Genomic DNA, 72,089 nt, shown 5'->3' on the forward strand with positions numbered 1-72,089 from the left:
GACAGCTTTCAAGAGGCTCTTCTCAGTTTGAATCTCAATTGAAAAGCAGAGTGCCCCCCTTTCATCCTCTGAATACAAGTCCTCTGAAACGTAATGCTCTGAACACAAGCAGAGCTGAGCAAGCACACTACCTGTATAGCAGCCAAACCTTTGATGGAGGTCTTGTCTCATTGTAGTCTTTCTTTCATGTAGCTAAAGTACTGCCTTCTGTACTTGTGTGAGCAAACAAGCCCTCGACTCCCAGTGCGGTGTCCTTCATCTCATAGTGTGTCCTGTGGGGCTACATGAGATTCAAAGGGTGTTATAAACCATGAAACCTTATAGGGCTGAGCAAACAAGCCCTCGACTCCCAGTGTGGTATCCTGCGTCCCATCGTGTGTCCTGCGGGGCTACATGAGATTCAAAGGGTGTTATAAACCAGAGCCTGGAGGCATTCCTGCACAGACTCAAGAGAACACAGCGTGTGAAGCCAAGGTCAAAGTGCTTTCCAGTTTAAAAGCAACCTTGTAATAAAGCCCTCTGCAAAGGTTTTTAAATTGTGATAAAAAAATGTGTGGCTGACATTTTCAAAGCAGTGCTACAGCAGTGTGTTTTCAGCAGGGGTACAGCTGTCGTACGCTATAAAGAAGAACACGACCATATCCATTCGAAAGGGCTTGATTTGTGTTGGTTTTATGAATCATTGTTTAATCGCTGGAGTTGCACTCCCAAGGGGTTCTGTTCTCAGCTTTAATCCGTGTGATTGTGCAGCTAATGGGTTATCCTTAATTACACTTATGCAAAGAAGGCACAGAGAGAGACGAGAGCTGATTCCCCTCTAGCTCTCAAACGCAGACATGGGAATATCCATTCTTTATGGCGTGGTTAATGTGAGGTGGGGCTTCTTTATTGACATTCATTCATTATGAATCGAGAAACAAAGAGGCCAGTATAACCATGGAGATCCCTGTAGGGCCTGAACTGTCCATTTCGTGTGTTTATCAAAGCATTTAGAGGCCCTCTGTTGATTATAAAATAGCATTTAAGAGATCAAGTTAGTTACGGATTTGTCTAAAATTTAAGTACGTCTTATCCTGTTTACAGAAGTCACGCTGCTCACGGAACACGACCGCACAATTTGAAATACGTTTCTTAGGATTTTGTTGATTTCTGATGTTATCATTTGCACAGCGCTGGATGGATAGGAGCCCCTGTCTGTCCTCGAGAGACTGGGACATGATGCAGGCAGCAGCTGAGTACAAAGGAGTGCCAGCCAATGCGAAGTGACAGGCGGAGCGCACAGGCGAGCAGGCAGTGCAGAACGGCCCAAATGAAGGTAGAAGCCCGGGGCCCCCCTCCAGACACAGTGGATTGTGATGCAAGGAGAGGAGGGGAACTGCTCTGATTGCTGATCATGTCAAACGCTGGACCTGCTCCCCCCGGCTCAAATCTACACCCTCGTACTGCACTTACATCTCACAAGGGCTGGCTGTAGGTGGGAAAGGGCTTCGGAATGCAATACCTGCAGAGTTCTGGAATCAGAATTCCAGGGCTGTATTCACACCTCCTCATTCACCTGCCTCTATAGTGTAGTCCAGTGCACTTACAATCGGAATACCGTGCATGTGTTAACAGACAAGCAGAAAGGGAATTATCCTCTGAAAGAACCTTAGAGTGCAATTCAAGGCTATTAATGTGTAGCTAATTGGCTTTGTTTAGGTTGGAAAGGTATGTAGTTTGTTATGTCTTCCAGCAATGTGCTTACATTAAAGTGGATTCTCTTTAATGGGTTGATAAAGTACCTCTTTCAGCTTCTGCATGTAGTCATATTGTTGTAGTATTAATGTTGCTTGTAACTTTCTTTTGAAATGCACGTTCAATTCAAACCTTGTTTTGTTTCTTGTTTTTCTGTTTGGTGGCATTGTCTGTCAAGGTTGTGCAAACCTGCAGGGTTATGAATTCCTCCCCTGGTTTGGCTCGGTGAGCACGTGGCACTGCAATGAGATGATTGAGGGACGGGCAGGATTAACCCCTGACTGCTCTGGTTCTACAGCGCTCTCTCTCTCTCTCTCTCTCTCTCTCTCTCTCTCTCTCTCTCTCTCTCTCTCTCTCTCTCTCTCTCTCTCTCTCTGTCTCTCTCTCTCTCACTGCAGAGGTTACAACGGCTCACAACAGAAACACACACAATTCTAAAACTCTGAATGAATACGAAGCTGACACAAGCCTTGGAGAAGAAATTACATATTATTTTAAGCAGATTTTTCAAGCTTGTCATAAAAGTCTCTTGTACAGGCTGTCTCCAGGTTTCACAGTCTGCTAAAAGTAAGTTTTAATGTCACTCTTCAATGTCACAACCCGTTTATTTGCATAAAACTCTAACCTGGCAATTATACAGGGAGGGCTCAGTGACACCGCCTGTTATCAGAGTCCCTCAGCATTTACACAGATCACTGGCTTTGCAGCGCATCCACGATCACTGATAAGACTCATCTGCATAATCATTGCTTCAATAGGCATAGTCCCCAGTGACCATGTCATTCACCCTGTCCCCCAGCGGCAGGGGGGCTGATGTATACTGTTCTCTTATCAGTGCATTAAACTACGCTCAATAATCAGACAACTTTCCAGCTTTACCTCCATCTGCAAGCATCTCTACCAATCAAACAGCAGGTGCTTTTCCACATCAGTGTCAGTGAGAAATGAACAGTGAAGCTGCTCTGTCGCACAATCACTGATACTCCAGTACTGATGACGGGAAACGCTTGCTTTTGTCTGCCTCTTTTGCACAAGACGCTTGTCTTCACAGTGCAACTACGTCATGCAGTTAAACACAGACCCGACATAAAGACTGCAGTGCTTATTCTTTTGCTGAGTTAGAGTGGGCGCTCAGAAGCACGGCTGGCCAGTGAGAACGCATGCAGGAACAGTATGATTTCGAAACAGTTGTAAATACCTCTTTTATTATGTTCTTGAACCATCAGACTGCAAGGCAATGTCACCTTAAAGAACTTGAATTGACCATCCAGCCACGCAAGCCAGGTAACTGACAACCGCTGAAGAGTCCCTCAAGTGAGAGGATTCAGACTGACAAGTCTATAGGAACACAGCGAAAGGGGCCGGGGAAGCTGGACCGGGACGCTGTTAATAAAAATGAACGCAAGGGGGCCCTTCGTCCAGTCCATGCTCGCCCGGTTCCTAGCAGCTGATTGATCTCAGGACTTTGTCACAGCTGCATGTTGGCACGGAGCTCATGTGTTTTTAAATGCATGAAGAATCTTGTCCTCTTTATTGTCCGTGCTCCCTGCCTCCCCTACATGCCTGAATTCTGGACATTGCAGAACGCGTTCCAAATCTAGATTCTCTTGTGTTTCACCAGCTGCTCTAACAAAGTAAAGGTAACATACACAGGCATCTCATCTACTGGAGCAGATCGTGGTGAATGTCAAGGACGATGCACATGCTATTGCATATGACATGAAATAGCAACTGTTACCAAGACTGCCTAGTGAGCGCACAGGGGGACGTGGCCAGCAGGGAGGCAAACACAATCATTTTACATTCTTAAATATTCAGAATAGAAAAGGAAAACGTCCCTTTGCTTTGGAGACAAGCCCAGTCCGCAGTGTTTGCACTGGGTAAACAGACCCATCATTTTAGCAGGTCTACAGAAATTGCTGCTAGAATGATCCTGCACTGATTTCGTAGCACTCGAACAGTGAATGGTAGCACAAAGCCTTCAAGTTACTGAGATGAATGTACTGCTGGCTGCCTCCTCATACCATGACTTCACAAAATAGAATATTGTACATCAAAGCAAAATTGTTATCAAAAAAGGAGAATTTAATAGAAAAAGCAAGCATGTGTGTGTGCGTGTGTGTGTGTATAACAATGTGCGTGCGTGTGTGTGTGTGAGTGTGTGTATGCGTGTGTGTGTGTGTGTGTGTGTGTAACAATGTGCATGTGTGCAAATACCACAAATACCAGGAAGAGATCAAGGACACAAAAGGCAAGAATAAAAGAAGATAGAGAAACAAAGAGAGAGAAACACCTACTAGCCAAGCAAAGCACCCGATCAGCACAATGAAACCCAACACAGTGTGATAACTGCTTTTACTGTAATGCAAGGGGGTTAGAGGTGCTTCAAATCCAAGACTGACCCCTGCAGTCTAAAGGAGCAGATTACTGCTCGTCCAAAGGAGCCTTTCACCTCTTTTTGTACAGCAGTTGAGATCTTTAACCCCTGAACAGCTGTAACAATTTCACTCATAAAAACACACTTTTATATTGCAGTATATTCTTGAAAGCGCTTCAGGTTTTGTGAATAGAGGTCTTGAATTTGAACAGGAGAGGCTGCTATGAAAACATCCCAGCCTGGTGTGGAGGCAGCATCTGAGACTGTGAGTCCACAATGGAAAGCGATTCATTCCAGCATTGATTTTCCTCTTTCTAACTCCTGGCATCCTTATTAAGATGTTCAGCTAATAGCCCCGATTCCCTCTTTAATTTGGCAGCCACCCAATGGGACTTGGCAAACAGTGTGAAGGAAACCATTCTTCTTTTCTGTTAATCTATAATTTTCTAAGAACAGTCCCTCCGGTATTCCATTAAATATTTACCTTTCGCAAGGTTATTTATTTAAATGGGTTTTTAAGTAACACCTCGGATTTCTCCTCCTATGTATAACATGTAACTTTTTTCAAAAAACTGTTGTGCAAACGGCAAGCACCAAAGGGTTCTGTTTCTCAAACCAGACCGGTTCTAAATGTGGAACCAGCTGGTGTTCTTTTTTGGAACCTTAACAAGACAAAGGTTCCAGAGAAAGCCCAAAGGGAAGCCATGATGCTTGAAATGAAAGAACGACTGAATGCACCACACTGACCATTTTAATAAAATCACATCGAGAATCAAAATAATAACCCAGTTCAAACAGAGCACATGTTTTCAATAAGCAAGCGCAGATATAGCATGAGCAAAGCGCTCAATAACTGCTCAGGCATGAATCCTGTTTAATGTTGCAATGGTTGGGCTCTCAAGGAGGGGCTGCAATCAGACAGGAGAATGCAGTACCTGCCCCAGGGTGGCACTGACCTACTTTGATGGAGTGAAATTGGCTCTGAAGGTAGCTTAATTACCGCCTGTTCTTCCTGACTGGCTGTGTGGGGTTTGCTGTGTGACTATGCTGACTGTCTCTCTGATGCTCTCATGCTCTGATCCCTCTGTCTCTTATTAATGAGCTCCTACACGTCCTTTGAATACTGTTGTGTATCACTGGCTTATTCACTCAATTGATACGGACAGTGACAGATCTTAATCACAATTAAATGACTCCTCATGATGACTTAATGCCTCTCACAGTGCAAGCTAGCTTCATTCGTGTTTCTGTAAAATCTTTCTTTCTCGAAGATCCAAGAGTCATTACTTTCTGTCCTTGATATCTCATAACATTCCTCAGATCATTTCATCTTCTGCTGGGATGGATCTCTTCAATTGCATTAAGCAAGTCTGCTGAGAGCACGGCTGACTAAGCTGTTCATTAAGAATGAGAGCTGTCTGTGGGGTCAGTGAGGCACACAGGCAGAGCAGGTATTTGTGCTGCAGTACTCCCAGAATGAGAGCTGTCCCAGGATCTGGAATAATTAAAAAGAGCTTCTTTTATAACAGCGCTTGTATCCATCGAGGTGTCACACACCGAACAGAACTCGCGCAGCCTCTCAGAGCTGAAGTTAATTCAGCATCACACACTCAGAGGCTTTGACTGAGTACAGGAGGATATAAATTAGTGAATCGACAGTAAATTATTCAGTGAATCAACCCGGTTAGTGAATCTATTTTTTATTTTATTTTTTCGTAGTACAGATCAAAAGAAGTTGGGATGCATGAGTGAGTTTTTCTTGCACGTCAGATTCAGGTGGGCTGTATGACCAGGGTTGATAGGCACTGCTTTGGAGTGTCCACAGCATTTAAGCAGAGCCTCTTCTATCGAGTGGCACAACCTGTTTGAATGAACTCTCTCAGGCAGCAGCAGTCTGAGTTAAGCATACCACGTGTGTGCGCTCCACAGCCTGGATAATTTAGCACAGCTGACAGCACTGGGAGACCTGGGTTCGACTCACAGCTGTTCACTTCCATCACTGCCTTCCCAGAAGGACCAATTCATGCTGTAACAGTGACAATTAGACAATTAGTCAGGAATATAATTCTACTCTTCAGAGCATGTGTGCTGCACCCGACAACCGCTGCATCCAAACAGAACCGCGAAGCAGGATGCTGTTCACTATGCTGTAACAAATAAATCCCCTTTGAGGACATCTGTTGCAGAAGTGATCAGCCATCCAATTGATCCATGCAATGTTTTTAAGTATATCTCAGGGCCCTTCACCTGAACAGCCAGTGACTCTGTGCTGTCTGCAGGGCGCGTACAGCGAGGGCAGTGGTGTTCCTGCAATACATCAGCATGAGAGACAGCTTCCAATACATCAGCATGAGAGACAGCTTCCAATACATCAGCTATTCCAATAGAGCAGAGGAGTCACGCCAGCAGGATGCAAAAGTGCACAAGGTTTGCAGAAGTGGAAGGAAAAAATAAATACACACACACACAAAAACCTCAATGGCAATACATCAGCCTGTGTCTTATCACCAGCTGAGGTCAAACTTCTATTAAACATGTGTGTGTGTGTGTGTGTGTACGACAGGGGCAGAACATGACTAAAGAGCTCTTCACAATTATATGTCTGCACAGCAAGATTTCTTCAGCTGAGAAACCCGAAAAATAATGAGATCTGCTGCCAGCACGCCCAAACCAGTCCGAAAAAGTTCCCATTTATATATTGTACACTTTCATCATTCTTTAACAGTTAAGGTTGAATTAATGTTTTTACAAATAGACAACACATTATTATGATTGGTAATGCTTTACATTGAGTCTCTAATTACTGTGTATTTACAGTCTGCTGCCACACAGCAATGACCTCCAATCAGGGTTCTATCGCAGAAGCAAGGTCCCTCTATTGGGATCGCTGCAGTGAGGGGGTTCATGTCTCTCTGTTGGGATCACTGCAGTGAGGGGGTTCATGTCTCTCTATTGGGATCACTGCAGTAAGGGGGTTCATGTCTCTCTGTTGGGATCGCTGCAGTGAGGGGGTTCATGTCTCTCTGTTGGGATCGCTGCAGTGAGGGGGTTCATGTCTCTGTTGGGATCGCTGCAGTGAGGGGGTTCATGTCTCTCTGTTGGGATCGCTGCAGTGAGGGGGTTCATGTCTCTCTGTTGGGATCACTGCAGTGAGGGGGTTCATGTCTCTCTGTTGGGATCGCTGCAGTGAGTTGGAAGTGGGTCAGCTTTGCAATTAAGGGTATTGAGGGTATGGTTGTAAGAAGTATCTGGGCTGGAATCTGCGCTCGCTGTGCACATGGCTTGGAACACCTGTTAGCAGCCATTGCTCTGTTAAGGGTTGCTGGCTGTGTAAATTGGATGAGGGATGAAGCTGCACTGTGGTGTGATGTCCTCTCCCCTGGGGCTCCTCTATCCTCACAGCTCACTGTTAGATTACACTCAGTCCCAAGGAGAAACATGTTACAAGCAAGGCAACACATGAAGTAAATAGATGCAGTGTGGATGTGCCCTGAAGGGCTGAGGGAGATGTGTTAGTCCAGCCATGAGAAAGTCTGTGTGAAGATGGGTAGGAGCAGCAGCAGCAGCAGCAGCAGCAGTGCTTGTGATCGGAGTGCTTCGGATACACATCTCACCTCTGACTGCTTTACTTTATTGGTGTGATTCTGTTGAGCCTAGACTCTTCACATGAAACACATTGCCAGGGATGAGACCAGAACAGAGTTCTGCACAGCGTCCGGAAACGACAGGCGACTCTTCACATGAAACACATTGCCAGGGATGAGACCAGAACAGAGTTCTGCACACCGTCCGGAAACGACAGGCGACTCTTCACATGAAACACATTGCCAGGGATGAGACCAGAACAGAGTTCTGCACACCGTCCGGAAACGACAGGCGACTCTTCACATGAAACACATTGCCAGGGATGAGACCAGAACAGAGTTCTGCACACCGTCCGGAAACGACAGGCGACTCTTCACATGAAACACATTGCCAGGGATGAGACCAGAACAGAGTTCTGCATAGCGTCCGGAAACGACAGGCGACTCTTCACATGAAACACATTGCCAGGGATGAGACCAGAACAGAGTTCTGCACACCGTCCGGAAACGACAGGCGACTCTTCACATGAAACACATTGCCAGGGATGAGACCAGAACAGAGTTCTGCACACCGTCCGGAAACGACAGGCGACTCTTCACATGAAACACATTGCCAGGGATGAGACCAGAACAGAGTTCTGCACACCGTCCGGAAACGACAGGAGACTCTTCACATGAAACACATTGCCAGGGATGAGACCAGAACAGAGTTCTGCACAGCGTCCGGAAACGACAGGCGACTCTTCACATGAAACACATTGCCAGGGATGAGACCAGAACAGAGTTCTGCACAGCGTCCGGAAACGACAGGCGACTCTTCACATGAAACACATTGCCAGGGATGAGACCAGAACAGAGTTCTGCACACCGTCCGGAAACGACAGGCGACTCTTCACATGAAACACATTGCCAGGGATGAGACCAGAACAGAGTTCTGCACACCGTCCGGAAACGACAGGCGACTCTTCACATGAAACACATTGCCAGGGATGAGACCAGAACAGAGTTCTGCACACCGTCCGGAAACGACAGGCGACTCTTCACATGAAACACATTGCCAGGGATGAGACCAGAACAGAGTTCTGCACAGCGTCCGGAAACGACAGGCGACTCTTCACATGAAACACATTGCCAGGGATGAGACCAGAACAGAGTTCTGCACACCGTCCGGAAACGACAGGCGACTCTTCACATGAAACACATTGCCAGGGATGAGACCAGAACAGAGTTCTGCACACCGTCCGGAAACGACAGGCGACTCTTCACATGAAACACATTGCCAGGGATGGTGATGTTTATTTTTAGCAGGACAGCAACTGTAATATTATTACTCCCAATAAAAACCAAACGTGTTATATTACCTTGTTATTGACAAGTCATATTATTATAATAACGTGTTCTATTACCTCATTATTGACAAAAGTCATATTATTACAATAACGCAGCGTTACTTAAGCAGTTCACACACACCACAATCAGGAGCATTCAAGAGGACATGCTTTGAAAGATAAATCCAAACACTGCTGCTGAATCACAGGGACACATTGTATAATGTTATATATATATATATATATATATATATATATATATATATATATATATATATATATATATATATATACACACACATGATAATTCTATACGTATGCTCGAGTCTTAGAGAGAAACTGTGTCTGCTCATGGAATCAAGCCAAGATGCTCAATAATTACCTGTAAATGGAATTCATTAAACACTTCGGCACAGCAGACATGAATATTGATCGATTCTCATTCAATGTTCTTGGGATTATTATCATTTTTGTATCCATACAGGAGATACTAAAATATCCTGGCTTACAAAATTGAAGTACTGACATATAATATAATAGTCTCTTCGCTCGCTCGCTCTCGCTCTCTCTCTCTCTCTCTCTCTCTCTCTCTCTCTCTCTCTCTCTCTCTCTCTCTCTCTCTCTCTCTCTCAATTGCATATGTACACAGACATGCTCTGGGAAGTTATTAAAATACTACTGAAAAGAATAAAATAAACAGATGTTTTGCCCAATGCATGAAATGAATTTAAATTGAACTCGCCTGTGTAATTTACATTTTATTTATCAATTATACAGGAAAAAAATGTGAGACTCTGCCGGAGAGAAGCAGCTCATTAGCAAAGGAGAGAGATGCATTTGATCTGAATTGAGGGTCTAAATCAAACTTCCCAGTTCATACATCGTACATCAACCCCCCTCCATGGGTTTGCTTTCCAACCCTGGGGAGTGCATTTAGCAATCACTGAGTGACATTTTAATAAGGCTCACACTGCTCTCTTTGATCACAAAAAAGCCTACAGTGAGCTTGCTTCAGTACATATATATATATATATATATATATATATATATATATATATATATATATATATATATATATATATATATATTATTTAAAACATTTTCCACCCTGAAACGCGCTCTCTGATTGGTTGATCCATGCACGCTCCCTTTCTCCACTTTGAGCAGTTTAATCATTCTGTCTTCAAACAGCTTCAGCAGTTTGCTGTTGAGAAGTGAAAGGCTGTGCAGACTGAGAGTTTATCGACAGCAATCTGTGGTTTCCAACCCAATCTCCTGACTCCCTTGCTGTTGTGCCATGTAACCCGCCAGGCCTGTTGCCTTGGTTACCGAGCCCCCTGTCTCATTCCTATCACCGTTCTGTGACTCTTCAGCAGATCGGGGGGGTAGTTCTAGCACACTCCCCTCCAGCGTGCCATTTGTTCCATTGGTAACATTTGCAAGAAACAGCCTCTGAACGCTTCAATGAAACGTGTGAGCTGCTGCTTCATTATTCAATTCCTAAAACAGCCTGAAATCTGTCATGCAATTCAGCACTCGCTCCACTCTCCTTCAGGCCTCGCCACTGAAAGATTCAACAGCAACACCTTTACTACACCGTGCAGCTTTCAATTGTTTGTTTTGATTTTGTTCTGCAAAAAGACCCCTTATAAAGGTGCACCACAGTGTAATGAAGCACAGTGTAATGAAGCAGAGTGTAATAAAGCAGAGTGTAATAAAGCAGTGTAATACAGCAGAGTGTAATGAATCAGAGTGTAAAACAGCAGAGTGTAATACAGCACAGTGTAATACAGCAGAGTGTAATGAAGCAGAGTGTAATGAAGCACAGTGTAATAAAGCAGTGTAATACAGCAGAGTGTAATGAAGCAGAGTGTAATAAAGCAGAGTGTAATGAAGCAGAGTGTAATACAGCAGAGTGTAATACAGCAGCGTGTAATACAGCAGAGTGTAATACAGCAGCGTGTAATACAGCAGAGTGTAATACAGCAGAGTGTAATAAAGCAGAGTGTAATAAAGCACAGTGTAATACAACAGAGTGTAATGAAGCAGAGTGTAAAACAGCAGAGTGTAATACAGCACAGTGTAATACAGCAGAGTGTAATGAAGCAGAGTGTAATAAAGCACAGTGTAATACAGCAGAGTGTAATAAAGCAGAGTGTAATACAGCAGAGTGTAATGAAGCAGAGTGTAATAAAGCACAGTGAAAGCATGGTAAAGCAAAGGTAAGCATTGGAAAGAAAAGTGAGGTATGGTAAAGCGTATTAAGAATCATGGCAAACCAGGGCAAACTTTGGTAAATGCAGAGTATAACCATGGGAAAAGCAAAAATATCTGAACAGGGGAATCACTGGCTGCACTTGGATTTGTGAAATCTGTATAATGTGTCAGGCTGCTGCAGACCACTAACAAGCCTGCAAAGTAAAAGAACATGTTTCTTATGCTACAGCATGTGGTGCATCTTCCAGTTCAATGCAGTCTTTTGTGAGGAGCGCGTTGTTGTTGTTGTTCTTCTCTGTACCGCGTTGTCATGTGTATACTCGCGCCTCCATTCTCAGCAGCTCAGTACATGAACATGGTATTTCATATTCTCCCTAATGCTGGTTTTATGAGTGCTGGGGCTGCCTCCTGCATGCCTGCACCTTTATTATCTTCATTAGAAATCACTTCCATTTGATTCAGTTCATCTCATCTCTCCAAATACACCTATTAGTCAAGGAAAGTGAAGCAGGAGTCATGAACAGGGGCGTCTCAGCAGAATAATAAGATGTACCCTGGAATCCCCCCAGGTGATTTCTGATTTTCTACAGCATATCTGTGTATGTCTGTATGGATGCATGTTTGCATTGACTGGCAATGTGATTGAAACAGGTATAAATATATAATGACTCGCATACCATATTGATGTGAGACAGCTGTCTGAAATGTCTTTGTATCAAATAGTTTGTATGAGATGGACACAGTGGCTTGCTAAATGTTCAGTTATTCTTATAACTACAACTACAGCTGATTTTTTGCCCGAGGTTACGTCGTCCAGAAAGTTCTACTGGATGTCAGCTTGTATCGTACATTAAATACAGTTAACAGTGCATTGACATCACATTGTGCTTTTAATCTGAATGCTTCCTTAGTGGACCTTGTGCTATAAACGTGTACTGGAAACCTAACACAGGAACACTGAACAGACCGATGCATCTGAGAGAATAAGGGGGAGAGAAAGGATTTCTCCTTCATTGACCAGGGTAGCTGTTGTCTGTTTCCCTAGCCAGCACATTATTACAGCTTCTGTTGTTTGTCTGGGGCGGTGCGAGGTCCCTATAGAAGCACGGAGGGTACAATCTGCCCCATCCCTGTGCCAGCGCTACAGAGTTAAACCACGCTGAACAGCTGTTGCCATGGCGAGCTGTGCCAGGGAAGCCAAGGTCAAGAATGAAATAAGCTTTAATTGGTGGTTGTTGTTTGAGCAGGAATGTGATTCCACCCAGGCAGCATGTGAGACGACCGGTCCTCTGACTGCAGGCAGGACTGAGGGGAGCGCGTTCGACACACAGCTCCGGAGGGGTTTAAACACTAAAGAGACTACTGCTGCATCCACAAGGGAGAAGAGACGGACTAGAAACCAGGAGACCAGCCCCCCCACCGCGGTGACGACTCAGGTATACCTTATTACATCAGTGTGTTCAGGAGCAACAAGCAAGCATAATCAAAGCACTCGGAATGCCGCTGTGCCCTGTTCTCTAGGAACCTGTACCCACCACTAGCTTGGCAGTTTCGTCTACTTGTAGACTTGTATACATGTTATCACCTGGGCTCAGCTTAGTTCACAGTTAAGAGCTCTGCGTTACAGACCACGTGCATTGCAGGGGCCTTCAGGAATGCCAAACGGACAGTGAAGCGTGGGTTAGCAGGAATTGATTGTGTCTGCACCAGAGCCATTGAACCTGGAAGACTCTGCACAGTCTTCTACACTCGGCATCTCCTCCTGCTCCTAATGAGCACCAAAACAAGTCAGCAGAAAAGAAAGCAGAATAAATGAAATGAATCAGCAGCTTTTCAGAGTCTAGTTTGAACTGAACTGCACCACGCTTCCACTCCCAGGGTGCTGGAGGGTAAGCACAATGCTTTGCACTTCATCTTCTCATAATTTACACACACTGCGGGCATCTGGAATTGCATGAATGATATCGAACGCAGTATCAAACCAAAACAGCCCCCTATCTTCTACAAGCAGCAGGCAAGCCAGTGTTATCTATTCATCTTTCACCCCGCTGTCAGCACCGCTGTGACCACAGTGCCACCTGCTGTCCACAAACTTATTTACATCAGTGGTGCAATCTGAACAGAACAAATTTAATACGTAGAAGTCTGCAAAGCTTGTAAGCGGCCTCACAAGTTTTGCAGACTTGCCTGTTGAAGGGAAGGTAGTGAGTTTTCAATTTGCATTGTCGCTTGTGTTGCTACTTGAATAGGCAGGGCTGTTAATTGTTCTCTCAAAGCTTCAGTCTCTCATTCTTGTGTGTGTGGGGGGAGCGTTGGACAATTATTGTTTGTGCAGAGAGCGTTATCCGCTGGAGAGAAGCACGTCACTTATAAATGTATACACTTTAATACGAATGTCAGTCCTTGAAGATACTGTAAAAATGTGAATCTTTTAACAGTCCTAGAAGAACATCTCAAAGCGCCTGTCATATCCACAGGCACTGTTATAGCTAGACACTGAAGGCAAGCTACTGATCTGTAGAAATGTTTTGCAGCCACAGTAAACAGAGTGAAAGCTCCATCCGAACCGCAGGGTGATCTATGCTTCCAAGCTGTGGGAGAGAGTTCAAGCAAGGTTTACTTTCATTTAGTCTTAATGAACTCTTTGACATGCAGGGATTCATTATTAAGCCAGTATTAATTACATTGAACCCCACTTCAGCCACACTGCTATCCTCTCCCTCTCTCTCTCTAATGATGGACATTCTGAATGAACCTCCTGACACTGCTGCATATCAGCTGATACCAGAGCAGCAGCACCAGCACAGACTCATTTACCAGCTCCTGCTGGTCATTATTTCCACTGGGATTTCATTACTCATGAAAGTTTTCTCTGTTTTTTAGCAGCGGACACATTTTGTTTATTCTGCTCAGGTTAAATCCGCAAGGGCCTGTCTGTGTGCCAGAATGAGGCCTTTGAGGAAAACACTGGAGCCACTTTAATATTTATGAGGTGTTGTTTGAGGAGCAAAGCTGTGTTAGCCTTGCCAGCTGAGTATCCGAAACAACATTAACAACTGCCCTGCCCCTTGTCCCTGCATGTATAACTGCCCTGCCCCTTGCCCCTACATGTATAACTGCCCTGCCCCTTGTCCCTGCATGTATAACTGCCCTGCCCCTTGTCCCTGCATGTTTAACTGCCCTGCCCTGTCCCCTTTGTCCCTGCATGTAGAACTGCCATGTCCCCCTTGCCCCTGCATGTATAACTGCCCTGCCCCTTGCCCCTACATGTATAACTGCCCTGCCCCTTGTCCCTGCATGTATAACTGCCCTGCCCCTTGTCCCTGCATGTATAACTGCCCTGCCCCTTGTCCCTGCATGTTTAACTGCCCTGCCCCTTGTCCCTGCATGTTTAACTGCCCTGCCCCTTGTCCCTGCATGTTTAACTGCCCTGTCCCCTTTGTCCCTGCATATAGAACTGCCATGTCCCCTTTGTCCCTGCATGTAGAACTGCCATGTCCCCTTTGTCCCTGCATGTATAACCGCCCTGTCCCCTTTGCCCCTGCATGCATAACCACCCTGTCCCCTTTGTCCCTTCATGTATAACTGTACCATGTTAGGGTTTGTGATCGCCTGCATCTGTGCTTCATACTCCTCCCACAGGAGCCCTCTCAGGTTCATTCATCATGAAGAACACAGTACGTGATGAACTGCTCTTCAGCACAGTGCTGATAACATTGTGCTGATAGTCCTAATGCTACTGGATAGCTACACAGTACATCAAGCCATTGTGTCAGCTCCATTAGATATCTTGTGTTGCCTCGTGAACCTATCGGCACGAGGAATGGAGGCTATTAGAAACTTGTTCCCCACACATTTGCAACAATAGCTTGTCAGTACAGGATTAGCTTGTAGGAAAAACAAGATCTATGCATTCAAGAGTGTTTTGAGGAAGCAAGCTTTATTACAGAACGTGTATCTGAGCTGTGAATAGCGTTTCTACAGAAGCCATGTGGTGCAATTCATCTTCATGTCATTGCTGCCACCAGTCTATACATATTAATAGAGTCTGAGATCAGTATGTGCTGTATGCATGAGATTGTATTGCAGGTGAGGAAGGCATGTGAAATACTATATTGCATTACAGGCTGCTGAGGGGGATCCCTGTGCAGAACAGAACCTCTCTCAGCCCTGCAGTGTGCTGTAGAGCAGAACCTCTCAGCTCTGCAGTGTGCTGTAGAGCAGAACCTCTCTCAGCTCTGCAGTGTGCTGTAGAGCAGAACCTCTCTCAGCCCTGCAGTGTGCTATAGAGCAGAACCTCTCTCAGCCCTGCAGTGTGCTATAGAGCAGAACCTCTCTCAGCCCTGCAGTGTGCTATAGAGCAGAACCTCTCTCAGCCCTGCAGTGTGCTATAGAGCAGAACCTCTCTCAGCCCTGCAGTGTGCTATAGAGCAGAACCTCTCAGCTCTGCAGTGTGCTATAGAGCAGAACCTCTCTCAGCCCTGCAGTGTGCTATAGAGCAGAACCTCTCAGCTCTGCAGTGTGCTATAGAGCAGAACCTCTCTCAGCCCTGCAGTGTGCTGTAGAGCAGAACCTCTCTCAGCCCTGCAGTGTGCTGTAGAGCAGAACCTCTCTCAGCTCTGCCGTATGCAGGCTATAGAGCTGCTATCTTGACCTCCCATTTCTTTTCTATGGTGTGCAGAAGAGAGCCTCTTATTGATGTTAGACATGACAGCTTCTGGAGTGCAGTTTGAACCATGAAGAGGAGAAGCGGATCAATCCGTGCTGAATGATTTCTGTTGTAATGAGACGTATTAACTTCTCATAAACCACAGTGAAGATTGTTCTACTGTTACAAAATTAAAAAGTGCTGCTTTTTTAACTTTACAATTCTATGCACAGGATAACATCTACACACAAGATGCGTTGGAACTTTGAGAGAGCTGCGGACTGGAGTCCAGCAGACCATTCTTCAAGGGTTTGCTGACATCTGCTGGTCAAACATTGCAAAAGCACGTTTGCATCTGCAAAACTGTCACTGTATCAGACTGGTAAAGTTACTCTCTCAATTCAATAAACACCGACACAAATGTGTTACATTTATTTTTAATTAAAAAAAAAAAAAAAAATAGTAATAAATCTATATCTAGGGTATATTGCTTCTGATTGTTTAATTCACCATATCCCTAAAAAAAAAAAAAAAACAGAGACATGTGTATTAATGTAAATACACTTTCTTTTTTGTGTGTGTGATTTTGATAAGAACTGGAAAGAAACAAAGAAAACATGTTTAACTATTCACATCATACAGCATGAAAGTTGAAAGTCATCTTTTATTGCACAATAAAAGATCACGCATCAGACTGTGGGGTTTTCTGATTGGTCCACTTGAGGATACAGCTACTTGAACAAAATAACATACAGCAGCATGTAAAAAAAACCACACAAAGCCTGACTTCAGACCGATACAGAGAACACACTGGGCTTTGAGTCGCTAGCAATCCATAACATGAGACCCAGACGAGAGACTCCTTTCACCTCTAATTATTATTATTATTATTATTATTATTATTATTATTATCATTATCATTATTATTATTATCATTATGTTTATTTAGCAGATACCTTTATCCAAGGTAACTTACAAGAACTAGGATATCTGAACTACGCATCAGCTGCAGTCACTTACAACAACGTCTCACCAGAAAGACGGAGCACAAGGAGGTTAAGTGACTTGCTCAGGGTCACACAATGAGTCAGTGGCTGAGCTGGGATTTGAACCGGGGAACCTCCTGATTACAAGCTCTTTTCTTTAACCACTGGACCACACTGCCTCCTCCTTCAAGAAGCAGGACATTGGAGAAACCTTCGATTGATCATCGTCTACATTTACATTATTTATTTATGTTTGTCCTTTATCTGCATATCCAAGACCAGATAAGAATGGGGTCCCATCAAACCATTAAAGCTAGGATCCTGTTTCTCCATGCGTTCCTTTGATCATGGACTTACACTGACATACAAGAATAATACAAAGATGAGGAATAACAATAAAAATAATAATAATAATAAAAATAATAATAACAATAATAATACACAATACCAGCCCGAGAAAGTTCAGTACTCAGACAAGAAAACTCTGGTATTTGCCAAGTGACCTTTTTGAATAAGTTAAATGTTTTTCTTTTGTTTTTTCTACTTCCACTAGAGGTAAAACTGATTAGTTTAAAGGGAAAGCTGTCCAGATCTGTTGAATAGTCAGGCTGTGTTTATTATAGCTCTCTAGATTAACCACAACAGGCAGATTTCTTTGTAAACTTGACAGGTTTCCCTTCGTAAGTCAAATATAACTTAGAGGTATATAAAAAAAAAAAAGACACTGATAACAAAGAAGTGTAAAATAAATACATCTGAAATACATACGACTCCAAAAACATTGGACCTGTGGATACATTTCTGAAACGTAACAGAAAAAAATACATATACAGTAAAACAGTGACAAACATGTACACTGAATAAATAGTAATTCACTGTCATTGACCTTCAATTGCCTTTGAAATGAAAAAAAAAAATAACCAACATGATTTCAAGTCTTTATAATGAGAACTGGAGTTGAACACTAAACACTGAATCTGTCTGCTGGGTTCTGATACCAACAGTTAGCTATAAAAACGACAAAATAAAAAGGTCAAGCGATCAAACCTTCCAGAATGTCAACGTGTGGTTAAGAGGCAGAACAGTTTAATCATCTGAAAGCAGGACTGCTCATTATTAAATAATTCAATAGAGCTCGTGTGCTCCCATTGCAGAAGTACACATAGGAAGTACCTGCTGAGTTCAGGGACCTGGCTCCACTCTTACTGCACGTTGGTATTATCAGAGCCCCTGTAACTCTGTTGAAGGAGCTTGATAAGAAGGACATTCCCTCAGCTTTGAGGAATCCTAATCTCGGATTGTGAACGTCCATCAAAGTTCTTCCTACGGTGTAACTCTTACGTAAATCTCAAGTGCTATTTAAAAGATATTTTTCGCTAGCTCTACACATGGATTTTTGTAATGCGTATTTCGGTCACAACAGAGCGATCTCTAAACTACAAAGAAACCAGGTTTCATCTCTTTCAGTAATGAGATACTAATCTGATCTCTTTGGCCAGATGAAGGGACCTCACGGGCCTGAAAAGACGTGTCTGCTTGATCCTCACGATGGTCCAATTTCATATTGCTCTCCTAAGAGTAAAATTACAAATAATTACAGAAACCACTATGATCGCGTTTTTTTTTAGTAACCCTTCAAACCCAGGGTTTAAAACGTACTGACGGGCTGCATCTGCTCATCCAAGCTGTCCGTTTCCTCCCTGTGATACTCAAGTCACTTTCAGATGTATTTGAAGAAGAAATCTTTTAAACAGCTCAGTTCCTTGTATACCTTAAGGAGACGTGCAATGTACACCAATCACACGATACCAAGCAAGGGTCAACACGTCTTCTCAACCAGCTACGTAGAACACTTTTTAAAAAGTCATCTTGCACAACACAAACCATTTCAGTTCGAATTGGGATCGACGCTAAGAAGCCGTGTCTTATGCTTTCAATAATGGACCTGCGCAGAAACATCCATGTGTGTAACACTACATATGGCATTTTGTACATTGAATATATCAGAAAAATTAAAATTAAAAAAAAGGGCAAAAGGCGGTTTAATTATATTTGGTAAAGTTTGGCGTAAGAAAAAGCACAAGATGGATCCGACCGATTCAAGGCAACAAAATAGCAGATTTGTGTTGGTTTATGAAGATGTCGTAATGAAATCCCGTGGAATGGATAGCACACAGCAGTAGACTTGCTAAGTCTTGGTTTTCTGCAAAAACTTTCTGTAAAGAAATGGAAAGAAAAGTGACCCGTCGAAGAGGCTTATCTACAAAAACAACACCACCAAAAAATTATAACAAGAGAGGGACAAGATTGACCTAAACAGCAACTTGAAACAGAAATGACATCATCTGAACTCCGGTCTCGTCAGCTCGGCTCTCTGAACTCCGGTCTCGCCAGCTCGGCTCTCTGAACTCCGGTCTCGCCAGCTCGGCTCTCTGAACTCCGGTCTCGCCAGCTCGGCTCTCTGAACTCCGGTCTCGCCAGCTCGGCTCTCTGAACTCCGGTCTCGTCAGCTCGGCTCTCTGAACTCCGGTCTCGTCAGCTCGGCTCTCTGAACTCCGGTCTCGTCAGCTCGGCTCTCTGAACTCCGGTTTCGCTGGCTCTCTGAACTCCAGTCTCGTCAGCTTGGCTCTCTGAACTCCAGTCTCGTCAGCTCGGCTCTCTGAACTCGTGTCTCGCCGGCTCTCTGAACTCCAGTCTCGCCGGCTCTCTGAACTCCAGTCTCTTCCGGTGATCACGTCTCCCCTCCAAGCTCAGCAGGAACACCAGGGTGTAACACATCAACCTGTCCCCCTGCAGCGCTCGTTCTGTGTGCTATTTCTCAGGTTAATGGCTACACTCTGGTGTACCAGCGGAACTCGGAGAGCAGGCAGGATTCTGAGAGCCACAGGGCTGCTTTCAAACTTCAAAAGAGTTGTACAAAGTGTGACAACAAACAGAAAAGCACATATCTAAACCACAAGAGGAATCCATTGGTGAAGACATCTCGGATATTCACTTCTGTACTGAGTTGCTTTTTTAATGGGATTTAGTGACAGAAACGTGAAGCATGGAACACAAAACTACAGGCTTTCTTGTATTATTAAAAAAATAATAATAATATATAATATTTTCAAATCATATATATATATATATATATATATATATATATATATATAGCTTGATCTAACCTACAGTACTAATACATGGAAAAAAGGGTAAATGATACAGAAAGGCCGCACCCTTTACAAGCTCTGTGTCTTGTACCCTACTGAGCTCTTCCCGAATTCGCACAAAAGCACGCTATGAACATCTTTGAAAAACATTCCTTCTGTACTGGGATCCACCCATGTGCTCTTGTATCGACACAGCACACTAGCATGTATATCCAGGACTGACTCGACTGCTCCAGGACAAGCACAGGCGTCCTGGTGTGTCTGCAGGGACTTTTAAAAGCATTCTGCAATACATTACAATTGCATTTTAAAAGGACTGTTTAAAAGTGACATAGCGAAAGAGATTTCTATTATATATATATATATATTAGTGATGACTGTGGCTTCTTCTGTCCCCGTCCCCCCCCGCCCCACATGGTATTTTACAGATTCGTAACATTAAGAGCTCTCGTTCACTGCTCCTGGAGTGGCCCGGGTGCATTTCTCAATATCTTTTTTTCAGCTCGCCAGATAGCAGCAAAAAAAAAAAAGATTTAACCTTGGCTCTTTGAAGCTATCCCCAGCGACAACTTCTGAAGGCCTCTAGAATTTCCTTTTGTTTTTTTTAAGCAGCGATATTTCTCTTTACTGCTGGACCCTGGTCTGGGGGGAGATTTGGGGTTGGTTTAGTTTTTGCACACAGATCTGGGAAGAATTTGAAAACCCTGTTAACACCAACAAGAAAACCTCGCAAAATACAAAACAAACTAAACCACCAGCACTGAGAATAAAATATAAAGACGCATCGCTGGATCAGGACCCCAAGCGTGGACCCTGCTGCAGCACAGTATACTGAGGGACCCTGCTGCAGCACAGTATACTGAGGGACCCTGCTGCAGCACAGTATACCGAGGGACCCTGCTGCAGCACAGCATACCGAGCAACCCTGCTGCAGCACAGCATACTGAGCGACCCTGCTGCAGCACAGCATACCGAGGGACCCTGCTGCAGCACAGCATACTGAGGGACCCTGCTGCAGCACAGTATACCGAGGGACCCTGCTGCAGCACAGTATACCGAGGGACCCTGCTGCAGCACAGTATACCGAGGGACCCTGCTGAAGCACAATATACCGAAGGACCCTGCTGCAGCACAGCATACTGAGCGACCCTGCTGCAGCACAGTATACCGTGGGACCCTGCTGCAGCACAGCATACCGAGGGACCCTGCTGCAGCACAGCATACTGAGCGACCCTGCTGCAGCACAGTATACCGTGGGACCCTGCTGCAGCACAGCATACCGAGGGACCCTGCTGCAGCACAGCATACTGAGCGACCCTGCTGCAGCACAGTATACCGTGGGACCCTGCTGAAGCACAGTATACCGAGGGACCCTGCTGCAGCACAGTATACCGTGGGACCCTGTTGAAGCACAGTATACTGAGGGACCCTGCTGCAGCACAGTATACCGAGGGACCCTGCTGCAGCACAGTATACCGAGGGACCCTGCTGCAGCACAGCATACTGATCCACCTGCTTTGAGAATGCTGTGAAGCACTGGGCTGAAATCCAACCCCCAGGGTGCTGTGTGCATGAGCAGCAGCTTCACAAAAGACCACCAGTCTGATCACTGGACACAAGCTGGGCTTGAGGGCAGGGGCAGGACTCTGCATGCTTCAAACCCTTAGAGACACTCTAGTGTTTGTTTCAAATCAGCTCGAGACAGGGGGGCTAGAATTATCACAAAGTGCTGTGGAGGAAATCTATAAACATTAATAAGAAGTGTATAATAAAAGACTTTACATTTAGATTTCTGACCTACACATCACACACTGGTAACTCGGTTGTACAGTACGAAGGCTGGCCTACAGCAACCCCTCCCCCTCCTCAGCCGTTTGCTCTGCACAGTCCCCTGCGGGCGGCGGGGGCGGCTCCTGTTCTGTGCTGGTTGGGTTCTGGGTCTCTGGAGGGGTTTCAGTCTGAGAGGTGGTCTCGTCCTCCTTCACTTTCCTCTTCTTGCTCTTGGGGCTCTCCTCCGAGGGGCTGGCCTGCTGCACGCTGGGCAGCGCCATGCTGACACTGTGCGGGAGGAACATGTGCGGGTACAGCAGCCCGTGGGACACGCCCGGGATCAGGAAAGGATTGAAAGCCAACGGTCCGCTCGCAGTTACTGTGGGCTCGGGGTGGCTGCTGGTGCTGGTGTCACTCTGCCTCTCCTCCAACTCCTCTCCTTTGGGTGCGTCCGCAGGGTCCTTCTCTGCCCCGCAGGAAGAGGGCGATGTGCTGCTGCTGGTGACGGTGGTGCTGCTGGTCGCTGCAGTGGCTGCCGGGTTCAGGAGTCCGCTGACGCTGAACATGTGCGGCTGGACAGCGGCCATGCCGTGCAGCATCATGGGCAACATGTTCACCCCGCCCTTGCCCTCCTCCCCAGCAGGGAGTGCTGTGGCGAACCCATGCGGGAAGCCCATGAGTCCAGTCAAGGGGATCCCCTGCATGTTCCTCAGGTTCTGGAGGCTCACCAAGTCCATGCCGCTGATCAGTCCGTTCATGAACAAGGGCCCCATCGTGGAAGGGGAGTCCGGGATGCTTCCGGCTGCCCTGACCACCTCGCTCCGGGGACGCCTGCCTCTTCTCCTGGGGCCCGGGTCTCTGAAGACTGGCTCTGTGAGGATGCGGCTGAACTTGTCTTCCGGGAGAAACCCCTGCAAGACACAGATGCGTCAGTCTGCAATCAATCAGAAATGAGAGCAAACACATTCCGAAAAACATTAACGATGTACAGCTTTCAGGAGGATCAGCAACTGCTGATTAAAATCACTTTGATTTGTAACAGAAGGATTTGACTTTGTATGCGATAGACTATTGCAGTTATAGAATTCTGAAGAAAAAAAACACCTAACAACATCTTTATTACAGTTTCTTTCAAGTTTCTTTTAGTGATTTTAAATAAAGACACACAAAAGAAAACCGTACTGAGTGCTTGACGATCTCAGCCCAATCTGGTGCCACAGCATACTCTGCATTTGCATCCAGCCACCGGGACAGCTCCTTAATGGCTGGGGCCATCGCGCCTCCCAGCTAGAACACAACAAGAAACACACTCAGTACAAACACACACTCGAGCCTTAACCCTCCCCTCTACACTTACACACACTGGAGCCAGCTCCTTCACACTGATGAATCTCCCCTCTACACTTACACACACTGGAGCCAGCTCCTTCACACTGATGAATCTCCCCTCTACACTTACACACACTGGAGCCAGCTCCTTCACACTGATGAATCTCCCCTCTACACTTACACACACTGGAGCCAGCTCCTTCACACTGATGAATCTCCCCTCTACACTTACACACACTGGAGCCAGCTCCTTCACACTGATGAATCTCCCCTCTACACTTACACACACTGGAGCCAGCTCCTTCACACTGATGAATCTCCCCTCTACACTTACACACATTGGAGCCAGCTCCTTCACACTGATGAATCTCTCCTCACATGGCACAGTTACACACAGGCTTGCATTATCAACCACACAATCACAAGCAGGATGACACCAGTTCTGCTAAGCAAGGCTGATGATCTCTCTCTCTCTCTCTCTCAGAGAGCAAGTGAAGATACCAGGACTTCTGTGACTTCTGTGTGAAGATACCCTCCTCCCTGTGCCCTTCCCCTCCTCCCTGTGCCCTTCCCCTCCTCCCTGTGCCCTTCCCTTCCCTCCCGGTGCCCTCCCCCTCCTCCCTGTGCCCTTCCCCTCCTCCCTGTGCCCTTCCCCTCTCCTCCGTGCCCTTATCCTCCTCTCTGTGCCCTTCCACTCCCTCCAGGTGCCCTTCCCCTCCTCCCGCTGCCCTTCCCCTCCCTCCCGGTGCCCTTACCCTCCTCCCGGTGCCCTTGTGCACCACAGGGACCCTCTCCTCCCCGGTCAGCGAGTTCACATCCAGCTTGCTGGGGTCTTTGCAGCGATGCCTCCTCTGCTTGGGCCGCTCCGCAAAGCCGTGCAGGATCCCAACGTTCTGTCCAAAAGAAAGCACCTGATTGGATGCTGCGACTCCACTGGAACGATGGGTTCTACAGTTTCTCAAAGTCTGCAAACACAGACTCCCACTGCATAGCACTTTGACACATTCCTGGTTTTGCAAAGCGTTTAACAGGACACACCTGAGATTGTTTACCTATACGCTGCGGCTAATCAAGCCTGTAGTAAAACCTGGAATGGGTGAAACGGCAATGCAATAGGAGTCTTATTTCCATCCCTGCAACAGGAATACTGCACTCACATGGGAGAAGGCGGGCATCTCCATTGTGTAGTTGGGATTTTGCCTGAGCCACTCCAGCAGGCTCTTGTTGGCGACCTCCCTTTCCATCACCACACTCTGTGCTTGTTGAGTTTGTGTGGCTGGGTTTCGCCTGTCAGACCGCACGGACCCAGAGCAAGGCAGGCCTGGACCCTCCTGACCATTCTGAGAACAAAAGCAGCAGGGCAAGTCAGAATCCCGCAGTCACATGACATCTTCACATGCACTCACGCCAGGAACATGTTCCGAATAGTAACGGCTCCCTTACAAGCCAACAGCAGCGCGATGCTGTCAAACAGGAGAACAACGGTACTGCTGGTAATTGGTTCAAGGATAACCAAGAATGCATTTATGAAAGGGTTTAAACAATATATACTGCAGGATGTACACAAGCTAGTCCTCGAGCAGTCAACTGACCTTCGTGCTGGAAACACGATGAGCAGCATCAGCAAACCCAGTACATTAACAACACCTTCTCTATCAACAATATTCTGTGTTTATTTCGTCTCGCTGTACTGGACGTCATTCCGACGCGGTCACCAACCTGCTCCTGATTCTGAAGGCTTCTGTTTCTGGTGAATCGCAGGTCCACCCCTTCCACGTTCTTCCTGCGACCCCGCCTCCTCCTCATGACGGCGTCGTCCCTGCGCAGGTTACCGTTGACGATCTGCCCGGTGACGGGGTGAATGAGGCCGGCCTGCAGGATCCCGGCCATGTCCAGCCCCAGTGAGCTCTGCAGGGGGCCAACGGAGGCCAGCTTGGGGGAGCCGCCCACAGACAGATCCCCCGCCTTCGAGAGGTCCATGGCGGCCACCTGCCAGCCGTTCAGAACCACCGGGATCTTCTCCATCCTGCCCTGCTTAGAGCCCGCCTCCGATTCAAACTCAAACCCCCGCCGGCTTCTTCCGGGGTCCCGCATGAACGGCATGCTCATCAACCCATCCTGGCAAGCAAAGGGACAGCAGTGATTACAGTCAGGTCTACCAGCTGCAGCCCCTCCACTACAGCACTGCTCTCCACAGCGCAGCCCCTCCACTACAGCACTGCTCTCCACAGCACAGCCCCTCCACTACAGCACTGCTCTCCACAGCACAGCCCCTCCACTACAGCACTGCTCTCCACAGCGCAGCCCCTCCACTACAGCACTGCTCTCCACAGCGCAGCCCCTCCACTACAGCACTGCTCTCCACAGCGCAGCCCCTCCACTACAGCACTGCTCTCCATGGAGGTGCAGCCCCTACACTACAGCACTGCTCTCCACAGCACAGCCCCTCCACTACAGCACTGCTCTCCACAGCGCAGCCCCTCCACTACAGCACTGCTCTCCATGGAGGTGCAGCCCCTCCACTACAGCACTGCTTTCCACAGCACAGCCCCTCCACTACAGCACTGCTCTCCACAGCACAGCCCCTCCACTACAGCACTGCTCTCCACAGCGCAGCCCCTACACTACAGCACTGCTCTCCAGAGCGCAGCCCCTCCACTACAGCACTGCTCTCCAGAGCGCAGCCCCTACACTACAGCACTGCTCTCCACAGCATAGCCCCTACACTACAGCACTGCTCTCCACAGCGCAGCCCCTCCACTACAGCACTGCTCTCCATGGAGGTGCAGCCCCTCCACTACAGCACTGCTTTCCACAGCACAGCCCCTCCACTACAGCACTGCTCTCCACAGCACAGCCCCTCCACTACAGCACTGCTCTCCACAGCGCAGCCCCTACACTACAGCACTGCTCTCCATGGAGGTACAGCCCCTCCACTACAGCACTGCTCTCCACAGCGCAGCCCCTACACTACAGCACTGCTCTCCAGAGCGCAGCCCCTACACTACAGCACTGCTCTCCACAGCGCAGCCCCTCCACTACAGCACTGCTCTCCACAGCACAGCCCCTCCACTACAGCACTGCTCTCCATGGAGGTGCAGCCCCTCCACTACAGCACTGCTCTCCACAGCGCAGCCCCTCCACTACAGCACTGCTCTCCATGGAGGTACAGCCCCTCCACTACAGCACTGCTCTCCACAGCGCAGCCCCTACACTACAGCACTGCTCTCCAGAGCGCAGCCCCTACACTACAGCACTGCTCTCCACAGCGCAGCCCCTCCACTACAGCACTGCTCTCCATGGAGGTGCAGCCCCTACACTACAGCACTGCTCTCCACAGCACAGCCCCTACACTACAGCACTGCTCTCCACAGCGCAGCCCCTCCACTACAGCACTGCTCTCCACAGCACAGCCCCTCCACTACAGCACTGCTCTCCACAGCGCAGCCCCTACACTACAGCACTGCTCTCCATGGAGGTGCAGCCCCTACACTACAGCACTGCTCTCCACAGCACAGCCCCTCCACTACAGCACTGCTCTCCACAGCACAGCCCCTCCACTACAGCACTGCTCTCCATGGAGGTGCAGCCCCTCCACTACAGCACTGCTCTCCATGGAGGTGCAGCCCCTACACTACAGCACTGCTCTCCATGGAGGTGCAGCCCCTACACTACAGCACTGCTCTCCAGAGCGCAGCCCCTACACTACAGCACTGCTCTCCACAGCGCAGCCCCTACACTACAGCACTGCTCTCCACAGCGCAGCCCCTCCACTACAGCACTGCTCTCCACAGCGCAGCCCCTACACTACAGCACTGCTCTCCATGGAGGTGCAGCCCCTACACTACAGCACTGCTCTCCACAGCACAGCCCCTCCACTACAGCACTGCTCTCCACAGCGCAGCCCCTACACTACAGCACTGCTCTCCACAGCGCAGCCCCTCCACTACAGCACTGCTCTCCACAGCACAGCCCCTCCACTACAGCACTGCTCTCCATGGAGGTGCAGCCCCTCCACTACAGCACTGCTCTCCACAGCACAGCCCCTCCACTACAGCACTGCTCTCCATGGAGGTGCAGCCCCTACACTACAGCACTGCTCTCCACAGCACTGCCCCTACACTACAGCACTGCTCTCCATGGAGGTGCAGCCCCTACACTACAGCACTGCTCTCCACAGCACTGCCCCTACACTACAGCACTGCTCTCCACAGCACAGCCCCGCTCTCCATGGAGGTGCAGCCCCTACACTACAGCACTGCTCTCCACAGCACAGCCCCTCCACTACAGCACTGCTCTCCATGGAGGTGCAGCCCCTCCACTACAGCACTGCTCTCCAGAGCGCAGCCCCTCCACTACAGCACTGCTCTCCAGAGCACAGCCCCTCCACTACAGCACTGCTCTCCACAGCGCAGCCCCTACACTACAGCACTGCTCTCCAGAGCGCAGCCCCTACACTACAGCACTGCTCTCCACAGCGCAGCCCCTACACTACAGCACTGCTCTCCACAGCGCAGCCCCTACACTACAGCACTGCTCTCCACAGCGCAGCCCCTACCTTAGCGAGTTGGGGGACGCCAGCCCCGATGCTGAAGCTCAGGCTCTGGGTCGCTGGGACCCGCGCGGAGAGGAAATTGTTTCTGTGAGCGATGCTGTTCGCACAGCTCTGGGCAGACACAGAGCTCGGAGAGTCAAACTGCTGACTAGAAGATGGCCATTTCCCCTTCAGGATGGCATGGCAGATGTTATCGATTCGGTTGATGATCACCCGATCCTGGGAAAAAAAAAAACATTACAAAAAATAAAATCGCACCATTCAGTGGAGCTCAGAAGATCCTGTCAATACGGAATAATGGAACTGAATCATATCAGTCGAGGTTTTCACCTTTGGCCACTCAGAGAAGGAGTAAAGAGCTTTCTCCTGCAGCAGCTGCGCAATGGTGGGCTCCCGGGTGTCCTGCAGAAGCCCCTCCTGGATCTCAAAGCGAGCAGCGTGGGCAGAGTACTTGGCATCTTCTTCACAACTCTCCACAGGAACAGCTGAACAGGAAGGAAGACTGGGCATGAGGTCACTTCCTCTTGCGATTCAGATACTGCGCAACATTCACAAAGCCATTTACTGTACAGGCAATTTTACATGAATAATATTAAAGCTAACAAACTGTTATCCCTGAAGTGCATTAACAGTATATTAAAGCTATTTAAAGCTTTAGATGGCTTACCTGTGAATGATAAAATACCAACCTGGTTTCCCCTATTTTATTGTGTGGGAATAAAGCCAGATTAAACCTTAAATTAAAATAATCCTTAACCCCTAACTGATATCCCAGCATACCTGTGGGTTGGGGTTTTTCCTCATTCAGGGCTCCTACAAACATCCCCCTCTCTTCTTGTCTGGGTGCTACCAGACCAGCTCCAGCCTCTGATTTTATGGGCTTATCGTCTGTGAAGTGCTGGTCTTCGCTGTACTCCTCCGCTCTCAACTCCCCGACTGACTCCGTTCCTGACGATGCAGGCGGAGCCTCCAGAACTGAGAACGCGGGAGACGCCTGGTCTGCCCCTTCGTAGGTTTGACTGCTGAGGGTATTTTCATCTCCAACGTCGCAGACACAGCCTTGTCCAGCCTCCCTCTGTCCCTCCTCGGGCTCTTCTACATTACTCTGGTCATCATGCGAGAGATCGTCCTTCTCAAACTCCAGGTTTACGCTCTCGCTGCCGTCGCACAGGCTTGGCGCGCTCTGGGTGATGTCAGAATCGCTCAGCTTTTCCTCGGGTTCCCCGATGTTCTCCTGCACACTGTCCTCGCAGTCGTGGTTCATTTTGAGGTCCGTCACAGTGACAGGGGGTACGTAGTCAGGTGCACAGTGATCAACGCAAATGCCTGGAATTTCAGGCTCGTCTTGAACGTTACCCGGACCAGTTATTTCCTTAAACAGCATGAAGCTGCTTGGTAAAAGCTCCATGCTACTGCCTTGGGAGTTCAAGCTCGGCATGGTCATGCAGTCTGGCAGGGAGCTTTCTGCTCTCTCCTCGGCTGGCTGGGCTGAATCCAGGAACTCCGACACCAGGGTCTGCGCTCCGAGGATCGCTCCCGATTCGTTAAATATATCAGCTGCGTTCGAATGCTCCGTGCTGTCCCACTGGGTCTGTATCTCATCCAGGCCACCCGACGGCACCATCAGATCGGCCTCGCAGTGGCTCTGCTCGTTCCCTAAAGGATCTGCGTGCAGCTTCCCTGCGACCGCCTGCGCGTCGGCTTGCACGCTGTACGTATTCAGCATGCTCTGCCCTCCGGTGTCCGTGTTAAATGGGAAAGCGTTGGACGAGTCTTTCAAAGCTTTCCCGTGTAGCGTGTTACCTGCCCCCAAGGTCTCATCATGGTGAAGAGAAGCCAGATTCATCGAGTCCTCCATGAACACATCCTTACTGCCGGGCCCGACCTCGCCAGCACAGGGGTCCATGATGCTCCCTGCAGCCTCCATGGCATGGTGGGTCCCTGGGTAAGGGACCGGGGAGGCGCACTGGCTGACACTGGCTTCATAGAGGCAGCAGCGCGCCGGGGCGTGGCCGGGGTGGCGCTTGTTCTCCTTCTGCACGTAGTTCCTGTGCGCCTCCAGGAAGTAGAGCTGGGGGTCGTTGAGGATGTAGTAGTCAGTGCGGCTCAGCCCGTGCTTGGCGGCCCCGATCAGGAGGTCCCGGTCGTGCTTGCCGCACTCCCACCACACGGGGAGGTAGAGGCTGGGCTGGCACAGCTGGAGCCGCGAGGCCAGCTCGGGGTGCCGGAGGACTTGCTCGCGCACCTTCCGCAGCAGCTCCATCCGGTACAGCGTCCGCGCCGCTCGCTCCTCCGTGATCGGCTCCACGAACACGGGCTGGTCCAGCGGCCCTGGGGACACAAGTTGGGCATTAGCGTCTCCCAGTGCAGTCAGGTCTCAGGACACATCTGGATGATGTGGCCAAGTTATATTACAGGGACCACTTGGGCCTGCTGCAATACAATAAGGTTTGTATTGTTTGACTTTTGCATTGCATCTTTCCAGGGCTGACCCTTTTTTGTGTATAAAACTTGGCCCTTTTTGTATTTATCAAATCTGTCTATGGCTGGTCTCTCTACTCTAACCTGGTCATTTGTGTACAGGTGAAACGTTTTCAGACAAGATACAAAACAATTCTACATGCAGGGCGATGCGAGAATCTAAGGACACTTTTAACTGAAATCACAAAGTAGAATATAAATACTAATAAAGCTCAGGTAGTTTAGACATTGATAACAGCCTGTGCAGTTATAACTGATCATCTCCAGTTTCTCTGAGTCACAGTGCTGGGCAGCGTTTAACTCTTTCACAGCAGCTTGTAAGTAAGAAAGCTCAGCTCCCCTCTACCTTCGTCTTTCCTGGGAGGCAGTCGGCAGGAGCAGCGACACATGGCCACGAAGCTGTGGAAATACCTCTCCAGGCTCTGGTCTGTCTTTCTCTCTAACCGAGCGAACATCCTGAACTGCGTCCAGTCGAAGCACTTCTTTTCAGGGTCGAACACCACTCCAAAGGAAGAGACTGTCCGGTAGAAATCTGCCTGTTCCCTTCTGGTCCACCTGTAGAGCGAGAGAGTTTGCAGGTTACCCTCAGGAACAGCTCCTGCATTGCATCTTTCACAAGCACTCGATCTGGGCTTTCTCTACAAGATGCTTCAGGGGCGAAACATTGAGGCTCACATGAAGTGCTGTTGTCCTCGTTTGAGGACAGGCTACTTTGTAATTTCTTGGGAGCTTTTTTTTTTTTTTTTTAACTGGCATCTAAATAAATTATTTAAATGTTCTCTTTGACTATACAGCTATGATAACTTGCTCCGATTTTGTCAATGGCTAAATATAATGTATCAATCAATATACATAAATCCAACTTGTGCTCTGATTTGGTACCTCATGGGTTATTTTTTGTAGGTATCCTGGCTCTTTTCTCAGCATGTAATAGTTTTAAAAGGTGTATAGACTACAAGCGCAGTCACCTGTTCTGCATCTCCAGGAACAGGGGGTCTGGCTCCACGACCCTCCTCCTCATTTCCTCGGACAGATGCCAGGTGCCGTGGCCGTCCGGCACCAGGAACTCGCTCCGAATCAACTCCTTCCGGTTGAAGCGCTGGTACACAGTGATCAGCCGGCGCAGTCTCGCGGTCAAGGAGGAAGCAACCGGCCACACGGGTCTGTCTTGATCGGAGCAGTCCGGGGCTTTAACCAAACACACACACACACACACACACACAGCTTCACAAGGCTGAACGCTTGCACAGTGTGTAAAACGGGAAATAAACCCAAATACAGGAAATGGTTTTGTTTTAGGTCATGCTTTGATATTTCTGGCATCCTGATGCATTGTACATAATAATGTTTGTAAGTATAAAAGTCCAGAGGTTTTTTTTTTTTTTGCGATTAATGTTTGTAAGTGAGATGCAGCCCATCACAGGATTCACTTTGACAGTGCAGAAGGAGGAGCAGCTCACTCACCCGCAGTGACGTTTTCTACTTTGTCTTTTGCTTCGTTACAGACGACAGCTTCCTCCTACACAAAAACAACAAATACAAATGAAGATGAGACGTGCTTCAGAGTGCAGTCACTGCGTTGGAGAATGAAGAATGGAAAAAGGGAATGCGGATTACTTATCATCATGCCAGAGTCCCGGCACGTCATGTCCCATGCTAACACTAACAGCATTTCACCAAGCTCATGTTATTTAACACGACTTCTCCTCTTCTCTCTGAAAGACTGAACCTCTGGAAGATTAGCAGCGATGGCACTCCGACCCACACTACACCCAGTGACAACCGCCTTTAACCCACTTCTTTACCAGCAGGGACTGTCACCAGTGTGAGTGCCGGACACAGCACCATTCCCACCACAGGGGGCTCGAACAGCATTCCACGAAACAAACTGAAGACAAAGGGATGGGAACCTGGAGCTGTACTGACATCTTCAATCTGAAATAAAACTTACTTCAGCCAAGTCTTTATCGCATTCCACAGCCTCCTTGTTGACCAAATCATCTTCTTTACTTGTGTCGCTCCTGAAGGAAAACAAAACAAGCAAATCAGAAAATCTATACTTGACTGTCTAGATCAGATGCTGTCTCCTCCTCACCCATTACTTATAACAAGTTATAAACATTCTCTAAACTGATGTACAGAGATGGAAATCAGACTCCCATTGCATAGCACTTTGATCCATTCCTGGTTTCTACGGGTTTAATAAGACACACCTGAGTTTGTTAGCTATACAATGTGGCTAATCAAAGCTCGTAGAATGGGTGACGCAAACCTCATTCAAATGGACTTGTTAAACACGACCACTATGCAGCTTTGATCCCAGGGTGCCAGGTGAAGTTAACTCTGTTGCTGATCAGAGTGGGAGCTGCCCTACCTCTCACTGAGCACGTCTGCCACCCCCTGCTCCATTTCATCAGGCATCCCCACCCTCTCCAGGAAGCACAGCTTGGGGTCTGTCCGCATGGCATGGTACCGTTCATACCCTGAGGGAGACAGAGCAACACAGGAGCCCATCAACAACCTCAAGAGAGAGAGGACTGGAAACCCAGGAGCCCATCAACAACTTCAAGAGAGAGAGGACTGGAAACCCAGGAGCCCATCAACAACCTCAAGAGAGAGAGGACTGGAAACACAGGAGCCCATCAACAACCTCAAGAGAGAGAGGACTGGAAACACAGGAGCCCATCAACAACCTCAAGAGAGAGAGGACTGGAAACACAGGAAGCCCATCAACAACCTCAAGGAGAGAGGACTGGAAACACAGGAGCCCATCAACAACCTCAAGAGAGAGGGGACTGGAAACACAGGAGTACATGCTGAGTTTTCTCGCAGGTAACACTGCAGTCCTGAACGGCTCTCACCATGCTTGTGGACGCCTAAGAGCAGAGATTTATCAGCGTCCCCATCCCACCACTCCGCTGGAATCTCCAGGTAGTCAATATCAGGGAGCAGCACGTCCAGGTCGCTGCGGCAGGGGGAGAGAGAGAGAGAGAGAGAGAGAGAACGAGAGAGAGAGAGAAAGAGAGGGTTCACTGAGCAGCCTCCCTATCTGCCGGCTCACACTCACAAAGCCAATGCAGAGAAACAGGAACAATGATAATACTGTGTGTTTGGTTACCGGCTGTGAATGCCCTCTAAAGCTTTGACAGCCGCCTCTCCCAGCACCTCCGCCTTCAGGTAGTACAGCATCCTCACTCGAAGCAGAACCCTGTGCACAGCAAACACACACAGGCTCTCAGTATCATGGGTATAAGCAGCATGCACACACAGTCATCAGTACAGTGCGGGAACGGCAGCATGCAGGGGTCCACACAGCCCACGGTCTCACTTGTTGCAGTGTTGTTTGAGGTGCTTCTTGTAGCTGTCGTCGTGAAGGAGGATCTCGGGGTTGCAGCTGACCAGCCAGTCTGCGCTCTTTATCTCCGGCAGGGACATCGGGTTCTTCAGCTTCTTCCCCTTCCTCCCCCTGGGAACCGGCGCAGACAAGCCTGGGGAGCACAGCATGACAGTAATGAGGTCATTCATCTCTGAATCGTCAAGGTGGCCAGGGTTGAGAATCACATTCCAATGTCTTCCCATCTGTACGGTTGATTAACAATTGATTCTAAAACCATTTTCAATGAATGAATGACAGGTGAAAATTGTCATCTGTAACTTTAAATAATGTCTATTGATATTATCCAGTTAATGGTTTAACTATTGGATTGGTTGGCGTCTATCATATACAAGAAATCAGTTTTTTGATTGACAATTGCTGCAACACATGATGAAGACACACTGTCGAAACGCGTGCTTTGTTTTTTGCTTCAATAATAATACATATTATATATATTACTGTTTGAGGTGCGTGGAGCAGCCCGACATGCTGATATATTATATATTATATATATATATATATATATACACACACACACACACACACACACGCACATATATGCAGGGTGATTAGAAATAAATCTATCTATCCATCCATCTATATATAAGTCAATCAATTCTACCAGAGTGGTTCTGCAGGTCCTGGCTGTGCCCGTCCTTGGTGGGGGTGATGAGGTCCCAGATGAAGCTCTTGATCTTCTCATCTCCTTTGTAGTGTTTGACACAGTAGACCAGTAGAGCCCGGCAGATCAGCTCCATGTCCTTCTCCACCAAGTGCCACTTGAACCTGCCGTGGGTCAGGATGTCCTTCCAGCGGCCCCAGCTGCAGCAAACCACACAGAGCAAACACACACTGAAACCACGTCCTCCCCAGAGCTGAGCAGTCCTCCTCATTGCAAGGGCCCTCGGGGGCTTCTCAACGAGGGCTAGCTTTGTGAAGAGAACCTGCTGACCTATTCAGAATGACTTTAAACCGTCTCCCTGTGTTACAACGAGGTCAACCGTCTCCCTGTGTTACAATGAGATCAGCCGTCTCCCTGTGTTACGAGGTCAGCCGTCTCCCTGTGTTACGAGGTCAACCGTCTCCCTGTGTTACAACGAGGTCAGTCGTCTCCCTGTGTTACGAGGTCAACCGTCTCCCTGTGTTACAATGAGATCAACCGTCTCCCTGTGTTACAATGAGGTGCACAGAGCGGCCCGACATGCTGGGAGTTTGAGGACTTGCAGTTAAAACATTCAGCCACCAGATGGCACTGACTGGTCCTGGACATTTCTTTTGGTTCCTATTTAAAGACAGCTAGTATCTGTGTGCTAACGTTCTCCTGCTGTTCTGCTCGTATCTGCTCCCAGACCCACCCGAATATGAGCAGATTCTTCTCGACCCGGAAGCACTCGGCCCGCATGTAACGGCGGTGCCTCTCGTTCAGGCGGCGTGTTCGGGAAGGCCGGTCCTCGGAGTCGCTCTCCAGCTCGGAGAACTCCATCAGCTCGTCGTCCTCGAAGGAGTTGTAGTGCCGGGTCTGCTTCCGCACGCGCGGGGTGTCGATCACCAAGCTCTCCTGCAGGGGGAGACAAAACACAAGCAGCACATTGGTCTCTGCAGGATGCACGCATCAATATACAATGGAAGGCTTTGCCATTATTGCTGTGCTTTAAAATCCATTAAAAAAAAAGCAGCTTCAGTATTGTGCTAGATGTAATAGAAATGAAAAGGATGAGCCATATCTGTTAAATGAGCAGAGTGCTGCACACAGAGATGACACAGAAGAGCACGGTGCACACAGCGATGACACAGAAGAGCACGGTGCACACAGAGATGACACAGAAGAGCACGGTGCACACAGACATGATACAGAACAGCAAGGTGCATGCAGACATGATACAGAAGAGCACAGTGCACACAGACATGATACAGAACAGCACGGTGCATGCAGACATGATACAGTTCACACAGAGATGATACCGTGCATACGGCTGCAGCTGGCTCTTCAGAGGCTTGAGTTGTACACAATGTGGTTCTGTAATCATTTCCAGACCTTACCTTTTCATCTTTGGAATCCAGTTCCAGCTCTGCTATTTTCGCCCACTTCTGCCAAAAGTTGGGGTCGTCTAAAGAAATGTCAGTTCTGTTTCCTGAAGATACAAAGCTTGCCTGCAAGAGAAGACCAAAAGGTATCAGCGCTGTCACCCCACAAACCACAAAGAACCACAAACCACAAGAACAGCCTTTCAATTCAGAGAAGTGAATCTGGTGAAAACGTTACGACTCGTTGTCAGTGCCCCTGAGAATCTGCCACTTCCTGCATGAAGAGCCCTCACTGTAAAGAACCAGAGGGTCACATTCATCAGGGTACTGTACAAAGTGCAATTTGTTCATCTCACATTACAAGCAACACACTACTTACGTTTAACCTTCCAAGTGGTTTACTTGGTTATTTTCAACATTGACATTTTCATTAAACTTTCACAAAAATAATAATGCATCAGGCAGGTGTGAGGACGACTGCGACGGGGTCCTTGCCCGGCCCGGTGCAGGTGTGCTGCTCTGTCTACCTTGGCGAAGGTGGATCCCTTGCCCTCGGTCTGGATGGTGATGGTCCGTGTTCGGCGCTGCAGGATCTGGTCGATGTCTTCCTCACAGAACTTGGAGCCCTCGTCCTCCTCGTCCATTAGGGCTCCGTACGCCCCCTTGCGCAGGAGGTCCTCCACCTCCATCTTGGACAGCTGCTGCACCTGCAACAGCAGAGCGAGTGAGCGCAGGGTCTAACAGCACCGGGGGCGGGGTCTAACAGCACCGGGGGCAGGGTCTAACAGCACCGGGGGGCGGGGTCTAACAGCACCGGGGGGCGGGGTCTAACAGCACCGGGGGCGGGGTCTAACAGCACCGGGGGCGGGGTCTAACAGCACCGGGGGCGGGGTCTAACAGCACCGGGGGCAGGGTCTAACAGCACCGGGGGGCGGGGTCTAACAGCACCGGGGGCGGGGTCTAACAGCACCGGGGGGCGGGGTCTAACAGCACCGGGGGCGGGGTCTAACAGCACCAGGGGGCGGGGTCTAACAGCACCGGGGGGCGGGGTCTAACAGCACCGGGGGGCGGGGTCTAACAGCACCGGGGGCGGGGTCTAACAGCACCGGGGGCGGGGTCTAACAGCACCGGGGGCGGGGTCTAACAGCACCGGGGGCGGGGTCTAACAGCACCGGGGGCGGGGTCTAACAGCACCGGGGGGCGGGGTCTAACAGCACCGGGGGGCGGGGTCTAACAGCACCGGGGGGCGGGGTCTAACAGCACCGGGGGCGGGGTCTAACAGCACCGGGGGGCGGGGTCTAACAGCACCGGGGGGCGGGGTCTAACAGCACCGGGGGCGGGGTCTAACAGCACCGGGGGCGGGGTCTAACAGCACCGGGGGCGGGGTCTAACAGCACCGGGGGGCGGGGTCTAACAGCACCGGGGGGCGGGGTCTAACAGCACCGGGGGCGGGGTCTAACAGCACCGGGGGGCGGGGTCTAACAGCACCGGGGGGCGGGGTCTAACAGCACCGGGGGGCGGGGTCTAACAGCACCGGGGGGCGGGGTCTAACAGCACCGGGGGGCGGGGTCTAACAGCACCGGGGGGCGGGGTCTAACAGCACCGGGGGGCGGGGTCTAACAGCACCGGGGGCGGGGTCTAACAGCACCGGGGGCGGGGTCTAACAGCACCGGGGGCGGGGTCTAACAGCACCGGGGGCGGGGTCTAACAGCACCGGGGGGCGGGGTCTAACAGCACCGGGGGCGGGGTCTAACAGCACCGGGGGCAGGGTCTAACAGCATGGGGAAGGCAGAGCTGGCCCTTCCACTCCACTCCACTCCACTCCACTTTGAACCGGGCGGTTCTACATTGCCGGACTAGGGCACACCTCATTACCGATAGAATATTGTATGGGTGCTATTGAACAGGGTGCTATGCAATACAAGCTTATACCCCAGTCACAGCAGTAGATTAAAATGAGCTTCTACCTCACATAGCACGCTATGCTACCTCTTTTATAATACACAGTTAAAGAGGTATGAATAAAGCAGGTTGTCACATCGGTGTCAGGGGGGACTGCATGTTTTAAACGGCCATGGGACGCCACTCACCCCGTTGGTGCTTCCCTTTTTGTTGATGTCCTGCAGCACTGCTTTGTCCAGCCCGAGCTTCAGGCTGGCTTTGTCAAACATCTCCCTCTCGTAGGAGTTCCTGGTGATCAGGCGATACACCTTGACCGCTTTGCTCTGGCCTATTCTGTGGCAGCGGGCCTGGGCCTGCGGGATCAGAGGAGGCAAGAGGTTTAAGAAAAGAGAGAACCGACCTGCCAAGATACAGTGAAGCAGCAGAACATACTGGAGCTGCTAAACAAGCCCTGGAACCCAGCAGTCACCCGGGGCTTGTATTCGGAATGGTAGCCGTGTAAGAGAGCTCACCTGCAGGTCGTTCTGTGGGTTCCAATCCGAGTCGAAGATGATGCAGGTGTCAGCAGCAGTCAGGTTGATGCCGAGGCCCCCTGCTCTCGTGCACAGCAGAAATACGAACCGGTCCGAATCCACTTTGCAGAACCGATCGATAGCGGCCTGGCGCAGGTTCCCTCGAACTCTCCCGTCGATGCGCTCATAGGTGTACCTGAAATGAGGTTAGAAACTCCTGAGCCACCAAACAAACAAACAGGCATGCCCTGTGCATTTCCATTCACTATGCAAGTCTCAAGCGTGCAGTTGTGCAGCTGATGAGGTAAGATTAATGGAATGGCTTTGTTGGCTCTGGTCCCGCCCCCTACCGTCTCTGGATGAGGTAGTCCTCCAGGATGTCCAGGCAGCGCACCATCTGAGAGAAGATGAGCACCTTGTGTCCGCCGGCAATCAGCTTGGGCAGCAGCTTGTTGATGAGCACCAGCTTCCCCGCTGCCTGGATCATGGCCTGCAGCTGGAAGTCCCAGGCTTCCGGGCTGTGGTTCTTCCGGAAATCCTCCAGGATCTTCTCCTCCGCACCTGGGGGACACAACAAAGAATCATCACAGAGTCAGGCTCCGTGTTCCCAGCGTGTGACTGCAGCGTGCTCCCGAGACAGCCTGGACGCAGCCAGGTTTACCAGAACATGCTGCAAGAGAGCAGCCTGCTCCTAGCTATCCAAGTTCAGGACAATCCCCACGGCTTCAGTAAATGAGAGGTAAGTAAACTTGCTTGACTGTTTGCGCTACCTTTCAATTTCTCTTGATAGAAGGGATTAGGCTAGCAACTGGATAAGGAAATTGAAACCGACTTTATGTTTTGGATTAAGTAAATAATTAATAGCACTATACTGCAGCTTGGGCTACAAGCGTGGATTTACTATTCTAAAGTCAAGAAGGGCATGTATCAAAGTGAATACTTCTGCACACAAAGCTCTTCAGAAACTAAACATTAACTTTAAAACACATGATTAGAACAAGGTGGAGACATGGCGTCTGGTCTGGTGTCGGTCCCGCTACCCACCGGTTATCAGGTAGGGGTGGTTACAGCACTTGCGCAGCTCCATCATGGTGTTGATGAGGTTGGGCATGTTGTGCTGGTTGGCCCCCTTGGCCAGGAAAGTGAAGTTCTTCTCCAGGATGGCTCGGTAGTATTTCTTCTGGATGTTGGTGAGCTCCACCTCGATGATGGTCTCCTCCTTCGGGGCCAGGTTCTTCTCCACATCATCCTTCAGCCTGCGCAGCATCATGGGCTTCAGGAGGGCCTGCAGCTTCTTCACCTGGAGCAGAAAGGGGCCAGCAAACAGCGAACACACGGTGAGCAGAGAGAAAGGGGCGAGGAAATAACTAACACAGCGAGTTTCCACAGAGGGATTAGCATTGCTAGGACACGTGAACATCTAGGAGCTCGGAGAAGGGTTTAAAGTGTGTGTGTCGACTCTTACTGTAGATGAGGAGTTATCTTGTTAAGTTCAAGGTGAGAGAACTGTGAGGCAAATCTGGCTGCTCTAACCGTGCAAAATAAAATCTCTTCTACAATAAGAGTCATCGCAAAACCGGAGATAGCGCTCCACTTGGGAATTACTAAATCTGTATTTGCTTTTGTTTTGTATGCATGGAATAGCTCGGGATAAGACATGCTAGAGTTATAACGTGATTGTGATTGGCTGATTTGTAAAACGTGATTTGTAAGTGCAGGTGTAAAATCCAGGTGAAAAAGCTGCCTTAGCTCTGGAATTGCCAAGAAGGAATGAAGTTTCTTGGCCCTGGCCTCCCCTCTCTCTCACCTGTTCCTCTGTTTTGAGATCTCCAAACTCGTCCAGGAAGGTGCTTTCCGAGGGAAACTGCACGGGCTCCAGGAAGTTCAAGAGACTGAAGAGCTCCTCCACAGAGTTCTGTAGCGGGGTGCCAGTCAGCAGCACTTTATGTTCCTGCAGAGCGGAGAAATCATCTAGAACTCAACACGACAGAGACTTTTCAACTGAGCCATTGTGAAGCACGAACGCACTAACAAGAAGCACCATCTCACCCAACGAAAAAGTAAGACTAAACAGTCAAGGGTGTGAATAAGCTCCATACTGCTGAAACAGCGCTCCACATTTACTAAGCAATTCAAAAACAAACTCTTCAAATGACAACAAAGTTTAAAAGTTCCAACAATGACACCCCCTTAAAAAAAACCATGCAACAGAAAACTCAGGTAACAAGTAAAAAGTCTTTACTCCTGAAAGCCAGAAGCCTCATCAGTTTTTTTTAAAGTGCAAAGGGTTTGGGTCCTGACCAGGTTCATGAGTTTGAGCCCTTCCAGCAGCTTGCAGTTCCTGTTCTTGAGGCGGTGAGCCTCGTCGATCACCACGCAGCGCCAGTGGATCTTCTTGAGCTCCGGGCAGTCAGCCAGGATCATCTCGAAGGTGGTGATGACCCCGTGGAACTTGAACAAACCCGGGACGGGGTTAGCCTGCAGAGAAGGAGGGGCAGCAGACGTGACTCCCACCTCAACCAACCGCCTTTCAAGAGCATTCCACACGGGGTCAAACGTGCAAGCATGATCATTTAAAAATCAACCAATGCACAAGCTACAACTTCTGTCTCCTTGGCTTAGTTTCACCTAAGAAGTTACGATGGAGCGTTGAGAAGTTACGGATGAATTATATTAGTCTTACTTAAATGCTGAGGATTTTAAGAATACAAAATAATGTAGACCATGAAAACATGCTGATCTACATTCTACTGATTAGAACAGTGGTTTAAGTATTAAAAAAAAAAAAAAAAAAACAGCAAGACCTGCAGGTGAAAAGAACAACCTACTACTAAAAATTACAAGGAGGTCAAAAAACAGGTTTTAACAAAGAGTGCAAAGACGAAGCAGACGCCAGCGAGCCCAATGCCTTGACAGTGTAATACTGGCGCTGCTGCCGGGGGGTGCCGTTTGAAGCAGGGCGCTTACCTGCTCATCCTTATACAGCATCTCATACTGCTGGATCATCTGCCTGCTGATCTGGCTGCCGTGGTAGACGATGGCATTCATCTCAGTCCAGGTGCGGAACTCGCGCTCCCAGTTGGTGATGGTGGACAGGGGCGCGATGATGAGGAACGGCCCCCGGATCCCCAGCAGGAATATTTCGTAGAGGAACGTGATGGACTGGATGGTCTTCCCCAAGCCCATCTCATCCGCCAGGATGCAGTTCTTTCTGAAGAGCAAGACACTTTCGATCAAGCACATCTGAATACGTATCGGTCTGCTTTGACCAGTATGCAAGACTAGAGCACAAGCTTTGGAGATGCCATCTGGTTAAAGGGGGGTTTTACGAAGAGGAGGTGAAGCATTCCTCAGAGAATCACAGCGTTTTAACGCTACGCTACAGTCCAAATAAAAACTTTATACCAACATATTTCTGCCAGTTAATCTCAGCAAATGTTTCGTTAATGAAGTGTTATTTATTTAATCTTTTTCCTGCTTCTCTGTTACCTGTAATACTGCACAGCAGTCTTATGCAAAGTCAATGATTGGAAAGTTGAAAGCCACAATGGCGAGTGCTAGTGATCCGCCCCGCTCCTCCAGCTGCATATTCCTGTGCTGCCAGCACACCCTCCCCCCATGTGTTGCTGTACCTGTTGTACCAGTTGAACAGCAGCCAGTTCATCCCCTCCAGCTGGTACTCGCGCAGCTCATTGGCGTTCCTGTAATCCCGCGAGCGCTCCAGCTTCTGCCAGGTGTCCGCGGCCGGGCGCTCCTGTAACAAGGACGTTCCCAATGAGCTCCGCTGCAGTGCACATTCACTTGAAGCCCGTTTCATTTCTCTTCACAATGCAACACGCACACGCGTGTAACATGCTGGATGCGTACAAGGAGCAGGATATGCATCTCTTGGATAGCAAGCTCCTCCTGTATTACCAGACTGGTAAAAACACCATGCAGCCAGATAAAAAATGATAACCGGCTGGGAAAAAATACAATGCGCTAAACAAGACAAGCGTTGGGCAGTCACCATTTGGATTGGATTACAACATCGCAGATCAAAATACTGTGCCTGCAAACCAAACTAAATTTCTCTACATTTATTGGAAGTCTCTGTTTGCTGGATGAATTAATAACAAACACCATTTCCGCACAGCTACAATGTGAACTGGACTGGGTCACACGTATAGGCTCCTACCATGTGCTTTATGGCAGGGATCTTCTGGATGTCCTCAAACTCTTTGATTTTCCCAGGATCCACGTCCTCCTGTAACTCCCAGGTACTCTCTTCATAGGACAGGGAGCACCACTTCACCAAATAATGAGTAACTTCCTGGAGAGTCAAGAGCGTGCGCACACACACACACACAAACACGCACACGCACACACACAAGAATCGAGATTACCCATCCACATTAAACACAACACAAACCAGGTTTCCATGGCAGAGTCAGATGTACAGATTATATATCTCTATCTTATTAGGCAGAATATCACAATCCTATTTGTTTTGACATCTCACCTATACAGTCCATCCCATGAAAACAGTCTCACCTTTAGATCCTGGTTTAAATGAAATCCTAATGACTAAACGAAGAGCCTGCAGATTTCCACACCTACCTCCCCAGTCTCTGTATCCTTAGTGTAGGCGACTTCCAGCACTCTGTCCACTTCAATGTAGTCTGGATTGAACAGGTCCTCGTCCGGCTGCAACCAAGAGAAAGGCAACTACAGCTGTGCTCCTTTGCACTGTCTGGGGGATTGTGAAACTGCAGCCCTAGTGCTGGTGCACAGAGGTGGAGCGCCTCACTGGTTCATCACACACATGTGCATCAGGAGAAAGCATGCACAAGACATGTGCACCTCCGAATGAACACATTAAAACACCTTCAAATGTACCTGACTGAGTGTATCAATACAGAGCAGACACAAAGTTCCAAAGCTGAGAACCAAAAAACACACAGGACGAAAGCGGTTCCTCTCACCTCTGTGAAAATGTGTTTCATTTGTGCCTGTTTGTTCCTGAAGCGCTTGATTTTCTGACTGATCCTGGGGTCCTTCTCCAGCTCTTCAAGCGTGGCCCACTTACAGTGCAGGTATGAGCTGTGAACGGGACAGGCAGGCTGTTAGACACCTCGGGATGAACACTAAGACCCTTACAGTGCAGGTGGGAGCTGTGAACGGGACAGGCAGGCTGGTAGAGACCTTGGGATGAACACTAAGACCCTTACAGAGCAGATATGAGCTGTGAACGGGACAGGCAGGCCGATAGAGACCTCGGGATGAACACTAAGACCCTTACAGTGCAGGTGGGAGCTGTGAACGGGATAGGCAGGCTGACAGAGACCTCGGGATGAACACTAAGACCCTTACAGTGCAGGTGGGAACTGTGAACGGGACAGGCAGGCCGATAGAGACCTCGGGATGAACACTAAGACCCTTACAGTGCAGGTGGGAGCTGTGAACGGGACAGGCAGGCTGGTAGAGACCTCAGGATGAACACTAAGACCCTTACAGTGCAGGTGGGAGCTGTGAACGGGACAGGCAGGCTGGTAGAGACCTCGGGATGAACACTAAGACCCTTACAGTGCAGGTGGGAGCTGTGAACGGGACAGGCAGGCTGTTAGAGACCTCATTAGAGACCTCAGAGACCTCATTCCAGACCTCATTCCAGATCACTCTGCGATGCCTACATGAACACACTTACAAATTCCTGTACTTGACGTAGAACTCTTCAGCCTCCAGGATCGGCTCACCAGGAGAAGTCTGAAACAGAAACACACTTTATACCTCAGTTCTTTTCATTACCTCAGTCACCGGTACACAGCACTCAAGGAGAGAACAACAAAGCTAGAATTAGTTCCAATGAAATCTCTCAGCAATACTGTGCAGAAACATGGCTGCCTCACCTCATCCAATCAGGGCGGAGCCACAGTCATTAGAAAGAATAGTGGTGGCGTTAGGTCTGAGACAAAGTGAAAATAAAAACACTGGAAATCAAAGGGATCCACAGCAACGCCGTGCAGGTACCTGTCCGGATGCCCTTAATATAATGAGAGGCTTTCTCATGGAGCAAGCCTTACAGCTTTGGATTACCTTAAACCTTAAAGACAAACTGCGCTTGTTCGCTCTGACCTCACAAGAACAAGAACAACATCCTCTTCAGCCGTACCTCATAATTCACCCAGCGAGATGACAGGATCCTCTCAATGATGTTGGCTTCATCTTCCGGGGGCTCCTGGAATTCAAATCAAATGCAAACACGGGTTCCTCTGTGTTTAAATCAAGGTGCAGCTGCATGAACCTGTATGTAGGACCCCAAAGGCTGAGGTCCTTCCAGCATTGAGGACTATGATTCCCCTCCCTAACCCTGGCCTGGCCTGCACATACCTGAAACACTGTGCAGACCCACTGCCATCATTCCAAGCATTACAAAGCAGACTGAAGGAAGTACCCCATGGGTGTTTGTGTGTATGAGGTGTGTGTGTTCAATGAGATGTGTGTGTGTGAGGTGTGTGTGTTCAATGAGGTGTGTGTGTGTGTGCAAGGTGTGAGAGTGTGTGTGTGTGTGCGCGCGCGCGTGCGAGGTGTGTATGTGTGTGTGTGTGTATGTATGTGTGAGGTGTGTGTGTGTGCGAGGTGTGTGTGTGTATATGTGTGTGTGTGTGTGTGTGCGTGAGGTGTGTGCACGCGTGCGAGGTGTGTTTGTGTGTGTGTGTGCGTGCGTGCGAGGTGTGTGTGTATGTATGTGTGAGGTGTGTGCACACATGCGAGGTGTGTGTGTGTGTATGAGTATGTGTGCAAGGTGTGAGTGTGTGTGTGTGTGTGTGTGTTCAATGAGAGGTGTGTGCGCGCGTGCGAGGTGTGTGTATATGTGTGCGTGTGTGTATGTATGTGTGAGGTGTGTGTGTGTGTGTATATGTGTGCGTGTGTGTATGTATGTGTGAGGTGTGTGTGTATTCTCCTACCTCGGATTGCCAAGCCAGTGTGGATGAAGACAGAGCCGGTATTCTCCCTGTTCCCAGCACAGCGATCGTTTCTCCATCGTCGTCGACCACTTTGAAATCCAGATCCTCGTTATACTTCCTCCTCTTCACCTGCCGGCCCGAACGGCGCTTCTGCAAACAGAAAGCTGCTGCAGTGCTGTGCGTACGTTTGTTTGTAACATGTGCACTTGGCTTTGTAGGACATCTGCATGCCGTGTTATTTATTTAAACTTCCGCAGCCTCAAGTCTCACCTGCCCGTCTGTGGAATCAGTGGTCTCCTCTGCACTTGGGACGTGGGCAGCCAGAGAAATGTTCTCGTCAGAATCCAAGGAGTCCACAGGGGTCTCGCTTTTCCTCTTCCCCTTCTTCTTCTTCTCCATGGGAGTTTGGCCTTGATCTTTACTGAAGAAAAAACAGAAATTACCCTCATCATAGTCAATCTGCTAGACTGGAATACAGGACTACTAACAGCATCCCTGCTACAAAATCTCATCTACATTCAATCTGATAGACTGGAATACAGGACTACTGACAGCATCCCTGCTACAGAATCACATCTACATTCAATCTGATAGAATGGAATACAGGACTACTGACAGCATCCCTGCTACAGAATCACATCTACACTCAATCTGATAGACTGGAATACAGGACTACTGACAGCATCCCTGCTACAGAATCACATCTACATTCAATCTGATAGACTGGAATACAGGACTACTGACAGCATCCCTGCTACAGAATCACATCTACATTCAATCTGATAGACTGGAATACAGGACTACTGACAGCATCCCTGCTACAGAATCACATCTACACTCAATCTGCTAGACTGGAATACAGAACTACCAACAGCATCCCTGCTACAGAATCACATCTACATTCAATCTGATAGACTGGAATACAGGACTACTGACTGCATCCCTGCTACAGAATCACATCTACATTCAATCTGCTAGACTGGAATACAGGACTACTGACTGCATCCCTGCTACAGAATCACATCTACATTCAATCTGATAGACTGGAATACAGGACTACTGACAGCATCCCTGCTACAGAATCACATCTACATTCAATCTGATAGACTGGAATACAGGACTACTGACAGCATCCCTGCTACAGAATCACATCTACATTCAATCTGATAGACTGGAATACAGGACTACCAACAGCATCCCTGCTACAGAATCACATCTACATTCAATCTGATAGACTGGAATACAGGACTACTAACAGCATCCCTGCTACAGAATCACATCTATTTTAAAACCTTTCTGTATTCCCATCTTCCTGCTCAACTTGAAACTCCGCTCAGCTCTAGAATGTACTGGAAACTCAGCTCAGCTCTAGAATGTACTGGAAACTCAGCTCAGCTCTAGAATGTACTGGAAACTCCGCTCAGCTCTAGAATGTACTGGAAACTCCGCTCAGCTCTAGAATGTACTGGAAACTCTGCTCAGCTCTAGAATGTATTTCTGCAGCATTGTGTGAAGTGTGACGATTCCAGTGCGACTAACGGAAGGATCGTTTCAGCTCTAATGCAGCACCACTCCTCTCACACCCCGGGAGGCTGCTAGTTTCTTCGTGTCAGTTATGTGAAGTATGTTTTGCTTGCAGAGTATACACAAGCACTTCATTAGCTGCTAAAATGTTTTTTTTATAAAATAAAAAAGCATGTACTTAAAGTCCCTCACCTCTGGAGAACTCTGTAATCATTTAGTAAAAGAAAATGATTATTTAATAGACAATAGGAGTTGAAAAAGAAAATCATGGAGTAGCCCACACACAATTAAAATCATGAAGAAAAAAAGAGTAATTGTATAACTCCATAGGGCATCTAGACTAAATTACACATCTCCAAATTATCTCTGGATCGCTGACACCAACACACCAGCATCGGAGTTAATTATTAGTGCTATTCATTTACTAGCAGGAGCTGGAACCACAACACCAGGAATTATTATTATTAATTATTACTAATTAGTCACTTAGCACACGCTTTCATCCAAAGTGACTCACAGAGACTAGGGGGTGAACTATGCATTAACAATTGCTGCTGCAGAGTCTCTTACACGAGGACCTCGTTTGTTTTACAGCTCATCCGAAGGACGGAGCACAAGGAGGTTCAGTGACTTGCTCAGGGTCCCACACAGTGAGTCTGAGCGAGGAATTGAACTGGGGGCCTCCCAGTATCAAGCCCTTTTCTTTACCCACTGGACCACCGAGCCTACACTGTAAAATGATTTAAAACTCATTTCCCACGATCGGGTCCCTCCTCTACACAGTATCACTGCACAGACTGTGCTTCAAGAACTAGCATTCAGCCTCTTCCTCTATTTCACTGGAAGTGATGGCTCGCACTCATGAGAGTATGGAGTCCGGGCTTGCTGGCTCTCTGCATGTGCTCGTGGGCACGGCTGGAGAGTATGGAGTCCGGGCTTGCTGGCTCTCTGCATGTGCTTGTGGGCACGGCTGGAGAGTATGGAGTCCGGGCTTGCTGGCTCTCTGCATGTGCTTGTGGGCACGGCTGGAGAGTATGGAGTCCGGGCTTGCTGGCTCTCTGCATGTGCTTGTGGGCACGGCTGGAGAGTATGGAGTCCGGGCTTGCTGGCTCACTGCATGTGCTTGTGGGCACGGCTGGAGAGTATGGAGTCCGGGCTTGCTGGCTCACTGCATGTGCTCGTGGGCACGGCCGGAGCTGCTCCCTGCTGCACCTACCTGGGTTTCCGGCCCCTGGTCTTTGGGCTTGTGGCCGTTCTCTTCTCCTTGGGGGCCTTCGTCTCCCGCGGTTTCCTCGTCTTCTTGGGTTCTTTCTGCTGCTTCAGTTCCTTGCCCTTTTTCGCCTCCTTGGGCTGCTTGTCTTTTTTCGGTTCCTTCCCTTCTTCTTTCGGCTCCCTCTTTTTCTTTGGTTTGGGTTCTTTCTGGCTCGTCCCCTTCGCTGCTGCCCCCCCACCCGGCTCCTCCATCTCTTTTTTCTTTCGTTTCTTCTTCACCCTGCTGCCTCCCCCGTCGTCCTCGATGCCGTTCACGGGGGGAGCGGGGTCCTGACCCAGGCCCGGCCTGGCATGCACCATGCAGTGATTGGACAGTCCTGAGGCCCTGGGCTGCTCTTGCAGGCTGGTCTGGCTGCAGGGGAAGGGGGATTGTGCGCTTGGGTCATCAGCAGTTGAGACGGCTGCTGCTGCTGGAGTGTGCTTTAATACCTTGGAGGAGGCCATCTGGAAAGAGGGGACAAAGACGGAGCTGTGAAAACACAGAAATACATAAGAGTGCCACGTACGGTAGAGGTGCTTTCATTGACCTTGTTTAAATCATTTCAGTTAACATGTGAAATCTCACCGAGGTCAGTATCTGATTATCTTAATGAAACTTGCTGTGGGTCCATAGCATTAACAAAGCAAACAGAATTGCAGGTCTCAAATCACCCACAATCTCCAAGGCCCAGAACAGCCCTGTATTACTGTACATGATCTCCAAGATACAGAACAGCCCTGTATTACTGTACATGATCTCCAAGATACAGAACAGCCCTGTATTACTGTAGCCAGTTTACTGTAGTCCCAAACTGATCAACCAGCCCCTTGGATGCAGTGCAGGACATTTACTTTGAAAACGAACTCCTCAGCATCCAGCCTCTCGTTTTCAAGTGGGTCTGAGTGATCACAGCAAGGAGCATTTGACCAGACCAGCTTCATAAGGACACACATGCTGGTCACCAAACATGAACCGGAACACGCACACTGGCGCACACACACGCGCACACACACACACACACACTCCTGTTTCCGTGACATACTGCAGTATTTACACTGCAAGCACTACAGGGGACTGGAATCAATTCAGGACTCGTTTCAAATCAATAGGCTTGAATTCAACAGCTGTAACTAGGTCAATGTTCCCACCTTCGGCTTGCTTAGCTGCTTAGATTAAACATGTTTAAAAGAAAAAAATGTAACAACTACGTCTCCCAGAATACAAGGGCTTCAGTTACTAGGAAACTGTACACAAGAAAAACCAACCCAACACACATTATCCAATCTCTGGCTAGCTCTGCTGTCTTTGCAGACAGTAAGAATAAGAGCATTCAGAAGCTACGCAGGCTGAAGCGTGAACACAGAGTAGTCCAGATCCAACGGGAACCATCGCCAGAGACAACCACTAAAAAAAGGGGGTTCCTGTATATAAAACAAAGGGTTTTATAACTTCATATGTTTATTTTTTTATTTATCTGTATGGCTTCAGATTGAAGTTTTAACATGTTCACCGAGTGTAAGCATTTAATGTTAAAATATAAGAAACGTCATTCATTTGCAGTCAGTGTGATACCTCTGAAAAATGCGCTGAGCCGATAAAGAGCCTTGTAGAACACACGCGTGGCAGTTCAGGAGTTCAGGAGTTCAGGAGTAACACTGCAGTTAAAATGGAAGGCTCTTTTTAAATGCCTACATCATTACCATCAAAGATTGTACCGTACTTATCGAGATTACTCATGACTTCAAGGGAATGTTGCGTTTTACCCCCTGAAAATACATTTTACTCTCCGAGTGTTAAAATTAGAGGGTAAGTTACTCCCAGACCCCAAACCTTATCTGGAGCGCGGAGGGGAACTGCAGCCTGATATTCAATCCCCTTTAACAGGTTTTATTTTCACATCCAGAGTATATAAACATCTGCCATGCCGATAGGATACTGTACTGTATCCTATCTGCAGGTCATTGTGCTTCGGAGAAGAATGTGTGATAATGACCCGATCAGAATGATGAACTGGAGTCTGCTGATGGTTAACTGCAAATATATATACTGTATATATATAACTATTTGAGGGGATGGAGGGTCTAGCTGGCTAATGTGAACAGGGCTTAAATCCGATTATTTTTATTCATGATTCAGTCTGGGGAAATGGTTAATTTAATTTGTAGACTCTTTTTTCCCTCTTGGCAAGAACATTTATTGGGATCCATTTATTTTAAAACGATATGTGTACAAATCCCAGAGTGCATTCTGTTTATAGCCAACACCAAGTCCATTCATAAATCCAGACCCAAGGAGCTCTAAACCAGGGGGACAGAACGCTTCAGAATGAATGAGCAAGCTGTTGAGATTTGCCCTCTTATACAGCAGGTACCACACAGATAAGAACTGGATGCATTCAAGCACTTGATGTGGCTTTCTGTCATTCGCTGTACAAATTCCTCTGGTTAATTAGGTGACCTCGTTAGAGCTGCAGAAACCACTAATTAAATACTGTAATCAAAGCAAGATTATGACGAAGACAGAGAGAACAGCCCGGATTAGGCTCTTTTTAGCTGAACACGTCTTTTTAAACTAACTACACGTTAACAATCGGTTTCTTCAGCGGCCACGTTTCACTCCGTTTCAGTGAACCTGGATTTTATCCTACACTTGTTTTACACCTTGAAGGAACAATATGATTCTTCAATGCGTAAAAGGCACTTTTCTGTTGCATGGCTGTTTTATCAGATCAGTAAATCTGTTTAAAAGTTTAACCTGAGCTGTGGAGAAGCCTGAGCTGTGGAGAACTTGTTACAATGTTGAAAAAGATTTTAGATCCCCACTGTTTCGCTCAAGCGAATAGACCACCCAATCATGCCCAGCAGAAACAGCAGCAAGTAACAGCTTACATGCACACAGCGACCCTGTACCGCAGAGTGGGTTACTGTTTGTTCAGTCTTTAAATTAGTAAATCAATATTTTTTTTCTTCTTATTTTAGCACAAAGCAGTGCAGCTTCGTCACTGTAGCACACGCTTTGGTGAATCTGTCCCTTACCCTCTGCCAGGCAGTGCTTTGCATCCAAGAAGGACGTACTGTACTGAGCGTGCAAGAACAGCCCACACTGCTGAACCACAAACAGAAACACAGGCAGCAGCTGCAAGTGAAAACACACACGTCCCAGTCACGATCCCCTGTGGAAAAAGAGAAGCTCACTTCTCATCATCAAACCCTGTTCAGCTCTAGAGCACCAGCCTGGTCCCCTCCGCTTCAGCACAGTAGGGTTGTCAGTTAACCCTCCAAATAGCAAGTATTCGAAAAAAAACATAGATGCTTGTACCGCCCACAGTACCCCCCTCCCACCAACGTGATTATTTTAATACCATTGCTGGTCATTAAAAGCTGGTGCACAACAATGGAATGCGAGGGCTGTTTCACACAGCTTTGCGCGCGGTGCTGTAGGAGTACCGGCATAAGCACGTTTAATCAGCTGTGGGCAGCGCGGATTGTATTTACATGGACTAGATGTGGTCAAGCAGGAAACGCAGACCGGTTTGAAAAACACATCAGTATTATTCCCAGGTTTAAACAGCTCCTTTTGAAACTCCAAAGAAGCGCAAACTATATACACTCAGCTTCCTTCAATGTGCACAATGCAGTGCCATGTTGTTTGCCATGAACACAAGTTTGTCGACCTGCTCTGGGTTTAATGTGTGCGGAGATAAGAGCCACCAGTACGGGATGAATGGAAACAGAGCCACAGTGTCTTAGCTGGTGACGCTATTACAGAACAGGGATTGGACAAGGAAACGAAATAAAAAATATGAGGCAAAAAAAAAATGAAAGCGCTCCCCTAGATACACCCAGCCATCCTTTAACCAGATCACTTCTGGATGCTGACGACAGCTCAATCCCAACCCTCTCCCACGCCCCTCACGGTCTCTGCATTTCATTCTGCTCAACTCCCATCTGCAGCTGAAGCGTTTCCACCTGCTCCCAACACTGAAGCAGGCAGGCGCGTTCACAGCCAGTGCTTTGATTGATTGTGCTCCTCACAGAGAAGACCCTTCCCACAATGCACAGCTCTGCAGGTGTCCGACTCGACTGATCCATGGAAATGATAACGAGGCTAGACTGCCATGCAGGACTCATCATGTTTAACTCCTTCAACTCTGCAGAGCTGTATGTTGGGCTAGGAAAGATGACTTCACTCAAATCTGCAGACCACATGGAGACTAGATCACCTCTCAAAAATGCAGATCAGCAAACACAATGTGTGTCTACAGCGCTGATCTATTCCCTGTTGAATTAGTCATTTCTACCATTTAGGTAGTCTTTCTGTTAAGTCACATAGTGTCAAAAGAGTCACAATGCACCCAATAAGCCAGTCAGGTAAAAGGCACCCGTACCAAGCTCTCGAACAATAGTAAAAGGGAACGCTACAAACCTGCTTTCCTTTCTTCTGAACTTTCATGATTTCTCTTTTTGATCTGGCAAATCTTCACATCTAGAAAACAAAAACATAACTTTTTTTTTTTTTCATGGCTCTTTTCTGTCTTTAAGTGTAACAGCATGATCAGCTCGATCAGCTCTGGTGGTCTTCTGGTCACACTGATAAAACATTAGTGAGTGTAATCAGGCTGCAATGCAACACATTTAACAAGGTCTGCCAAGGCCCCCCAGTCCAGCATCGCCCTGCATTCCCCTTTCACAGTATCTGCATTCTCATAATGAAGACCCTACACCCACTCGCACATGCTGGCAGCCACAGTATACATCAACCAGGCCCCCAACACATTGAGCATGCAGTGTTTATATACCCTGCATGCATGAAGTCACTCCCTTTAACACTGTGACTGCGGGAGCGACGCCCACAATCAAACCTGAGCTGAGGAATCACACAACACAGCTGTGTGCCGAGTACAACGGCAATATCTCAAAGCACAGGTCTGTGTGCCGAGTACAACGGCAATATCTCAAAGCACAGGTCTTCATCACGAGGAAACCCAGTCACATGACCCCCAACATGACAGCCGTCTTGAGCCGTCAGCCTCATGTGACGCGACGGCAGGTCGGCTGTGGTTTCCTCCCACGGGGTCGAGGGTCACGTCATCACCAGCTTCCTTACCTGCTTATTATTAATCATGGAGTTGTTTGTTTGTTTACATGTTGTTCTCAGCGTAAATGAAGGACACGGTTGTGAGCACAGTGGAAACATGACAGACGTTATGTGACGTGTTATTTATTAAACACACCACCTCCCAGACTAATAGAAGAACAGAGTCCACCAACGGAGAAGAGAGACTCACAGTGTCATCTCCAGGCAGATGGAGATTTGAACTCCAGGCAGCGGGGTGCCCAGAGGGTCCTTGGTGATGCCAATAATACCTGGGAGAGAAACTGTAACCTCGAGATATCCTGTGGATTGCTGAACCAGATCCCGGCTACACACTGCAGCACAGAGGCCATGACAACGCTAATGGATCTGATTAGGGAGGGGGCTACGACAGAATGAAGGCTGCTGCAAGGGGATGAGCACAGAACATTTGAAATGCTTTGATTACAAGGAGAATGGAGCAGACAGCAGAGCACAGCAGAGAGTGTCCCCCCCCCCCATAGAAATGAGGCTCCTGGAGTGAAATACATAAAACTGAGCAGTCCCACCCCCATCCTCTCCATTACAGGAATTACAATGTAGGTTTGAGTAATTTAATAAACAAGGACGAGCACCTCTCCTGATTGGTTGCCTTGTTTTGGATTTGCAGAACACAACATCTGTGCAGCAGAAGACCCCGAGGGCAGCCTTCTAGAAGTCGAGTTAAAAACAGGTTCTTAGGCCTAATTGTTTTCCACAACCAGACCCTGTTGCTTTGCATGCAAACATATTCTCTGTGCTGCATGGAGAGTTTCTCAAGTCCTTTCCCTAAGTGTGTGACACTGTGTGCTGCATGGAGAGTTTCTCAAGTCCTTTCCCTAAGTGTGTGACACTGTGTGCTGCATGGAGAGTTTCTCAAGTCCTTTCCCTAAGTGTGTGACACTGTGTGCTGCATGGAGAGTTTCTCAAGTCCTTTCCCTAAGTGTGTGACACTGTGTGCTGCATGGAGAGTTTCTCAAGTCCTTTCCCTAAGTGTGTGACACTGTGTGCTGCATGGAGAGTTTCTCAAGTCCTTTCCCTAAGTGTGTGACACTGTGTGCTGCATGGAGAGTTTCTCAAGTCCTTTCCCTACAGTAAGTGTGTGCCGGTGCAGTGCCGACTCCTCCATCAGAGGTCTGTGCAGCTCTGCCCCGTGCTAGTGCTGCCCTCTGCTGTTACTGCTGTGCAACTAGACCCACAGTACTATTCTTCTATCCATGTCTTAATAGGAGACACCTGCTCAGATCCAGCCAGCGTTCATCAAGATGTGTCTGTTTGAAAGCACGGAACTACTGGACTGTTCATATGTCACTGCAAGCTATCTGTGTTTCAACACTGGAGCTCTGAATACAGGTCTAAGAAAGATGCCTCCACCCAGAATCACAGACCAGTAAAACAATCAATGTACTAAATACACATCTTCATGCATGTTTCAGTCTAGGATACTGAAGCTAGTGAATTAGTTATCTTTGTCTGCTTAAAAACAGAATTTATAATGCCCAATATTTCTGCTCGAATGCTGCGGGTCTCTCAAGTTTTATTCTGGGCAGGAAGAATGAAAAACAATTAGTGCTGTAGCATAATACGCATCAGGGTGAGCGCTTTTTTTTCTTTTTTTAAATCGGATTTATTTGATTTAAATCAGATTTATTTATTTATTTAGAAAAATCCCCCTCTCTCACCCCAGCCATTCTTCTCTTTTACTTTTCTTTCTTTGATTTACTCTTTCTGCGTCAGTCCAAACACACGTAGTTGTTACTTAGGACTGCTTTGCTTTTTACAGTGTGTTCAATTGTTGAAGTTTCTGATTGCACCTCTAAATAAACCTGCAGGTTTCAGCGCGTCTAACACAGAGCTCAGTTCATGTCTATTTGGGACCCCATTGAACGGTCATCAGAATCGCTTCGGTGAATATGTTAATGATGGGGCAGGCGCTCTATAACGGGGCAAGACGTGTCTTCAGAACACCACGTCAGTGCAGGATTTTATTTTTACATCTTCACTCCATTGATGCGTCACAGAATCAGGGGCAAGCTCCAGAGTGTATAGTTAATAATGCAGAATACAGCCCCAAGAGTTTTAGTTTATAGAAAGTAAGAGTTTAAGATTTTTGTGTTAATAAAAAAAGTATGTTTTAACAATTTTCTTGAGAAACTATAAGATAGGTAGTAAATGAAACAATATTTAAAAAAAAAAAAAAAAAAAATTATTATATATATATATATATATATATCTATATATATAATCTCAAGTGATTTCAATCATGATTTAAATCAACTTGATTTAAACCAACCCTGCTACGCATTTTGCTTTCCTGTGTGGCAGTGCAGCGAGGTCTTTCTCAGTACTATTATCGTGACGTTGCAGCAGGACGATGGCATCTTCAAGATGAAACCTGTGCATATGCGTGCACTGTACAGACTTGTCAATCTCCCTGCTAGAACCCCACAGCACTGGAAGACGTATTAAGACATGCAGCACACGCGAGGGGCAGCAGACAGCCAGTCCGTGCACAGTCACGACAAATGCATGCTCTTCCGCCACCACTTTGATAAGCCTTAAGAGGGAGAACAAACCAGAAAGAAATCCAAGTTTGCAGTCTGAGCCTCTATGAAGCGCTGCAGCCCTGGCTCTCATCTGGGTACAGTACAGCATGTCTGCCTGGAGTCACGGCTTCACTGTGTATATACACACTCACACACACACACACACACTCACACACACTGACACACTCGCACACACTGACACACACACCTCTGAAGACTCGGTATTTCATCTCCAGTAGCTGCACCTACTGTACTTTGCATTCCAGGCTTTGGCTCCATCCCAGGAAAGTTATCCATGGCTTCTACTTTCTTCCCTCCAAACCTGCTGCTCTTTGAAAGAGATTTCATCTGTAACACGACCGCTTGTGTCAATAGCACAAGAGTCCCTATCTGGTAATGAAGCAGGCACCCAGACAATGCACAGCAGTTTGAGCCACCCCTGGTTTAAATACTTAGTCAATGCTACATAGCTGTACATTATATCTAGCTAACTGCAAGAACCGGAAATGTCACTAACTGCTATGCAATGGGATTCTTATCAATGTAAACGCTATTAAGGGTTTCATAAAATCAGAAAGAATTTTGGCAAAGACGGTTATTTTATAATTTTGCTCTGTGTCGGTTCTACTGCACAGAGTTTTCAGAGACAATTCTGTCTCTCAGTTTTGCATTATCGTCCGACTCACACAGATCTGGGAGTCACGTACTGTACTCCATCTAATGAAAACGTGGGGTAAAGATTCATGCATTTTCCTAAGAGATGACCATGGGCTGTCCTGCCACACATTCATGAAAAAGTCATTTTGTTAGCAAAACAAGCCATCACAACATCCCAATTGCATGACAATCTGAGTGTTGCTGCTGTATAATGTCCTGCCGGACTTTGGCCATGCTTAACACAGAGTTCAAACTCCCTACACCTTCGTGATGAGGAGCGCTTGTTGCAGAGAGCGTTTATAACAAGTGCATTGCTCTGAGAAGCTTGAACTGGGTTAGGGTGCAACGCATTACCACAGAGATGGAAATAAGCACTGCTGGGAGAGTCTGATCCACTCCAGGTTTTACTGGAAGCGTAATGCACCAGAGTGTATAGTTAATAAGCTTCAGTGTGCTAAGCTCACAGAGAAACCTGGAACGGATTAAAACTGCTACAGGATGTGCAGTAAGAGACTCATTCCCACCCCTGTTCCTATAAGGTTTTATAAGAGAGGATGTACAGTGCACTGTGACTCTGAGTGGAGGCCACATGTTCCCATCCTAGCAATCAAAGTATCGTGCTGGAAGCTCACTTATTTGTTGCTGCCACTGGATTTAGCAAGCTGTTTTATTGAGTCTGCAGGGTTTTGGGTCCTCGTTGTGAAACCAGTCCACCTTTGCATTTAAATCAAGGATCACACAGCGGCTGGCATGCGGGGGAACGCCAGGAGAGCAACACTGCTGCCCACTGCATCTGGTTAGCAAGCTGCTGTGGGTTAGCAAGCTCCCTGAGGGGTCCTGGACCAGGGGGGGTCTCCCCACAGATCACCCATGTATGGACTCCACACAGCAGGGATGGCAATAACACTCCCACTGTGTAGCAGTCTGATCCATTCCTGGTTTTTGCTACGAGTTTAATAATAAGACACACCTGAGCTTGTTACCTGTACACTGTGTCTAATCAAGCTTGTTATAAAACCTGGAATGGATGAAACTGCAATGCAATAGGAGTCTTACTGGCATCCTTGAAACAGGTAAGGCAGGTAGATACATGAAGAACCCCCAAAAATGCATTTCTTCAAAGCAAAGTGGAATTTATCAAGAGGCATATCATGTTACCCAAACTGCTGAAGTATGAACAGTGGGCAACAGCGAAAAAAATGCAGGACTTTAACTTTTACTTAAAAAAGAAGAAAAAAAAAGTGATAATGTTATAAGCGGTACACCCGGCGAGTTTGGAGCAGTCTTTGTCATTCATTAAACCCATACTTGTGCTTGTCTGTTCTGCATGGGAACTGGAAGCACAGCCTCACCTGGATGGACCACCTCCTGTGCTTTGTACAATAAAAAAAAGTAGCATTTACACATTCGAATGTGTACATCTTCTAATACAGCACAAACAGAAAGCATTTTACTAACATCCCCTGCACCCGCGATCTGCGCGTCAAGGAATGTGCCATCGCATTGATCTCGAATCCCGGTCGCTGCTACACGTGTAGAAGAACACCCCCTTAAACTTAATACTGGGGCATCAGCACTAACCCCAATACCTCAGCAGCACCTCGCCGTCAAGCTGCGCCTCCTAACACAGCGCCAACACCCCCTCCCCGCTTCACACAACGTTTATATTCCCAAGGACACAACAAAAACGCCATGACAGTTTCTAAGAAAAAAATGCATTAAAAATCATTGCCCCACTAAAAAAAAAACATGTAAAAAATCCCAGTGCAATTTCTAACCCAGTATAAGGGCTAAGAAGCTCCGAGTTCATTCACGGGAGATGCACCGACTTTGTAAATGGACTATTACACACCGGACATGAAGGAAAAACCACAGGAAAACGCAATACAAATAAAAGTTAAGAGAAGTACTTACCTAAAATGGCTACTGCAGCAGCCAAAATACAAACAGCTATTATTTGGTGAAGTTTAGCACAGGCAGTCTGAAAGAACACCCTAACGTTAATTAGCCCCGGTTTTTCCTTCTTCCTATTGGCTGTTCGGCACCACTGATAGGCTGGTGTGCGAGGCTATTGGGCAGACAGCTGTCAAACAAGGAGTGCCCGTTTTTAGGTTTGTCTGAGCCGTGCTCAATGCAAGCTCCATTGTGCGCTGTTTTGCATTGATGTGATCTATTTTGTGATTGGCTGACTTTAGCAAAATGCAGACCCAAAAACTCTATGAAATACCTGACATTTGTGCGTGTAAGCGTTGAGATTGCGGTTCCGAGGTGTAACGGTCTGCGTCTGCCTGCTTTTCGCATCCCGGGAAGCCTGGCTTCGGGAATTCTCTTTCTCTGCATCCACCAATCATAATGCCTTTTACTTGTTCATTAAAGCGTTGGAGGAAAAAAAAAAAAAAAAAAAAAAAACCGAACGTTTGCATTCCACGTCTTTGCTCATGTTTCGTTTCCCGGATGTTAAATTTCCTGTTTTAAACACAAATGTCGGAGGCTGGAATGTGTGTTGGTTGGTTTCTGCAATGGAAATGTGCGCTGTTGAGTGAAGCAGTACACTGTGCTGTGCAACTGCTGGTGTCTGTACAAAGTTTGATTGTGCACTCAGACCTACACCTCTCCTATACAGAACATCTAAGCACGTTACACTGCAACTGAAGAGAATGATCTAGGATCACGTCAAACAATTCTACCGGTTTTGTGCATAAATGGACATTTGATGCTGCATGTGTGTTTTATTTATTTTACCTGTGCTGTACTTTGAAATGGTATACCGGTCATGTGTCAAGTTTGCATACATATTTTCATATAAAGCATCAATCTATGCTCATAATTATTGTGCAGAAAGACGTCAAATGGCAAAAGAAAAAAAAATAAACTTTTTTTTTAAAAACAATGCTTATCGTTTGATTATCCTTTTGTTTGCAGCAAATGCAAAATAGAAACAAGACGATATATAAAGAGCAAAATGAAGGGACACGGGGAAGCTTTAAATCCGGACACCTGAGTAGGTCAGCGATGCGATGCCCTCCTTTCTCGACCACTAATCTGTAAACCGAAACTCCGGCTCAGGGAGAATCTGAACGGTCAACAAATAAACATCGCAGACAGAAAGGAAATATATCCCAGTGCCTGGAAGCGAGTGTAAATATCTCACTTTTTATAGCACAGAGAGAAATTGCAATCACGCTAAATATATGGTAACAAATATATAACATTTGTTTGTTCATCTAAATAAATGACCATATTGCTTAAATCAATTGTTATTACACTGTAATAGCAAGGTGGGCAGAGTTTGCTTGCACTAATTTTCCTAAAAGCTGTCATACGCATTAAATATGATAACTGTACAAAACATATGAACACTTACATTAACATAGCGTTTTTAAATAATAATAATAATATGATGTTAATATATATATGTAAAGTTTCAGATGTTTTGCACTGATGATAAACATTCCTAGAAATGTAAAACCATCAGGGGCACTGCACCTGTACTGTAATAACAATAGCCAAGACCTGAAGGGATTTAGAATGAAGGGACCCATTGTTCAAGGCAAAACGGCGTGTAATGTGACGAGTAATTACTGTAACTTATCAGAGAGGCATCGCACAAAACAAACTTGTCACTGTTCCTCTCAGCTTGGGTCCGAGCTGGGGATGTCTTCCCAGTGGAAGCTCTAGAGGAGGGGTGTCCAATCAATCCTGGTCCTGGAGGGCCACTCCACTCCAGGGTTAACAGCTAAAATGAGAGGAGAACCACCTCAGGGTCTGGCTGGAGAGGTAATTGGTTCAATTCAACAGTTTAGAACAGGGTTGGAACAAAGACCAGGACTGGAAGGCACAGCTTTGGCCAGCCCTGCTATAGAGGTTGTCCTAAAACAGTCCTAGGGGAAAACACTGGCTGTGAAACGCAAGACTTCATGCAGGTGGAGTCTTCCTTCAGGCTGCAATGTGTGGATACGATAAACCTCGGAGACCAGGCAGTCTTGAGAATAAAACAAAACCTAACTTCCTATTGCAGGGTGTGAACCGATGCAGGTGTGGAGCATCGGCCCCGCGCTGTGCTGTATATGCACTGGCGCTCTCAAACAGATCCTCAATGCCTCGTCTCAAAAGGAGGAGGAGTCCCATCGGATCCCATTGGAACAGCAGTGTAGTGAAACACCAGGACCAGCAATGGCAAGGCATTTCAAACCAGATATTACACTGCCCACACTGCGGCACCATGCTGCTGCAGCACATCAGCACATTGATTCCCCCCATTCAGATACCACTGGAATATGAACAGAGGATATGAGACCGCTGTGATGATGCCATTCTATCAGTGGATCCTGTGCACTCCTGCAGCTGCTCCCTGATACAGACCCATCACACTGTAGCACTGTAGGATCTGGGAGCAGAGCACCCCCCTGAAATACGGGGGTCAGTAGAACTCAAGGGAGCCACTCGTTTCAAATCCGTGCTACTTAACGCAGGGTCTCAGCAAACAGATTTCCACAGCCTATGTAAAGAATGCACATTGCAGTGAAGTTGTGCATCCCATATCAGGCTCACCACGTCCTGCAGTCTCCCCAGGCTGCTTGTGATGCACAGAATGCATTACACTTAATTGGCAGCTGTTAAGCACACACCTAAGCCAGCACTGCGAGGCTTGTTGGCTTTCTTCATAGTCCTCACTGCAGCACTTTTCCCTTGTCTTTTGGCCACGAGCCCAGTCCCATCTCCACAGCCAGCAGCAGGCCTCCTCTGTCTCTCTGTCTCTCTCTCTCTCTCTCTCTCTCTCTCTCTCTCTCTCACTCTCTCTCTCTCCTCTCTCTCTCGCTGTCCTCTTCTCTCTCTCTCTGTCTGTCTCTCTCTCTCTCTCTCTCTCTCGCTGTCCTCTTCTCTCTCTCTCTCTCTCTCTCTCTCTCTCTCTCTCTCTCTCTCTCTCTCTCTCTCTCTCTCTCTCTCTCTCTCTCTCTCTCTCTCTCTTCTCAAGCTCCACTTCTCTCTTCCTTCTGGATGCTGTGAGGGCCCATGCACACATCCTTCTGCCTTTCCAACCCGCAGGAAGGGAATTCATCGCATCTGGATTCAGATTTCTTTGGAAAAATAAATATGTATTTGTGGGGAAAGCAAAACTTCATCTGCTCCACAGATTCATTCTCCAGCTATGACTGCAGGTGAAAATAATGACATGGATTCATCCTGGAAAAAAAAGGTCTGGTAAAAGGGGATTTAATTGAAGTTTCTAACCAGGTAACCATGGTAACCTGCCAGGGGCTGCTTTTCAAGGGTATGCGGAGTGCCGGTGCACCTTGGTGCTTCTGATAGCCCGCCCTGAGGAACCTGGCACACACCTTGACAGGTACCAGCTGTTTGTGAGTCACAGCAGCTCAGCTCCCTTGCAGCTGAGCAGCGATTCTGAGGACAGTCTGTGAGAGGAGGATCGCATGCAGAATAACGTGAAGGAGACACACTGAACACATGTCCATGTGCTTCACTGAGACAGCGAGAGAACCCCATCACCCACAAGCACACTGAACACATGTCCATGTGCTTCACTGAGGCAGCGAGAGAACCCCATCACCCACAAGCACACTGAACACATGTCCATGTGCTTCACTGAGACAGCGAGAGAACCCCATCACCCACAAGCACACTGAACACATGTCCATGTGCTTCACTGAGGCAGCGAGAGAACCCCATCACCCACAAGCACACTGAACACATGTCCATGTGCTTCACTGAGACAGCGAGAGAACCCCATCACCCACAAGCACACTGAACACATGTCCATGTGCTTCACTGAGGCAGCGAGAGAACACCATCACCCACAAGCACACTGAACACATGTCCATGTGCTTCACTGAGACAGCGAGAGAACCCCATCACCCACAAGCACACTGAACACATGTCCATGTGCTTCACTGAGGCAGCGAGAGAACCCCATCACCCACAAGCACACTGAACACATGTCCATGTGCTTCACTGAGACAGCGAGAGAACCCCATCACCCACAAGCACACTGAACACAGAGCACTGGGCTTGTTCCTCTCTGTGTGACGATCAGACACCAATGCAATAGCACGGGTCCTATTGATTAAAAACTCCCTTCGAAATGACTTGCCTTTTTATTCCTGTTGCTCTTCTCCCAGTTTCCACAGATGCTGGTTTTGGAAAGCAGCTGCCACGGTATTTTAGTTTGTGGACAGGCTTGTGTCGGATCCGCCTCCGGCTCATACTGTATGTGCTGATCTTTAAACATGTTTCAGGGAGGGAAGGACAAGGGGCACCACAGTGACAGAAATCACAGCTGCATTTCTGCAGTATGGGAGAGCTGCATTGAATAACTGCAGACAGGTTAGGAAGAGAATGCACAGGCTTCCTGTCTCAGTTATACCAAAGCATTTCTGTTAGTCTGTACAGTGCAGTGAGAGGACAGGAGGGTCCTAGGTACTGTCACTGGGAGAGCCATGTTGAGGTGACCCAGGGGCAATCATTCAATTATTACATATATATATATATATATATATATATATATATATATATATATATATATATATATATATATATATATATGTAAGCATGGTCCGGCTGTGCTGTACAAAAATAAAGTTATTATTATTATTATTATTATTATTATTATTATTATTATTATTATTATTATTATTATTATTATTATTATTATTATTAATATAAAAAGCATGGTCAAGCTGTGCACTCAGTGACCGAAGGGGATATCATATACTCTATATGTACACGCTATGTGTCTTTTTTGATAGTAATCTGAAATTGTAGGATATCGTATGATACACCTCCTGTCACTGAACTGAAATGTCACGTTACATCCACCAGAGGGAGATCTAGACACAGGGTTCTGTGCCTGCCATGCTACTGGGGAATCGGTGTGTCAGAAACTGCTTGACCAAATGTATAATCATGTGGAAAGCGGTGCTGCTACTTAAAGACGAACGAACATCCTTAAAAAGGATCTAGAGCAGGGCTTCTCAAACCCGGTCCTGGGGACCCTGTGCCTGCTGCTTTTCATTCCAGCTGAGCACTCACTTACTTAACTAAACCCTTAACTGAACTAATCATTTGCTTAATTAGGCCTTTTTAATTGTTTTCACCTCTTAAGCAGTTCCAGGGTTCAAGTTACTTATAAAATGTTAAATCTAACTTGAAATCTGCAATTGAGAGCTCAGCTGGAAAGAAAACCAGCAGCCACAGGGGGTTGATATTCCTGAACAGTGTGTGCGTGTGCGTGTCCGTGTGTGCGTGTCAGTGTGTGTGTGTGTGCGTGTCAGTGTGTGTGTGTGACCGTGCGTGCCAGGGTGTGCGTTCATGTGTGTGCGTGTGTGTGTGAGCGTGTCAGTGTGCGTATGCGTGCCAGGGTGTGCGTGCATGTGTGTGTGTCAGTGTGTGTGTGCGTGTGTGCGTGCGTGTCAGTGTGTGCGTGTCAGTGTGTGTGTGTGTGCGTGCGTGCATGTCTGCGTGTCAGTGTGTGTGTGCGTGTGTGCATGCGTGTCAGTGTGTGCACGTCAGTGCGTGTCAGCGTGTGTGTGCGTGTCAGTGTGCGTGTCAGCGTGTGTGTGTGCGTTTGTGTGCATGTCAGTGTGCGTGTCAGGGTGTGCATGTCAGTGTGAGTGTCAGCATGTGTGTGTGCATGTCAGTGTGCGTGTCAGGGTGTGCGTGTCAGGGTGTGTGCGTGTGGTCTCAGCATCCTTGTTTCATTGCGCTGGTTTTGTTTGTGTTTGCCTGGGGGAGGGGTGCACATTCATGGCTTGTTCTGACACACGAGGATGTGGAACACGTCTCCAGGTCTGATGAGTCAGAAGCACTTCTATTCTGGGCTGTAAAGATGAAGAGGTGGACAAGCCATGGCACAGAAAAGCAAAAGAAACGATGAAACACGTAAACTACCCCCCGCCCCCCTCCGTTAGGCAGGAATCTGCTTGTGATTCATTTGACAAAAAGCATTTCTAGCAGCACAAGTAAACATTTAGAAATACATGCCGAGGATCAGATGCCTTTTGAGTAACAGCACAGAGTTCAAGGGGGGGATTCAAACAGACCATGCCCTTTTAATTAAAGAGTAGGGCTTTCCCAGTCCTATAGGGCCGGGCAGGGAGCTGTGTGTGTGCGTGTGCGTGTAGGGGGGAGGTATCCTCTCTTGTTAGTTAGCGAGGTGCTGGAACATGAGGAGGCTCTAGCTTGTTGTGTGTGTTTGTGTGTGTGTGTGTGTGTGTGTCTGTGTGTGTGTGTGTGTGTGTGTGTGTGTGTGTGTGTGTGTGTAGGGGGGAGGTACCCTCTCTTGTTAGTTAGCGAGGTGCTGGAACATGAGGAGGCTCTAGTTTGTTGTGTGTGTGTGTGTGTGTGTGTAGGGGGGAGGTACCCTCTCTTGTTAGTTAGCGAGGTGCTGGAACATGAGGAGGCTCTAGTTTGTTGTGTCCAGCCTCTTGCTTGTTTCTTGGAACTGTCTTTCTTTTTGACATCACAGAGCTCCAGTCGTGAGATATGCTGCTATCAGCAATGCACACTCTTCTGCTCTGCCCTGCAGTCATAAACACGGCTCTGTGGGAGATGTAGCCCAGCAGAGGGGCGCTTCCATGCAAGATCCTGGGCAACTAGGGAGGGAAAACAAAGGGAGAAGCATTTTAAAGAGGTAAGCTGCAAATACCTTCATTTCTGCTGTGAAAATTGAGAAAGTATACAAGACTGATTGCTGGGACTGTCTGCTTTCTAGACTTATCTGACAGCATAGTCCCATCTGCCTTCACTGTCTCCATGTGCTGTGCTGTTACTCTGCGGAGACTTCACTGGGTGTCATGTGAGGTGCTCTACTCATGTGCACTGTTGGGTATATTATTTAGTTCTCATTGTCTTGTAATGTGAGACGTTTTGTTCACGGTTAGTTTTTTAGGATTCATCTAAATGCTAGATGAGAGCAGCACCAGTAAATAATGCTACTTTTTTTTAACTAAAATATATTTAAAGATGAATTTATACAGATCTAACCGTGTGTAATGAGAGGCTCTGAAGATTATTAACAAGGAACAATAGCATTGTAATGACGTGACTCGGAGGACACAGTAATAAAGAGGTGATTCTAAGGGTTGTATTGCTATAGCCCGGTACTATTATTAATTACTGTCTAATGATGTTCAGGACATAACTCTGTAGACAGAATGCAGACAGGCTCAAAGCTCTGACTGCGATCACCTCAGAATGATCAGGACACAGCAACCCTGGAGTCTTTATTCCAACACTGTATCTACAGTAACTCATGTGTTTATATAATTGATGAACAAGTCATGGATGTCTCACTCAGATGCACATGGTTTTAATCATATAGGGTCTTGAGTAAATGTTCACTGGTTTTCAGCAGGGAAACCTCGCTTCTACCACAGTTCTGTAAAGTGTTAGGAAATGTTTGCTCGGGATGTTTAAAGTGTTGCTCCCTCTTGCCTGGTGTCTACCTTCCTTCCTACACTCCTGTGATTCTGGCTTTTGTCAAAGCTTGTTTTTGTCTTTATCCTCAGTGTCATTTCTTGCAGAAAGGAGAAAAAAAACACCCTTCAGCTGCACAACTAGCAATAAATAAGCATGGTGGTGTAATGTACTGTTACCAAGCAACGAGCAATGTTCCATTTCCATTTAACCAGTCATTTAAATAGCTTCTATTTGATCAATGCGCTGTGCACAGTGAAACGATTCTGCAGGTGTACTGCTGGTCCTTGAGGCTGTGAATGTGCAGGAAAGGGATTTGCAGTGTTTCATACCCTTTAAGGTTGTGCTGGTTGCCTTTGATTCTAATGTTCTGCTCAGGACTGTAAGCTCTTCCCATTTCGTTCCACGGATCCCTCCCACAGTAGAGGTGATAACCTGCATGTTCATGTAATAACCAGGCTGGTGCCCAGGAGCCCTGTGTGTTCTGTCTCCTGGTCTGGATGGGTCTCTGTAGCTCGGATGTGTTTAGCAGACCCCCTTGCCCCTCTGATAACCCTGCTGAGCCCAGGTGGCCTCTCCCTCAAATCCAACATGGAAGGCCACCGGGATTAGGGTCAGGGGAAGCATTCTTCACTTGAGAAGTGCCTGTGGAAAATCCATGGGTTCCAGCAAGTGAAACACTTATTCCTAAATACAGATCCCTGCTAGCGCTGTCCTAAAGCCCTAGTGTGAATACCACAGCACGGTACTGGCACATGAACCACAGATAGGGTCGCAATTACAAAAAGAAAAACTACAGCAACAGCGACTTCAAGTTTAACATGAATGCAGAATGATCACATTTTATTTTGCCCCCATGAAACAACTGTTACTGAGTGTAGATTATAAACAGGATGTCTGATGGAACTGGGGATTACCAAACTGCACTGAATCCGTAACAGGGCCATTCAAGGCAAGTGCCAAGGGTCTGTGGATTTTAACTCAATCAGAACCAGGCAGAGTGTGGCTGAGTTCACTTCTGTTACGATAAACGCCTAATAATGTTAAGAATATTTATTCAAAATGAGTCTTACATGAATGCATATCCGTATTATTCACAGGGATTAGTCCCATAGCTATCCACTGCATTGCTCAAATGCCCCAGCACTGAAAAACTGTCTGACTGGTCAACATGACTGAGTCAAGCAACAAGCTGCTAAAAACAAAGCTGCACGAGGCTCTCCATGTGAGAGTAAGAGTCCACACAGAGCAGCCTGAGAGGCACAGAAACCCGACGCTCGGGCAGCATCTGTTAATCTTCTTGGACACAAATGGGACCAGAGAGAGGAGTCGGGTTCCATGGAGCTGAATTCCGATGGGAGCTAAAACAGGAGTCGGGACAGAGCTGGAGAGTCAGAGAGAGGCTGAGTGATTAGAAAACCAGGGAGTGCAGAGCTGGAGAGTCAGAGAGAGGCTGAGTGATTAGAAAACCAGGGAGTGCAGAGCTGGAGAGTCAGAGAGAGAAACCAGGGAGTGCAGAGCTGGAGAGTCAGAGAGAGGCTGAGTGATTAGAAAACCAGGGAGTGCAGAGCTGGAGAGTCAGAGAGAGAAACCAGGGAGTGCAGAGCTGGAGAGTCAGAGAGAGGCTGAGTGATTAGAAAACCAGGGAGTGCAGAGCTGGAGAGAGAGAGCGAGAGAAACCAGGGAGTGCAGAGCTGGAGAGTCAGAGAGAGAAACCAGGGAGTGCAGAGCTGGAGAGAGAGAGAGAAACCAGGGAGTGCAGAGCTGGAGAGTCAGAGAGAGAAACCAGGGAGTGCAGAGCTGGAGAGTCAGCCTAGAAACTATCAAGGTATTGAGAAGAGGAGATGACCACAGCAGAGCTCGACCAACACTTGAAACACTTGTGAGAAACAGAAGACCCTCAAAGTCACAGTCCAGTGTGCGTTCGTTCACAGAATGCCCGTGTGAATAGGGATTGAGAATACTCAGCACGTACCGAATGCTATATGACTGATGAGTGATCAAGGAGCAATGACAAGTAAAGAAGACCACACACATCCTGTTCATGATCCCTGCATGGCAGGGCTGAAACGTCTATCTTGACCTAACATGTGCTGCAGCAGAGCACACAGAAAAGCTGTTTGTGTTTATAAGATAGCAAGCGCAGGGCTCAGCAAGGCGTTGCCATGGCAATGGAAAACATGGGATCTTTTTTTTTTGTGGTAAACTATTTTGGTAAAAGAGTAGTGTGAGGACGGGGTTCTCATTTCAAGGCAGTTGAAACTGAACTAAATAATCAAAATACGAAGAAGCGCCACAAATGCAAATAAAACCTGCCCCCTGCCTATGTGCATGACTGGGGGGGCTTTGAGTTCCAGCCATGGTATAATCTGCACCTCTCATGTAAAGCACTACCCTATCAAAACACCACAGAACAGTGTGACCCAAGTACTGTACACGTTCACCCTTGTATATGCATGCAGTAAAACACACAGGCATTCTCTAGATGCTGGGAAAAGGGCACGCACACAACACACCCGCGTTATTATTAGTACCGTCAAGGAGTTTACGGTAAGCTTTGAAAAAGCAGGCTCTGCAGCTTATAACTGTTCAGTTCATATCCCTGGAGCTTGGTTGCTTTAAAGCATTTCAAATTCTGTAGCAAAGCTGTTATCTGAACATGTGCAGCAGCTTAGGATACTTCAACATACTTACAGAAACTTCACAAAGCAACACTGAAGAAATGAACTATTAAAAAACAATTGAGCACAGCAGAGACGTTGCAGAGAGCTGCAGGCTTTTCCCTGGAATCGCCTCTAAGGGCAGGAAACACAAGTTAAAATGTGTCATTCATTCTCTGGATGCTTGACAGCTACGAGTTACCCGGTCTTCAGAGATTATACAATCGTTTTACTTAATGAAGCTGGGTAACCTTTTGCAGCTGGGCTGTCGGAGGTAAGCTTAAAGTGCCACAGATGTGATTTAAAAGAAAAACACATTAGCTCCGAGCAGCTGAAGTTCTGAATGAACTCTCTGCTGTTCGCGTCTTTCAGTGTCAGACCTCTTGAGGGCTATTTCACACCTCAAGCATGTTTTTATATTGCAGAACATTAAGCAGGAGGCATTGAGTGTTTAGAAAGTATTTATCGTCTTTTTTGCTAAATCGCTCCTAGTTTGCCCATCTTAGGGTATTGAAATTTGTTCGTAGAAAAACGTAAGAGTATGTAAGATTTGATAAGTGACGTGCTCATTTATTTTATTTGATATGTTTTAATTGATTTTAGCCATGGATATCTGGCTGCAAGTCCTTTTGATTCAGTGTGCAGTGCCATCACAAACAATGCTTTGGCTGCTGCTTTGAGTTCTGTTTTACTCTCAGATGAAACGCTGCTTGCCGCTAAACTAGGACCCCCCTAGAAGTATGTAATAAAAACAAACACTGTCTTCAAATAACAGTAAAGTGCAGGTCCGATGAACTTCATGTCGTGCAGAATTATTTGTCATGTGGCACCATATCAGTAGCATTCTTGACGGAATCTGATTTTGCATTAAAATGGGATTCATTCTTTTCTAAGTTCATGAACCAGGAGAACTGGCAGCCACACATAATGGCATGCCGTGATTTGCAATGTAATGATCACGAGGGCCTTTGATGCCACAGCTGTCGTGTCAGCGGGAGTCAGGATTTAAATAAAAGAAAAAAGCTACGTCTTTGAAAGCAGTATTACCTGTGTATGAGGGTCAGTGTTTGCTAGCAGCGCGGGTTCCGTTTGTCCAGGAATCCCTTGGAAACAAGATGCTTAGTGAAATGAATAAGCAAAACAATCTCACTTTCATGGTAATGTCTTGTAGATCGTAATGAAAATAGCAGAGCATTGTATACCTCTGCCAAAAATACTACAGCCCACCCAATTGTGTTCTATGTTTTTACACTGGGGTGTATAAAAATGCCTTGCCCTTTTCTACAAGACAGCGAAGCACAATGTTCCTCTCTGGATGCTTTGGCCCTGATACCTTGTATCTCATTATGCACGGCAAACACTCACAACAGGAAATGCTTGGAAAGTATAATCAATACAAATACCAGGAATCAGACATAAAAATCAATACAGAGACCAGGAATCAGACATAAGAATCGATACAGAGACCAGGAATCAGACATAAGAATCGATACAGAGACCAGGAATCAGACATAAGAATCGATACAGAGACCAGGAATCAGACATAAAAATCGATACAGAGACCAGGAATCAGACATAAGAATCGATACAGAGACCAGGAATCAGACATAAGAATCAAAGGAACAATTCGAAGAGTGTGAAGTATTCTAATCCTGCCACATGGGATGCAAATCGTCAGATGTAAAATCACATAACTTGTAGATTATTCTGAAATGTTGGAAGCTCATTGATTTTGACTTCTTTCAAATTCACTTTGTAACAATGATGCCCTCGTTCTGCATGTTATTACATTAGAGCAGCAGAACGTTCTCCTATCAGATCCACTTTGTAACAATGATGCCCTCGTTCTGCATGTTATTACATTAGAGCAGCAGAACGTTCTCCTATCAGATCCACTTTGTAACAATGATGCCCTCGTTCTGCATGTTATTACATTAGAGCAGCAGAACGTTCTCCTATCAGATCCACTTTGTAACAATGATGCAATGATGAAGGTGTACCAGAAAAACAAACCCCCCACACTTTCATTGTTAGTTTCAGTGTCTTTCTTTTTTAACAATTCTTTTATCTGTGGCTTCCAGACTGCCCCCCCTCCCTTCAGCAGGGGGAGGTTATGAGAAGTGATTATACTGACAGGTCTCAGCGGTACAGTTGTTTCTTTAGCGTAGGTGACCGCAATCAGAACAAATCTTAAACAAATACACAATGATTAACAATTCAGAAGAGTCACATTGTATCTGAAACTAATCAAAAGAAGGATCTGTTTTCATGCCAATCAGTCTGTATATTTAACAAGGTAAATCCGGAATCTTCGCTTCCATTATATAAGGACGCCTGGGAGAACAGATTAAGAACGGTACATATTTTCTGAACACTTTCCAAAGTAAAGAAAGCAGAATAAATTAAGCAGAACCAAAATGTGAAGCATTCCAACAATGTTATACGAGCAGCCGGATACTTTGCATTGTATATTTTTTTAGAGAGTCCAGTTTACAACGCCAGTAACCCATAAATACTCCTTATAAAAAAGGGTCACCAAGATGGTGAGTCAGACACTAAAACAAGCTGCGGTTCTTCATGGGAATATTTAAGACAGCACACGTGGCACGTCAGTGGAGGTGTGAAGGACTTACAGCCCCAATATTGAGAATGTATTAAAGGAGATCTGGGGAAAGAATTCAATATCACATCAAGGAGCCTGTGATCTGCACACTGGCAGGTCTAAATACCACACGCCAATGTTAAACTCTGTATTAATACATCTGGGTTAATAATCAATCCCTGTCCCTGTTAACACAGTAAATGTGAATTCTCAATCCCTGTCCATGTTAACACAGTAAATGTGAATTCTCAATCCCTGTCCATGTTAACACAGTAAATGTGAATTCTCAATCCTTGTCCATGTTAACACAGTAAATGTGAATTCTCAATCCCTGTCCATGTTAGCACAGTAAATGTGAATTCTCAATCCTTGTCCATGTTAACACAGTAAATGTGAATTCTCAATCCCTGCCCCTGTTAACACAGTAAATGTGAATTCTCAATCCCTGTCCATGTTAGCACAGTAAATGTGAATTCTCAATCCCTGTCCCTGTTAACACAGTAAATGTGAATTCTCAATCCCTGCCCCTGTTAAAACAGTAAATGTGAATTCTCAATCCCTGTCCCTGTTAACACAGTAAATGTGAATTCTCAATCCCTGTCCATGTTAACACAGTAAATGTGAATTCTCAATCCCTGTCCATGTTAACACAGTAAATGTGAATTCTCAATCCCTGTCCATGTTAACACAGTAAATGCATGCAGCACATCACAAGATTCATCCTGTCTGTGTTCTCTGCCAGCCCTGCTAATCTCTTTACATCAAAGGGACGAGTGGTCATTTCTTTCTTTCTCTTTCTTTTCAGTTGTAGTTTTTAAAGAAGAAAGAAACCCTTTTCCAGACTCACTTTTCATTTGAGCGCCGAGTGAAATCCCTGTTTCATTTTCCTGTCAGCTGAACATCAGGGAATGCAATAGTTTGTAGCCAGCATCATTCATGGCAGTGCTCCAAGGGGTTTAAGCTCTCCCTGGGGGATGAATGTTAAAGTTCATTCATGACTAACCTCCTCCAGGGACAATCGCTTTTATGGAAAGGAGATATATTATAAGAAATAATAAGAGCAAGTCAAATATCCTCAGAGCTTTTACAAGTGTGTGTCTTTCTTGGTGCCAGGATCAAACACAGAGCTGCTATACTATATGTGCTTATTTATTAGCACGGATATGTTTTCTTTCACTGATTTTATAAAGCTTAGAAATGCAAGCTAGAGCTATGAAAAACAGAGAGAGCAGGCAACCTGATGTACAGAGGGAAGCATGTCAGTGATTCGAGGAGCAGCTTGCAGAACAGAAGGACTCTCTGCTGCAGTTGAAGGAGTAGAAGGAAGTGTAAGGACACGATAACAGACTACCTGAAACTACCTGGAAGACATGCTAAACTGAGG

General features: G+C 47.2%; 2 protein-coding genes across 4 annotated transcripts in view; one reads left to right on the forward strand and one right to left on the reverse strand.

Annotated features, from left to right (window-relative positions):
- Positions 1-16,534: 16,534 nt before the first annotated feature.
- Positions 16,535-58,382, reverse strand: LOC117434214 (chromodomain-helicase-DNA-binding protein 6-like). Of its 3 annotated transcripts, none has more exons than XM_034905978.2 (38): positions 57,929-58,382; positions 52,125-52,184; positions 47,664-48,163; positions 45,194-45,344; positions 44,924-45,073; positions 44,128-44,193; positions 43,663-43,721; positions 42,941-43,058; positions 42,576-42,662; positions 42,154-42,288; positions 41,609-41,730; positions 40,944-41,187; positions 40,278-40,454; positions 39,784-39,927; positions 39,021-39,276; positions 38,327-38,537; positions 37,977-38,172; positions 37,653-37,817; positions 36,090-36,269; positions 35,578-35,688; positions 34,893-35,095; positions 34,160-34,359; positions 33,490-33,649; positions 33,280-33,369; positions 33,023-33,126; positions 32,536-32,644; positions 32,113-32,182; positions 31,626-31,680; positions 31,130-31,349; positions 30,508-30,716; positions 28,461-30,011; positions 28,011-28,165; positions 27,684-27,899; positions 24,845-25,243; positions 24,283-24,465; positions 23,881-24,018; positions 22,979-23,083; positions 16,535-22,707 (listed from the first exon to the last, which is right to left on the reverse strand). In XM_034905978.2, the coding sequence occupies exons 2-38, from the start codon at positions 52,149-52,151 to the stop codon at positions 21,871-21,873; spliced, it is 8,103 nt and encodes a 2,700-aa protein (XP_034761869.2). In that variant the 5' UTR covers positions 52,152-52,184; positions 57,929-58,382; the 3' UTR covers positions 16,535-21,870. The 3 variants fall into 3 exon arrangements, with proteins under 3 accessions (XP_034761869.2, XP_058860381.1, XP_058860382.1); XM_059004398.1 differs by having other exon boundaries at positions 58,242-58,372; XM_059004399.1 differs by lacking the exon at positions 52,125-52,184.
- Positions 58,383-64,252: 5,870 nt separating this feature from the next.
- Positions 64,253-72,089, forward strand: part of LOC117432088 (RIPOR family member 3-like) — a 29,911-nt gene continuing 22,074 nt past the window's right edge. The window contains exon 1 of the mRNA XM_059003460.1: positions 64,253-64,658. The gene's annotated coding sequence lies outside the window, so the exon portion shown is untranslated. The remainder of the gene's footprint in view (positions 64,659-72,089) is intronic.

The sequence above is a fragment of the Acipenser ruthenus genome, chromosome 29 (assembly GCF_902713425.1).
Source record: "Acipenser ruthenus chromosome 29, fAciRut3.2 maternal haplotype, whole genome shotgun sequence".
NCBI classification, from domain to species: Eukaryota; Metazoa; Chordata; class Actinopteri; order Acipenseriformes; family Acipenseridae; genus Acipenser; species Acipenser ruthenus.

Coding starts and splice junctions, on each gene's coding strand:
- LOC117434214 (XM_034905978.2), bottom strand. CDS start 52,151: ATGAAAGTTCAGAAGAAAGGAAAGCAG. Junction 37,818..37,976: donor ACCCACAGAACGACCTGCAG/GTGAGCTCTCTT, acceptor CTGATCCCGCAG/GCCCAGGCCCGCTGCCACAG. Junction 22,708..22,978: donor CTGAGATCGTCAAGCACTCA/GTACGGTTTTCT, acceptor TGTGTCTTGCAG/GGGTTTCTCCCGGAAGACAA.